Source organism: Galeopterus variegatus, unplaced genomic scaffold, assembly GCF_000696425.1.
Source record: "Galeopterus variegatus unplaced genomic scaffold, G_variegatus-3.0.2 Scaffold3498, whole genome shotgun sequence".
In the NCBI taxonomy this organism is placed as follows: Eukaryota; Metazoa; Chordata; class Mammalia; order Dermoptera; family Cynocephalidae; genus Galeopterus; species Galeopterus variegatus.
In genome coordinates, this window is record NW_007729609.1 from 59,401 (window position 1) to 126,402 (window position 67,002).

The 67,002-nt window shown below is 37.0% G+C and overlaps 1 pseudogene; it reads left to right on the plus strand.

The window, feature by feature from the left end:
- The first annotated feature begins 18,102 nt into the window (after positions 1 to 18,102).
- Positions 18,103 to 35,827, plus strand: LOC103600884 (annotated as a pseudogene).
- The last annotated feature ends 31,175 nt before the right edge of the window (positions 35,828 to 67,002 follow it).

Genomic DNA, 67,002 nt, shown 5'->3' on the forward strand with positions numbered 1-67,002 from the left:
TATATATATATATATATATATATATATATATATATGGCAAGTTTGAATATTTGCTGATAGAAAAAAGAGGTATTTGTGTGTGTGTGTGTGGTATATGTAATGCTTGTGTTTTCTCTGTAAAGTAAATGGTGAAATCATCTGCTTAATTTTAAGAAGGAAACAGAAAGTTAGAATAGTAGGTCAAAATAATAGAAGAAAAATGACTTGACCAGACAATTGTAGAAAAATAGACTAGCAGTGTTGAGAGTATGTCAGGGTTGGTTACCATGAATTTATGGGGTAACCAATCTGCTTTCCTTAACTGACTCACCTTTATTTTATACATATACAGTTTAGCTGGATCAAATGCAATAAGAAGGCAACCATGTAAATAACATTTTACATTTATTTCAGACAGTGTGCGTGGTGTCCTGCCCATTCACTATATATAATGACATTTTTAAACTCCCTGGATCCACCTGTTATGTAATTGAATACATAAAAATGTAAACAGTGATCAAATCATTGAGCACATAAAACTATTTAGAACTAGAAGAAAGTGACGCAAGAGACTACATGAGCACAGAATCTAACAGGACAATAATATTTTGATATGCTAACTCTTCCTGAGGTTAGAGAGGGATGAAAGAGGCATAGAATGATTTCTTTGTGCTTTCAGAATAATTATGGAGGAAATGTACAATGGGATGAAGCACGCACGTATACTCAGACAAAAATGTTGTATAAAAGGAAGAAATTAATGTGACACATTCTACTTCTTTTTTTTTTTTTTTCCCTTTTTATCTTTTTTCGTGTCCGGCAACAGATCACAACCCTCAGTGTTGCGCCCGTACTGGACCGGGACTGGCAACGGGATCGCAACCCTTGGTGTCGCGCCCGCACCTCGCTCAGCCAGTGAGCGGGAAACGGTCTGTATGTGGGATCCGAACCCTCGGTAGGAGCGCCGCCACGCTCCCAAGTGGCGCACTGTAGCAGTGCGCCACCGGGCCGGTCCATTCTACTTCTAAGTCAACTTTTCATGCCATTGTATAAAACCTTGGGTCCCAAGGCTAAAAACACAGGTAAAAATGGTGAGGTAGCAAATCCTATAACATTTTGCTGCTGCTTCTCCTTTTTTATATGAAATTTATTATCTTACCATTGAGACTGACCTTATGTAAGCAGCTACTTTTGTTTCCAGTAAAATCTGCCTTTAGTGTAATAACTACTATAGCTTCTTTTATTTCGGCTCTTCAATTTATTTGGTGCATGTATAGTAGGAAATTTGGCCTGCCCAAAGAGAGGCCTAGCCTTTGTCCCAAGTTGCTGGGAGATAACCTCCAAACCTTTGGAATTTCCCTAGTGATTGGAGGAGTGTCTTTGTTCTGGCCATATGATATCAGCTCAACCTCCGGGGAGTGGGCAAGTGTTGAAGTTTGAGTTCAAGAACATGAGCACGACTCAATCAATCATGCCTAAGTTATGAACCCCAATAAAAATTCTGGATATCTAATCTCAGATGAGCTTCCCTGGTTGAAATACTTACAGGTACTGTCATACATTGTGACCAAGAGCATTAACCCTGTCTGTCCCTGACTCCATGGGCAGAGGATGACCAGGAGCTATGTGTTTGAGCTCCTCCTAGACTCAGCCTTTTGTGTCTTCCTTTGTCTGGTTCTAATTTGTATCCTTTCCATGTAATAAATGTGACCTTGAGTGTAATAGCTTTCGGTGAGTTCTGTGAGTCTTTCAAACAAATTATTGAGACCAAATGTGGTTCTGGGACCTTCCCAGACTTGCAGTTCATGTCAGAAGTCTTGGGCAAACTTGGCAGTCTAGAGGACTGTGCCCTTAACTTCACAGTTTAGCTAAATGCAAATGGTGCAGAACCAGATCAAAAGTTTTGAGTGTCGCTCTTGATTATGTAGATGATATTGAACTCTAAAAGGCATGTCTCTTTTGCATCCTAAATAACAGTCTATCTGTCCTTCACATGTGGTTCTCCCATCCCAGAGGCTTGTTATCGTCTGTTGACATCTCACTGCAGAAGCAGTGCCTCTAAAGGAGGCTTAGCAGTGAGGTTAGAAGACCCCTTAATAGCATTACCCCTCATATCACAGTATTTCTGAATCTCAGAATCTTAGAGCTATGTATCAATGTCCAATCAGAGTAGAAATGCTATATGGTAATTTGAATAGAGAAAATTTAATTTAAAAAATCATTAAATATAAGGGGATTGGAGCAATGAGGATTTAGTGAGTAAGAAGTAAAGAGAATTCTAAAGAACGGAGGATAACAGATATAAGGAGCAGCCAGCACCTCTAGGGCTGAGATAGAATTCCTAAGGAAGATCCTACTTCCAGCCCCAGGGCTGAGATCCAGACTTTACTGGAGAAGCCTCTGCTGTGGCTCTCTGGATGGCAGAGAAATTACTGTGGTGCCTCACTGGTGGAAAGTGAATCTGCCCTCTGAAACTTGCAGGAAATCTGTGCTCTGGAGGCTGGGGAAAGTTGTTCACAGAAAGCTGTTTTGCCTGAGGCACTCCAATACAAAATTGCCTGGGTGAGGGATGCTGGGGGAAACTGCTGCCCCCTGGGTGCTGCTGTCTACTGCAGGAGCCAGGCTCTGGGGAAGCCACGCTAGCTGCAGGAGCTGGTGCTGGAGAAGCAGTTCACTGAAAGAGCTGTGCACTGGAGAAGCACTGGGTGCTGCAGAAGCCTCTGAGCCAGCACCTCAAAAATCAGGAAAGAAAAGCCCTCCCTCTGAAATGTCTCTCCTGTGCCCTCTACTGACAATGCTTAACATTGTGCCAGCTAGCAAAGGAAAAATGTTTAAAGGGCCCAGCTCCATTTTCACAGAACAGGCAATAAATTATGAATTGAGAAGAAATAACTTGATAACTAGCAAAAGTTGAAAGTATATGATAGGTTAGTTAACTAACAGACAAGTTAAGGGACTTGCCTAAAGTTACACAATGAGGAGGTGGAGCCATGGCTGGATTTCAATCTTCCAATGCTTAATTTGATGTAATATCTTTTTTACCATGAGGACATGCAACAGCAAACTGCTTTTTCTTTTTTTAGCCCAAGTTATATTCTTGAACAATTTTTTTTTCCTTAAAATGATAATAACAAAAACAATGACTACCCTTTTGGGGCAGAAACTATGTGTTCATGATAAAAAGAACTATGTGTTCTTTTCTTTACCAGCAAAGAAGGTAATATTATCCCCATTTTACAGTTGAAAAAAGTAAGACCTAGAGAGATTAAGTGATTGACTAACATCAAACAGTCTGTAAGCAGCAGATTAGTTTCTCTGATTCCAAAACTTGGTTCTTAACCCTATGTCAATTGAATCAAATACTTATTACTTGCTGCCAAGAAATTCTTACCTAAATAAGAATGGGAATGTTCCTAGGATTAGGAAAATCAAGGAGGAACAATTATAAAGTAAAAGATAAACTAGCATGGGTTGGCTGATTACTTTTGTAGATGGAGGTTACGGTGTGGGGTGGAGGGGCTGTACATAAGTGTTACGTTGAAGGAACTTTGTTTCTTGGCAGCTGAGCAGAAGCTGGAGGGCAGCGGGAGCTGGAGCAAGACTACAAGAGAAAGGAGGCCTTTGCGTATCAGCAATGCCTCCTTCACAGTTTGCTTAACATATGCAATACAAATTCAGCTAAGTTGTAGAGTTTATTCACTCCTTTTTGCCTTACTTCTTTAGCTGTGTACTTAGTATATATTTTATTTTAAAATTTGGGATTCGGTAGCTCCATCATTTAAATAAGGGCAAGCTATGTATTTTGAGCAATTATTCCAGTTTTATAATGCCACTATGCATCCCATTCTCAGTGTGGAAATGTCCAGAAAGTTCACCAAGTTCTTTAGGGTACATGCAGTATGGGTAAAACCTTCATTACAGCAACTTAAATGTGGTTTCCTTTGAGTTCTTGGATAGAAAATAAATTTTCAGTGAGATGAATGAAATGTTACTTGCGGTAGGGAAAGGAACACTTGAATGTTCGTGAATCAGCTGTATTTAAATCAGCCTGTCCAGTAAAGGCAGATCTCTGGTTCATTGCCAGTTGGTAGGCTCAGATTAGCTGCTTCTGAGCCTCTAAAGTTATCTACGCATGTGTGTTTAGGGAATGCAAGCAAATTTTCCTATCAATTGACCAAAACAATGCACAAATATTGGTAAGCATATTTGCAGTACAAAGATATGAGAAAAACATAAAGTCCTACAAAAGACACTGTAAAATAACAGAACTGGAAAATAGCTTAGATATATTTTCATCCAACCTCTTAATTTAACACAAGCAGAACGTAAAAGTTGAGTTTTTCCTGTGACAAACAAGTATGACTTCAGAAGGCCTTTTAATAATGCAAATATATTATCATGAGATGTACCATATGGACGTGGTGTTGAAGTTGTAATTACATAAACCACCGAAGCAAAACCACAAACTTAGAACTGAAAGGAACGTAAACCTTACCTACTCTAACTCCTCATTTCTGAATTGGCAAAGGGAGCTCTGTTAAGGTAGAGGCCTCCCGAAGCCAACACCATAAACGATTTCTCCTGTTCTCCTGTTAGTAGCTCTGACATTTGCTAGGTATAAGGCTTTTGGCACTATCAGCAGTGAGCTTCACTTACCTGCTTTGTAAAATTGGGACGGTAATTCTTTAAGGATTGTTATGAGGATTAAATGATTTAATAGCTAGAAAAGTAGTGTTTCAAACTGTGAAGTATTTTATACTCATATAAGTAAAATATACCAATATATGAAAACAATTAACTATTATTTATTTTACTATTTAAAAGGGAAACTCCTAGATAAACCTAAGCACTCAGGATAGTTTTATTTTCACTCAGTTTTGTTAGAACTGGCACACACACACATACACACAAAAACAAAACAGAAGTCAGCATTGTAGGACTCAACAGTCACTGTTCCTTGCTTGGAAATGTACCTTAGGCTTCATCTACTTAAGATATTGAAATATTTTAGGAATTAAACGGCAGATTATTGAATACTGTAAATTATCTTATCAATTGATATTCTTAGCATACCTTCTATTATCATGGCAAAAATTCATTTCTCAGAGGCAGCAAATGGAATATAGAACAAGTTCATTTTGACAAAGGCAGGAGGGGTAAGGAGGGGGCAGCATGAAAAGCCCAGCATGGGAGAGCTTCTGTGCAGAGGGACCTAGTGGGGTCTGTCCCCCGTCCCTTCTACCTCTGCCTTTCTCTTCTTTCTTACACTACTTTAGTTTCCTTTTTAACACTTATAATCATTTGGAATTATATGTTTATATACTTATAAATATACACATTTATTATTACAAATGTATATTTAAATAAAATTATACTGTGTATTATAATATACATTTAATTATATATTAAAATTAATTATTATGTATCTGATTATATGTAATAATTATACACACACACACACACACACACACACACACACTTGTATTCTGTATCCATCCAGAAAAATGTAAGCGCCATGAAAAAATAAAAGTTAGATAACTAAGAAAAATGTCTGGACGTATTAACCACTTAATTACCATTTTTTGAATAAGTGCTGAAAGCCAGACTATGTCCTTTCATTAGGGATAAATCAAGGAGTCAGATTTAAGCACCTATTATTTAAAACATTTTTATGGAATCCCAAAACTTTCTTTTACTTTCATCTTCCTGTGGTTTTGCTCATTCCTTTTGATGGGACTTCACAAATCCTGCTTCTCCTGAGATTTGATTCCGCTTCAGGTCTGGGCACATAATTCAATTGCGGTTCAGAGTAGGTTTTCAGTTTATACTTCCATTTACCTAGTGAGGATTTAGATAGCTATTTTAGGGAGCCAGATAAAACTCTTGGCTTATAGAAAACTTGAGGCAATTAAAACTCTAGGTTTTATTCAACCTGAAATGATGTTAGGTCAAATTTCTGCCTTCTTGAAAATGTGTGTTCATTTTTGAAATCTAGGTGTAGGACTTTACCCTGCTCCTGTGGCAACCAGTCAAATATTTTTCTAATATATTAGCTGTCTTTTTGTGGTGGACCTATGTTCTTTCTGTCTAGGATGTAGCCCTCCTGGCACTGTTCTCACAGTGTCCGCACAAGTGCAAAAGAATGGCCCCCAACCAAGAGGATGTTAACATTCCCCCCAGCTTACCTAAACTTTAGACAGTTTTACTCCTTGATTCTAGGTCCCCACCTCCCTTTTCATGGTCTATTGACTTTAGACGATTTGTGATCCCAAATCTTTTCTTTGCCTCTTTGAGATGTCAATCTTTTAAAAAGCTTCTTGCTGGTTTTACAACCCCCAAAATGTCTTTCTTACTTTATAGACTTGAAAATCATCTCTTTGAAATGTAATAAGGAAGATAGCACCCTTATCTGCTAGTTCCTTTGGGAGAGTAGAAGCCTAATTTTAGCTGGTGCCCTGCTCTGAGTTGTAAAACTATCACTTGTCATGAAGATATGAGAAAGTTTACTTTTTCTTTGGTAAGGCCAATTAGCAAACACAGATGGCCTAAGATTCCCCCCCACCACAGCTCTTAAAAAGTGTTTAGCCCCTTTACTCAGTGGAGCTGAGTATTCAGACATAGTCTGTGTTCTCTTCCCTATTGCTGATAATAGTATTGGACTAAAATCAACTTCTGTCTGCTATCTCGTCTAATGCCATTTTTTTCTTAACACCCTTCTTCTCTATATTTGTTATCAAAATCAAAGTCAGAACTCACCTGAATGCTCTGTGTAGACCCTGATTGATTGGGTTCTTTGTATGCCTTCCTTGTTTCTTTACATGTATATATAATACACACACACACACATATGCACACATATATATGGTCAGGATTTTATTTCTAAAAACCTCTGCTTGAATTGCTTTTTTTCTTTTGGGGTTTCCTGTCATGGTATTATGGTTACAGCTAAGTGCTTGGAGATAAGTTTCATTATCACTATTGTTATTTATATTGGCAATAACCATTTAATAATATAGTTAAATTTTATGTAGTGCTTTACATAGTACTTTAGGTGTTATTTGTACATATATATCTCCTGAAGGAAATGCATGTGCTTGATGAAACTCAAGGAAGTTTGCTTGAGTGGCTTTAATTTATTGATTTTTTTGATACAGTTTTCTGATTTAGTTTTTAGTAGAAACACATTTATTGGAAATTTCTAATGGGACAGGAACCTTATAGTTCAGGGTATTTCCATTCAGATAGTATTGTTTGAGAAATGGGAACAATGTAAATCAGTATTTGATGATTAGTTCCTGAATTAAATAACCTGAAGCCACACTTTTGGAAAAAGACAATAGGGAAGCAAGGATTACAAATAACACTTTTTCTGGAATTTTGCTGAATATAAATATAAATGACAAGTACAGAAGGGGGAAAGTAAGCTTCAATTTACCCCTCAAATCCCAGTGTTATTCATTTTCTAGTGACGCTGTAAATTCTGGATCTCAATGTGCTTGCCTTTTCCTTTGGCTCTGTGCCCTGGTCCTAAAGCAATGCTTGATTAACATTAAGCCCTTACTAAGTAGTGAAGAGAAGAGAGTCTCTGTTTTAATTAATTTTAAAGAGATTCCTAATATATTTTTCTCCTAATGATTCCAAGGGCATAGTGTCATTGAGAGGGGAGTGTACTATGGAGATTAGATTTTTCACTGCAAGGGAAAAGTCATACGGTTACTGTCTAGAGGTAATTTTGTCATAAAAATATAATAGTAGTAAACATTTGTTATACACTTTTATGTTCCAAGGGCTGTGCTAAATTCTTCATATGAAGTATCTCTTTTTAATCTTCATGATGACACTATATATTAGATCCTACAGAAAAGGACAGCTCTGGTTATTGGTTTGTCCTGAACTACTATATTGCTGGACTATTCCCCATGTCCCTATTTTTTTTTTCTCTTACCTTACGCCCTGAAGAGCTGAAATGGGTAAGTCTGTGAAAGAATACAGGAAGGGAGAGAATTTCGATTAAATGGGGTAAGGGGGTTTGCCAGGTAGAAGCTCTATGAACAAATCAGAACCTGAGAGCAGAGCTACTTAGTTGTAGTAAGGTGAAGAATTTGGTTTGGATCTTGTGCCCTCTTAAATTCTTCTTACATTTACAATTGTGACAGAATATAAATATTCAGATGGTCTTAAGATAGAAACTTAGTTGATTTGCTTCTCCTGCCTTTCTTTGCTATCCTACAATAATTGAATGTCAACATTTCTCCTCAACACATGGAAGGGTATGAAGATGAATTCCTCCTTTCCTTAAGGAAAAGGGGAATAATTTAAAATCTGGATTTATTGAGCCTCCAAAGTCAATTGAGAAAAATAAAAAGGAAGGCTAGGGTTTGATGAGGGAGGCTGAATAGATGGGAGAAATTGAAGGAAGAGATTTCCCTCATAACAGGGCTAAGGGAAAGAGAGAAGGAGGTTGTGGTTCCTAGGCCCATAGGGATCTAAGCCCTGGCTCCTGGAAGTGCCCTGAACAGGCAACAAGCCTCTGAGGAGAAGGGCTGTATAGTGCATCTAGGGAGAGGAGATTCACGGTTCTTTCTTTCCCCTTAACTATGCGGGTGAGGACTGTAAAAATTCCTCCCCGTGTCTCCATTGTATTAAGGTGAGCAGGGGATAGCTTTTGCCCCTTCTAAGCCAAAGTGGTCAACAGGAAGTGACATAGGAGGCAGGGCTTAAGGGCAGGATCCCTGTGGGAATCTGATAGCACACACTCTTCCCCTTCTGCCCCAAGGGGAAGGTGAGCTTCAGGACCTCTTGGGCAGATTCCCTTTCTTGATATTCCTTCTGAGGACAGGCATTGATGGGCCTATCTTTTGTTTTGTTGAGCAGTACTATTTAGTCCAGTACTCTTAGTAAGAATTCCTGACATGAGATATCTGCAGTCTGAATTTAAGCTACATATATTGCTAGTTTATTAAAATCCTTACAGCAAAATCTTTCTGTTATAGGCTTATAGCTATAAGAGACACTGAGATAAAATCAAAATAATATTCTCTGTGCTCTGAAAGAACCAAGAGAACCAGACTCCAGTTCCAGTTCTGCAGCTTAGCTTACTCAGCATGAACCCTGGGCAAGAGCCCCTCTAGGCCTCAGGTTTCCCATTTGTAAAAAAAAAAAAAAAAAAAAAAAAAAGGGAGGGGAGCTAGTTGCTGTATAAAGCTCCATTATTAATTCTGATGATGTGGATTCCTGCACTCGCCCATATGGAGTCACGTTATTCAAATATTACCCATGAGCTGCCAAATGAGCCAGTGAATAAAAACTAATAAATAAAATGCTATTTAAAATCACCCAGGGGATCAGTTCAGATTGAAAAGGGAGTAGTAAATTCCACAGAGCCAAATATTGAAGTCGTTAGTTTGGAGGCCTTTACTACCACACCTTCTTGACTGAAATTTTAAATGATGGAAAAGACAGAGGAAAGAAGCAGCTGGGAAGGTGAGTGAGAAGCCGGCCTGCTGTCTGCTTGCACCAGCACACTGTGTCAGCTGCATGGAAAAGCCACCTCCTCAGCTTCATCTGGAAGCAGCAGGGTCTTCTTGAGCACTTCAGATAGCCGAATGACTGTGAACTAAGAGTCAGAAGACCTCTTCTACTATTACTATTACTATCATTATTATTACTATTAATAATAATTACAAAAAACTTCTTTCCCCATCTATTGAGCACTTAATTATAAGCAAGGACTGAGGGCTTTTACTACATGATCTGATTTCATTTGTATAACAGCCCTGTTAGGTAGGTATTTTTAGTAACTCTATTTTAGATACAGGGAGACCGAGACTCCAGAAGTATTTGTGATTTGCCTAAGATGACCCAGCTAAGTGGTAAAGAACTTAATAGCTATTATTTGTGGAAGGGGAAGAATATGGCTGTCGCATGTCCTGTTTGTCCTCCCTTCTACTCTTCTGAAGATCCTTTCAATATTTAGTGATGAAATAAGATGATAAACTGTATCCAAATAGCAGTTAAAGTTGGGAAAAAGTTTCAAAAGAGTAACCATTTGAGAAGGTTTGTGTGAAAGTGGAGAGGAACAGACTTCTTCATGTGGAGGTGGGAGAAGTGCTACAGCTGATCGCACAGGCACATGTAAGACTCAGATTTTTTTTTTTTTTTCAATACATTTCTAATTCTATATCTTCTCTTCTTAGTCAAGGTCTTGACACCAGTCCCAGTGAGTCTGTGGTGGCTCTCTTCCACTTCAGCAATTTGTCCTATGATGTGGAAGGCCTTCGATTATGGAGTCACACTAATCCTTGAGGAAAGAAGAGTGAGCCATACGTGTTGTAAAAGAGATAAAATTGGTCTTTTGACTCTGGACTTGAGGTAGGATTTCTGCCCACAATTACGCATCTCCCTCCCATTGCCTTCTATTTCGCCTTGATTAAAGGGATTGAAATACTTTTGGTCTTCACCAAGTCCCAATTAAAAGGAGAAATTCATAGATGGTGGTGGTGGGAGGCTGTTAGTGATATAACCTAAATTTTTTAAGTATGTAACTTAAGCTAACTTTCCCAAAATAGATCCCAGGGAGTACTAGTCTCACAAGTTGCACTCCATATTAAAGGCTCTGTTGTCAAATTCCTTTGGGAGAATGTTAGAGTCTCTGTTGATGTCAATAAGAGGCTACTAGCATTTAGAGCAGACAATTCTTTTTTGTGTGGGATTGTACCAAGTATTGTAAGGCATGTAGCATTCATGCTGCCTGACCTTGAAATACAAATGGAGGTCCTCAGCGCCATGATAATTTGAATTGCTGTAATACATTTTGAAATGACCCTTGGGGGATGGTGCCAAGCGTTGTGGAGAACTAATGTAGCTATCACCTTATGCAGCTTCACAAAACACATTGCATATTATTATATTAAGCACTCTGGTAATTATTCTTTTTTACTACATTTTTGTTCAATCCAGCATACCCTTTATTTATAAATAACTGTAGAACCTCCTCCCCTCTCCCCTTTGTTTTTCTTTAGCACGCCTAGTGACATCCTATGCATTGCCCTTTGGAAAATACTGCTTTAGCAAGAAGGACCAGGAAGCGCCTATTCAAAGGTAAAGGGACAGTAATGTCCATCTGATACCTGGATCCCACTACTCACCCCATAAGACAGGTATGACCCATTTGACCCTGGGAACTTTTAGAATTTTTATTTTAAACATGATTGGCATTCATGATTTTGCAAACCATTGGGATTCTGATTCTGTCTGAGACCAATTGCCCAGGTGTACGGATAGCTGGCTTAGGTCAGCCAGTGATTTTACTTGATGCCATTAGGTATTAATTATCCAGTTTGAACTGTTCAGTTCTCATTTTACTAACATCTCATCAGAAAACAACAGGGAATCCTTATGAAGGATTCCTCCCCAAAGAAAAATTGATGTGAATAAGGCCTTCACGTGCACTTTGCTCATGCTTAGGTCATGTGCAGTTCTCACACACCAACTGTGGACCCTTTGACTTGCTTTTGTTTTCAATTAAAAATATTATGGTAGGCAAGCACATGTACATAGGTGTCTAATTATGGAGCAGTCATCAAAGAAAAATGATGCATTTGCCTGTTTTCCAGATGCATATTTTGCCAGTGGGAGAAACCGGCCCAGAAACTGATCAGTAGCAGAGATTTGATTTGAACCCAGAGATCCTGAATCCCAGGCAAGAATCTTTATGTTCCTCCATTTAGTTTTCTCTTAATATAAGAAAAAAACTACTGAAATGTGGGAAATGAGGTATTCAGACTGAGAGGAGGATGAAAGGAAGAAACTGAACTTGGATGGGAGGAGGGCCTTAACAGAAAGTTCTCATAAAACCATTACTTAACTATTCCAGTGCTAAAAAAAAAAAAAAAAACAAAAAAGTAATAATGAGCAGGAAGCTGGAAATGGGAACAGATTCCTTGGTAATATTCCCAAACCTGGAATGTGGAATACTGCAGAGAGAGGAAAAGCATTATTCAGCCTTCCTTAAGAAGAGTCCAAGACTTTCCAGTGCAAGCCTTAGAAACAGAATAAACTTACCAACTACTCTGGTGAGCCACCAGCGCCTGGAATCTCTATTATCATGGAGCAAAGAACCCAGATGGCTGTTTAGGTTTCTTGGGGGCACATAATAACAGACCAAATAAGGCTTTGCTTTTTATCCAAATGCAGTGTAAAAGGAGGCTTGGGTTTCCTAAATTCCAGCCTGTCATGGGCAGGTCTTGATAAGATTATATGGTCTTTTCTTGAAAGACCTCAAATATTTTTTTCATTCCATTCTCAGTCACAGTGCATTTTTTTCTTCTGCTATTTGACTGATAAAGTTTTTTCGCATCTAATTTCTTTCTTCTCCCTCACTGTAGCTGTAGAAATGGATTCAGAAATGAAACTGTAAATGTTGTTCTTTTGATAGTTCTTCTTTATTAAGAAGAATCTCTACATGTACTTTCATCAATTTTAAACTCCAAGCAATAAGCATTGTCTCATTATAAACAGTTATATCCTGAAATACAGTTTTCATAGCATACTTTTTCCAAGACATGTTTGCATTTTTTAGGTCAAAATAACAAAAACCACTTAGCTTGAAAGGGGTTGAGATATAAGAATATGGAGAAATCAATAATGGTTTTTGAAGAAAGTGACACTTGTACTATGCTTCAAAGCAGAAGTCCAAAACTCAAATACCTAGGGGAATTTGGGCACTAAACAATAATGAGTGAAATGAGCGAAGTATACAAAAAATAACTGCTCATGCCAAATGATAATGGGCAACTAACACTAGGCCAACTAACATCTGAATCAGATCTTAGGGAATACCAGTGACCGTGGCAAACTCTAGCGGGCATGTTCCATCTAAGAAGGGCAAACACTACTTTACCACAGCCACAGAGCAATTTTGGCCCACCATTGGCAGTTGTTCAAAGGAATCTAGAAATCTGTATTTTAAATATTGGTAGCCAGTTCATAAAAACATTAACTAGGAGAAAATGTCAAATAGAACGAGCTGAGTCTCACTTGTTCTTAGATGAAATAGACTTAGTCCTATCTCCACAGCTCTCTGCCCTTCCAAACCAGAGTCTTCCAGTATCAGGCCCCATTCTGATGCCTTTTTCTCTCTGGATTTAGTTTTCAGTGTTTTTAGCTTCTGAGTTCTAGCAGTTAAAGAGCCAGCAGGGGGAACCCACAGACTGTGACTCAAAATTGAAATAATGTACTTAAAAAATTTATACATGGAAAAGAAATGTTAAAGCTATTTTGAGGACCAGAATACCATCTTCCAGTGGTCTGACCAGCAATTTGAATTGTAACTTATATACCAACCCTTTATTTTACTTGTATGATTGAATATTATTATACCAATCACTATTTATACAATTAGAAACATTGAGTGAAAAGTCTTCTCTGGAACTTCAGTCACAAAGTGGAATGTGGCTTAAATGCTGAAAGGAGAAATGATTCCATCGTCTGGATCTGTCTGAGTGCTGGCTTAGTTGGGTGAATGGGTAATGTGTTCTGCCATATTCATTTTGACTTAAAATGAACTTATATTAACCAGCATTTTATTATTAAGGTCTCACTATATGTAGAACAATACACTAAGTGCAATATGTTATAATATTGATTCATTGCCTTCAAGGAATGCTTAGGCTAATGTTAGAAGCTAACATACATACATAGTCAAACCACCTGCCACCCCACCCCCCACACAGAAATTGCTAGATTATTGTAGCCTGTCCTGTGGAGAATGCTTGAGTAGGATTTCCATAGGTCAATGATTTCTAATCTTTATCTTGTAATGCACATACAAAAGATGATAATATTTGTAGGCACATTGGGGAAAGTTAATGGTTATGGTTGTGTAAAAGATGAATAGCTCTGGCTGCCCAGGGCAACATCTAGCCACGGAAAAGCCTGTGGGGATCATTATCTGAGCAGAACTTCAGCCCATTTGTGGCATGGCAGGGTACTATGGAGCACTGGTTGGGAGGCTCTACTCTAGGTAGTGAGAGAAGGGAGATGAAAATAGTGGCTCTTTGGGGAAAGATTTTTTTTCTCTTATTCCTAATGTTGATTTAGTTATTTCTCATTGGTATATGCCAAAAAATAAATAATGCTTTTTGTCATTTTTTCTTCATTTTGAAATTATAGGATGAAGTTAAAGATTTGGTTTCCCAGAAAATTTCTCTCTGTAATAAACTGAATGTCTGTGTCCCCCTCAAAATTCATATGTTGAAATCTTACCCCCCATGTGATGATATTAGGAGTGGAAATTTGTGAAGAAAACTACGTCATGAGGGTGGATGGGGATTAGTGCCCTTGTAAAAGAGAATCGAGAGAGCTCTCTTGCTTTCTTTCCACCACATGGGAACACCGTGTACAATGAGGGGCCCTCACCAAACCCAACCATGCTGACATCCTGATCTCGAGTTTCCAGCCTCCAGAACCATGAGAAATAAATTTCTGTTTTTCATAAGCTTCCCAGTTTATGGTAATTTGTTATAGCTGTCTGAACTAAAACACCCCTTTTCCAAAGTTCTCAGAATGATGCATCTTAACTCTAGACAAGATTAAATCTTTTTCCAGGTAAAAAGCTCATTCCATGGCAAGAGTTAGTTTACTTTTGTTTAGTTCACTCACTTTTTGTTGCTTGAGTGTTTTGGGGGGAAGAAAAAGGTCAGCAATCAGAAAAAAGAGAGAAAGAATAAGGCCATTGCTGGTATTATTATTATGCCTAAGTGAAAGGCTAATTAATACTCTCTATGCCATCAACCTTTACATTCATAATTGGCTCTTTTAAAAAAATATTGGGCTACTACTGTTTTGGAATAGAATATCGTTGAGTTACAATCAAGCATATTGAAGTCTAATGATGGAGTTATTAGTGAACTGAGAGGGGACTGAAAATGTTCATGTTTATGAGAACAGCATAAAATGACCGCATTGTCATGCCGTGGCTTTCCTTTGTTTCTTTCATAGCTCATCAAGTTAGATCACACCGTTAAACAAATATGTTTGTATAGTTGGGACCTAGACACACCCTCTACAAACTAAATTAGAGGCAGGAAGGTGAAGAACCTCTCTTCTCCTCAATTTAGGAAAAACAAATGTAGAATTGAGGATTTTTGATGTTCAGCACAGCTGCCAAGAATTCTGGCTATAGCTTAGTTTGAATTTTAAAAGATGAGTTAAAGCCCCTTAGGAAAAGGGCAAAGTTACAGTAATTAGCTTTTCTTCATTATCCTCTAGCTCTTTCCTCCCCTCCTCAACTACTTCTGTGACTATACTGTTATATTGAAAAAGGGATTATATTAGCTGGAAGGAACTTGAATTTTGTTGTAATTTTAAAGATTATAAAATCTTTAATAATGCTTTTAGTCTGAGGTAGGCTGGGCCCATGAAAATACTGTTTAATTTCTAAAGTGTGGGGAATGCTGTAAGACCAATATAATTTTCCAATATTCTCTCTCAAGCAAATGGTGGCTGCCAGTCTCTACAATACCTCCAGGACTCTAGAGGTCATAGCTACCGGAGTAATAGGCCTTTACTATTGTAACAAAGAAACTCCTGAGCAGTTTCATACACTCTGTTTCTAATTTTATTTAAGCTAAATCTCTCCCAGGGGCCCCTAAACCACCTTCTCCATGAGGTCAGGATGTTTGCACTCCAGGACAGAGATCCACCTTATTTAATTCTCTCTGTTGGACTATTCATGCCAGCTGCACTCAAACTCCTCATTTGAAGCATAATCACTCATCTCTCTTGGGTCATCAGAATAGATCCACAGCGAGATTTTCTAACTCCTGTGTCAAAGGATCGAGAGTAGTCATTTTGTAGAAGCGACTGAAAAACCAAATATTACTGATTGTAGATGAACTAGAAAGCAATCAATAAAATCGTTCCTGGATGAGTTGAAGTCCATTTGGAATCTTTAAGTCTGTGGAGAGGGAGGGTGGGAGGTAAGGGAGCTTCAGTTCAGCCTCTCTACCAACCCATATAATAATTCCCAGCCTGGGATCCATAAGACAGTACTGTGGGTGATGTCTGCATTCCTGCAAATATTTTTTTAGAATATTATCTTACTGTTTTTATACTGATATCCCACAGGTTAAAAAAATAAAAAGAGAAACAGAAATAAATAACTTAAGTTTCCTTGCTTTAGCTTAGGATTCTATCTGCTGAGTTGTTTATAACATTTATTATCTGTGGCAAATCAAAACCCCTGGTCAGCTAGTGTTACCTTTGATTAGAATGGTTCAGGAAGAAATAAAATGTTTCAAGGATTTACTAGGGATGGAAAAGTTGAGAAGTCCTTCATACCGTAATAATGTTAACAAAACAGCAATAATTCATATAGTGCATTTAAAGTTTTACCCGTTATTGCATTTGTGTATCACAGTAGCTCCGATGAATTGAGTAGGGTAGAATTAAACCTAAATACCAGAGAAAATAAGTTATTTTCCAAAGGTGAAAAGATATTACTTCTCCCACCACTAGCATTACCACTTGGCAATAACGCTCTCTGGTAGGTACTGTACTACTCCCATAGCATTGTGTTTATGAGTGGGCTCTGGACAAGATTGCCTGGGTTCAACTCCTGACTCTCACCCATATTAGTTGTGATATTGGAAAAGTTACTTAGCCTTATTCTCTTTGCCTCAGTTTTCCTAGTTATTAAATAGGGATAGAACATTATCTAGCTTGATGGTTATTGTGATGATTATTGAATTAATAGATAAAAGTATTTAGAACGGAGCCTGGAATATGAGGGTACTTCAAAATGTTAGTAGAAAAATAAAATTAAAATATAATATGAATCTTTCCATAAACTTTTTGAAGACCCCTCATATTAAATATTCAGTTATTATTATTATTATCATCATCATTTCAGATAAGAAAATTGATGATCAGAACCTAAGACTCACAAGTCTTACACAATAGATCCTGGATTTAGATCCAGGTCTGTGTAACAGCAAAGCTCCTGTCCAAACTCGTTTCCCATCCAGGCTTCTATGGTCTTGCGACCATATTACTCTTTTTTAACATTCTTGGGATCTCTTCAGCACCATGCTAGATACAATACTAGACACAAGGAAATACCAAAAGAAGAAAAAGATATCATCTTTGATCTTAAGGAGATTATAACCCAATTGAATATATAAGACTAATACATGACACAATTATAATTTAATGTTGCTGAACTATTGGTTCCTCAATGTATGTAAAATAGAAATTCAGAAAAAAATAGTGTCTGTTTAGTATGGGCTGGTGTATCAAAAGAGGTTTCATGAAAAAAATAGATGTCTGATAGATGTGAAGTGTATTACAAATTGGGAGAACAGTATGAGAAAAGGCATAGGTAAAACAAACATGGCAGTTATAAGGACAGGAGGGGACATGCTTGACTGGGACTCCATGTACGTCTTTAGGAAAAGTGGAAGAAAGATTAGATAAATAAGATGGAATCCAATTAGAAGGAGTCTCCAAAGTCAGGCAGAAGGGTATGGAATTAATTTGGTGGATCCTAGGGAGCTGTTATAGATTATTGACCATAGGATTAAACTGATTAAAGTGGTGTTTCAGAAAGATTAATCTGGCAAAGAAGCAATGAAACGAATTAGAAGATGATTGCAGTAATGCAATCATAAGAAGAGGAGGGCTTAGCTTTCAGTGATGGTGGGGATATCTAGAGAAAAAGATAAGCTTAAAATATAGGACAGGATTACCTACATGGTAAAGGGGCTGAAAAAAAGATTCAAAAAGACCTTAGGCCTGATGTAAGAAAATGGACATCAGAACGGATATGATTTAAAATCTGTTATGTTTGGTTTGCATGGCATTTTAAAAAATGGGAAAGTGGGAAATTTCATATTAATAATAAATTTCCAGCTACTTTTTAAGAGTTGAAACGTCTGGTAACACTGGTCCTGAATTTCTGCAAGGCCAGAATTACAGCTGAGCAATGATAGCCCAACTGAAATGAGCTATCTGCTCTGAACTTTAGCATATCACCCACCTAGCCCACTTCACATATCTGCTTAGACCATGTAAACTGATTTTGTGACCCCCACTTTAGGACTTTGGGCCTTGGTGGTTGGAATGATGATGATGATGCTGCTGTTGTTGATGATGTTAGGATATGAACGGTTTGTAAGAGCAGCCTACTTTCCTCAGCTTCCACCTCTGGATTCTTCTTTCTCTCCTGTTACGGTATCTGGAATTTATAAAGCTCACCCATAGTTTCAGATGTCTTAAGTATGAGGATAGACCACAACTATTTAAGTCCATATTAATTTTATGTTAATCAAAACAAAATTTGTGTTTCAAAATCTCACTTGATTTTATGAGGTATTTCCCACCTTTCCTAGAAAAGGAAATGAAAGCCAGTAAAATGTAAACTGATTCAAGGCAAAATTTAGCAAGCCACAAAGACAACAGGTCACTCAGTTGTCATATGATGCAATGATTATTGAGAAATCATTTTTAACTTACTTATAAATTCACTTATTTGACATACATTTACTGAACATTTAAAATATGCCAAATACTGCTTATAAAACACTTACAACTTTTTTTGGCACATAGGAAGAACTCAACAGTTATTTAGTCCCTGACCCCTAATTTAACACAATAATGATGGGGTAGGAAAGATATGACAAAGGAATACAAAGTGACTGATTACAAGACTGAACAAGCAAACCTATATCAAGAATGCAGCATATTGCCTGGTACTTAGAAGACATTGTTATTTCAGTTCTCTCTGCGCCATCCTCACCCTTTGACTTATAAATTTAATATGCAAACATTAACTGAAGGAAATACAGGATTCCTTAGATTTACAGAGTGGGAAGCGGGGTGGGGGGGGCGGGTTGTAGGGGAGAGTTATGGACACATTTTTGGTTCGATTCTCAGTCTTCTTAAATGTTACTTCAATAACGTCCATTCAAAATCATAGAAAGTTAGAAATAAAAGTAGTAGTAGGGAATACTAGGTCTATTTTATCAAGTCAGTTGATAATATCACACTTCGAAAAACTGACTTTCCCAAGGTGACACAGCAAATTAGTGGCAGAACTGGAAATAGAATCAAAGCCTCCTGATTCACAAATCAAAGTTTATCTAGTTAATTCACATTTAACAATATGTGCACAAAATCCTGAATTCCCTTGAAAAGTTTTACAAAAGTTAAATAAAAGAGAACTAAAGCCTCTATTGTATACCACCAAGAAAATTCAACTTTGATAACCTTGGTCCTCTAAAGACCTTGGCATTTTTTACCATCTGAAATGCAGTGCAGCCTGGAATGCTAGTCTGAGCACTGACATTTGTGTCAATGGTGAGGATGACTCATGAATACCACTGTTTGTGGAACATATTCTGGGAAAGTGAAACTGAAGGACAACAACCTTGCATGCTTTGTCTTTAGGACTGAAATTAACAAGGATGGAAAATTCCAAACAAATTTTACTCCATATTTTTCTACAACAGGACAATTTTAAAGACTTATTTCTCATTTAGAGAATAATCATAAACTATCTGACATTGCCCTTTAGTGCCTGCAAAGGAAAGAATGAAAAACTATTCTTTGACAAAACTATTGAACATGGCAAAGGATTAGAATCTGCATGTTTTTAGAGGGCAGACCTAAACACAGTGTATGAAAGCTATGAAGAGGCAAACTTTGCATTATTTTAAGTACAAATTGTCTTATGTGCTCTCTTGCTCCAGGCACAGTGTGTAAGATCCAATAGGTGTCCAGTAAATATGTGCTGATCTCTATTTTCAACGTACCCAAGCTTATCTTGTTTTGGCACTTTTATATTGTGTTGCTGTTTACTTTACTGTGTCACAATAAAGACCATAAATCAGGGACTGTACCTTGCTTATCTTAGTCCATTTAGGCTGTAATAAAAAGTACCATAAGCTGGGTAGCTTATAAACAACAGAAATTTATTTTTCACGGTTCTGGAGGTTGAGGAGTCTGAAATCAAGAAACCAACAAATTCACAGATCCCCTTTTCACTGTCTCCTTACAAATAGAAAGGAGGAATGAACATCCTTGGGCCTATTTTATAAGGGCACTAATTCTGTTCATGAGGGTAGAGCCCTCGTGACCTAATCACCTCCCAAAAGGCCCATCTCCTATACCATCATGGGCTTCCAACATATTGGAATCTTGAGAGCACACAAATATTGAGACCATAGCATTGGACATTATTGTATCCATAGACCTAACACAGAATTTGTCACATATTAGCATTTGACAAGTATTATGGAATAAAGGAAGGAAAAAAAAAAAAAAAGGAAAGAAAGGAGGGAAAGAAGAAGGGAAGGAAAGAGAAATAAATTCTATCAGAGTTGTACAAAAATGGAACAAAGCACTTTGTAACAAAGTACTTCAGGTCCAGCTGGATGACCATTTACTAAAGCTGTTGTGGAGTTGATCTGAAATTTCTTTGGGCAATAAAATCTTCTATCTGGTAAATCATACACAGTATTCGAAAAGCTATCTATGTCTTTTAAGATCTCAATTATTTAGAAATTCCATTCAACATATTGTATTTACTTGCCTCCTAAATTGTAAAGCTGTTATTTAATTGTCATAACATAGCTAATGAAAGCTTGGCATTAAAGTTAGACACGTCTTTGACAAACACGGCATTTTAATTCTGAAGTAGAAATGCTCCATTAGGTTTGTAGTTTTCCAAATACAAAAAGAAGACATTAAGTTATTCTTGTTACAAAGAAAAAGGACACTGGATTTGGTAGAAGTACTTTTAATTATGTAAAATTGGAGCAAAACTTGATCCTGACAATCTGTAATTTTACCAACATTATATCTGCCATAGAAGAATTCTAGGGAAAGATAATATTCTCTAATATGTAATAAAGCCATTTTAATATATGTCTTAAACTCTCTTCAAGCAAATATATCAAGATAATGCTAAATTTCATCATAATTTGGTATAAGAATTTCTTTTTCAGAAATATGTAGAAAAGTAAAGGTTGTAGCGGTCACTATGAAAGGGTTAGAACATTATGATGTCAAGGGAAGTAGAGAAGAGTAAGGGCCTTTCACAGGTGATCCCTGAGCAACGTTATTTGTGTGTAGTTTCTTTCTCAGACACTCTGCATTCACCATGGCTCTGCCTATGTTGACTAAAGCCAGTGGTGAGCAGAATATTTTGTTATACCTCATCTGGAGATTCAAAATCAGCATATATGATTCATGCTTGACAGTACCTCTGAGAAAGAGGAGCAGATGCAGTAATTCATGTGTTGCCATTCTATTCAACAATCATTTGATAAGTGGCCTTGTCACTCCAACTTCTTTGATTTAATGCATGAGTCATAATAATTTCAACTTTACCAAAGCTAACTCTAATAGCTATTTCATCCAGACTCATGATTTTTTTTTGACTCAAATGAAAGAAAGAAAGAAAACAGGAAGGAAGTAGGAAGAAAGGAAATGAGGAAACAGAAGAAGAGGGGAAGAGAAGAAGAAAAGAGAAGGAAGGGAAAAGAGGATAGTAAAGTAAAAAGAGATACAAAAGCAACAAAGATAAAAAAGCACAAAGCCAGCAAGAACATGCAGGGGCCTCTGGAGCTGTGGGAATTCCCTGCTGACAGCTGGCAGGAGCTCAGGGTACCATCATGCAGGTGGCCTACTGCTGTGACAGACACTGCTGCCACATGGATAGTTTACCACAGCAACATCTACAGCCACCTCCATAGCCACTGTAGCCATAAGGGCAGCCAGCTGCCACAGCAGCTCCACCACCATGCACTTAGCCCACCAATGACTTGACAGCATTGACATGAGAAGGGTCACCAGCAGAGCCTGGGAAAAGAGTGAGTGAGTACAGACCCATGACCCAGTGACCCAACCCAAAGGGGGAATTATGCTACCCCCCCGAGTGGCACACCTTGGGGTGAGACACGAGCATCCCTGTCTTGGGGAAAGACACACACAGAACTCCTGGAGAGTGAAGCAACACAGGATACCCAAATAGAGTAAGGAATAAAATTTCCAACCACCACCAACCCATTCCCCAACTGGGGAAAGCAAGGACCCAAGAGGAGTTTCTGCCTGTAGGAAAGAGAAAAGAGATACCCCTCTCAGAGTCATCCATTTAAACTGAGGAGCTCCAGAATACCCAAGTGCACTCCTCAGTGTCTGGGATACTAGATAGGGTGCCAGTAAGTCTGCCCAGGGTCATCCGTCCTAGCACCAGTGACACACCCAGGTGCTTCTCCCAAGAACTCAAGAGCTTGCCCTTGTCTTTGATGACACAACACCGAGTCACTAACCTCAGCAAGGAATCACTAAGTGCCCCAGTGTCTAAACCACAAAGGCACTCACATGCAACTCCAACATTGAATATGGCCAAAATACCAACAGGACTACAGTACTGCATCTACACAGAATCAATACTAAAGCACCCTACTCAATGGTCAGTATAAAACATATCTACAGGAGGAAGTATTTCTCCTCAATGCCCATTCCAGAGTAACAGAAGAAGCAATTATCTACCAGATGATCAGACATCAATGTAGAGATATTAGAAATACAAAAACAAACAAACTAAAAGCAAACAAGAAAATATGACAACCACCAAAGGAATACAATAATTTTCAGGTACCAGAACCCATAGAACAATAAACCCTGGAAATGACTGGAAAGCAATTCCAAGCAATAATTTTAATGAAACTCAGTAAGATACAAGGAGACTCAGATGACACAACAAAATGAGAAAAAAACATCCAGGATATGAAGAAGGACATTTACAAATAAATTAATATTTTAAAAAGGAATGTAGCAGAACTCCTGGAACTGAAGTAGTCATTCAACAAAATAAAGAACACAGTGAAGAACTTAAGCAGCAAGCTAAAGCAAGCATAAAAAAGAATTTCTGATCTTGAAGACAGTTTTTTCTGAAATAACTCAGGCAGACTGAAAAAAAAATAGAAAAGAAAAGAAAAGAGAATTGAGAATTTAAAAAACATGAAGAAAATCTCAGAGCTAGCAGACAAACTTAAGTAGACAAACATTCTATTAATGGATGTTCCAGAAGGGCAGGAGAAAGTAAAATATGTAAAAAACATATTCAACAAAATAATAGTGAAAAACTTCCCATGTATGGGGAGAGACATGGACCTTTATATTCCAGAGGCTCAATGATCCCCAAACAGATTTAATTCAAAAGGGTCCTCTCTGAGATATATTGTAGTCAAACTGGCAAAAGTCAAAAACAGAGAATCCTAAAAATAGCAAAAGAAAAGTGTCTAGTCACTTATAAGGGAATCTCTATCAGACTAAGAACAGACTTCTCAACAGAAACTCTACAGACCAGAAGAGGATGGGATGATATATTCAAATAACTAAAAGAAAAAAAGAAAACAAAAAAAAAACTTCCAGCCAAGAATACTATGCCCAGCAAGGCTGTCATTCAGAAATGAAGGAGAAATAATGTATTTACCAAACAAACAAAAACTGTGGGAATTCAACACCATATGATTATCCTTACAAGAAATTCTCAAGGGATTCCTGCATATGGAATCCATAATAATAATCACTACCATTAATATGCAAGAAAGAACAAAACCCACTGATAAAATACAAATGGAAATGAGAAAGAGAAAGAAATGATGTTTTACTAACTGAAAAAAACCATCAGACACCAAAGACAAACAATAAAAGAGGAAGAAAGGAACAAAAGATATTTAAAACATCCAAACAAAAATTGATAAAATGCCAGGAGTAAGACAGTACCTTTCAATAATAACCTTAAATGTAAATGGATTTAATTCCCCACTCAAAAGATACAGACTGGCTGATTGGATTACAAAGGTAGACCCAACTATATGTTGCCTACAAGAGACTCACCTCACCTATAAAGACACACACAGACTAATAGTGAAGGGAAGGAAAAAGATATACCATGCAAATGGAAACTAAAAATGAGTAGTATTGTCTATTCTTAAATGGGATAAATAGACTTTAAATCAGAAACCATAAAAAGACACACAAAAAACTAGTATATAATGATAAAGGTATCAATCCAGCAAGAAGATATAACAATCATAAATAAATATGCACACAACACTGGAGCACAGAAGATATATAAAACAAACACTACTAGACCTAAAGAGAGAGGCAGAGCACAATACAATAATAGTGAGGAAATTCAACACCCCTCTCTCAACATTGGACAGATGATCTAAGCAACAAATCAACAAAGAAACACAGGATTTAAACTTCACTTTAGACCAACTGGATTTGGCAAACATGTACAAAACATTTCATCCAACAAAGACAGAATATACTATCTTCTCTTCAGCACATGGAGCATTCTCTACATGTCAGGTCACAAATCAAGTCTCAACAAATTTTTAAAATTGGAAATCTTTTCAAGTATGTTTTTAGACTGCAATGGATTAAAACTAAAAATCAATAACAAGTGAAACTCTAGAAACTATACAAACACATAGACATTAAACAACATGCTCCTGAACAACCTAAGGGTCGACAAAGAAATTAAACAGGAAATCAAAAAAATCTTGAAACTAATAAAAATAAAGACACATCACACCAAAACCTGTGAGACACAGCAAGAGCAGTATTAACAGGGAAGTTTATTACAATAAATACTTACATTCAAAAGAATAGAAAGACATCTGATAAATGATCTACGGTACACCTCAAAAGACTAGATAGACAAGCACAATACTATCCCCAAATTAGTAGACATAAAGAAATAATTAAGATTAGAGCTGAATTAGTGGATTCCAGTCAAGGTGGTGGTGTAGATGGTTCCTAGAGTTGCTGTCTCCCACAAATCAACCAATTTGCAGTTATTATAAAACAACAACAGGAGGCCCAACAACAACATTGGAACAGGCTGGAATCGTGTGCTGTGGGACCCCCAGCCCAGGCCTGTGCCCACTTCCCAGAGATGCCTGAGAGCCACGAGGCCCACATGCCCTGAGTCAGCCACATTGGAACAGGCAGGAGCCACAGGACCTCCAGCCCAGGTCAAACCCCACTGCCTAGAGAGGCCCAAGAGCTGTTGGGTTGACACGCCCTGAGTCAGCCATGCCAGAACAGGCAGGCACCATGGGAACTCCAGCCCAGGCCAGTGCCTTTCACCCAGAGAGGCCTGAGAGACACTGGGCCCACATGTCCAGAGTCAGCAAAATAGGAACAGGCAGGAGCTGTGGGCTCACCAGCCCAGGTCAGTCCTCACTGCTTAGACAGGCTTGAGAGCCCCCAGGCCCACATACCCCGAGACAGCCATGCTGGAAGAGAAGGCACTGTGGGAACCCCAGCCCAGGCCAGTGCCTGCCACCCAGAGAGGCCTGAGAGCCACCAGGCCCTTATGTCCTGAGTCAGCTGTGCTAGAAACAGCAGGCACCATAGGACCCTCAGCCCAGGCCAGTGCCCACCACCCAGAGAGGTCTGAGAGCCACTGGGCCCATGTGCCTGGAGCCAGGAACTGTGGGACCCCAAGCCCAGGCCAGTCCACACCATGCAGAGAGTGCTGACAGCCACCAGGCCAATACGTCCCAGCCAGCCATGCCAGAATAGGCAGATGCCATGGGACCCCCAGTCCGGCTGGTTCCCACTGCCCAGGATTGGCATTCCCTTTACGATCCAGGCCAGACATCAGAGTGGAATGAGGGGACATTGATAACCCCTGCCACAATGACTAAACACCAAAGGAAAGATACCAGAAATATGAAAAATCAAGAAAGTAAAACACCACCAAAGGAAAATAATAACTCCCAAGCTCTAGATCCCATAGAATAGGAAGTCCTAGAAATGATGGACAAGGAATTTTGAGCAACAATTATAAGGAAACAAAACAAAATACAAAAAAACTCAGACAACACAATGAAAAATGAAAAACTATGCAGGATCTGAAAGAAGAAATGTACAAAGAAATCAATGCCCTGAAAAAGAATGTAACAGAGCTCATGGAGCTGAAGTATTCATTCAATGAAATAAAAAACACAATAGAGAGTCTAACCAGCAGGCTAGAACAAGCAGAAGAGAGAATTTCTGATCCTGAAGACAGGCTGAGTTAACACAGGCAGACCAGAAAAAAGAAAAATGAATTTAAAAATTGAAGAAAATCTAAGAGAGATAACAGACAACCTTAAATGCTCAAATATCTGAATCATGGGAGTTCTAAAAGGGGAAGGAAAAGGAAATGGCATTGAAAACATATTCAACAAAATAATAGCAGAAAAGTTCCCAGGTATAGGGAAAGTCACATATCTTCAGATTCAGGAGGCCCATAGATCCCCAAACATATTCGCATCATAAACTCCTCTCCAAGACATGTTATTGTCAAACTGGCAAAACTCAAAGACAAAAAGAGAATCTTAAAAGCTGCAAGAGAGAAGCAGCAAGTCACCTATAAGGGAACCCCAATCAGACTAAAATCAAACTTTCCATCAGAAACTCTAAAAGCCAGAGAAGAATGAGATGATATATTCAAAATACTAAAGGACTAAAATTGCCAGCCAAGAATACTTTACCCAGCAGGGTTATCCTTCCAAAATGAAGGACAAATAGTATATTTCTCAGACAATCAAAAATTGTGTGGGAGTTCACTACGACATGACCAGCCTTACAAGAAATTCTCAAGGGAGTACTACATTTGATATGTGAAAACCAACCATCACAGCCATGAATACTCAAGAAAGGACAAAACATGCCAGTAAAACAAAAATGCTCACAATAAAGAGAAAAAATAGTTTATCTACCACCTCAAGAAACCAACAAACACAGAAGACAAACAGAAAATCAAAAACAAAGGAAGAAAAGGTATTTAAGACATCCAAACAAAAATCAATAAAATGCTAGGAGTAAATCAACACCTTTCAATAATAACTGTAAATGTAAAGGGTTTAAATTCCTCACTCAAAAGACACAGACTGAATGACTGGATTAAAAAGATGGACCCAACAATATGCTGCCTTCAAGAGACTCAGCTCACCTGTAAAGACACACATAGACTAAGAGTGAAAGGATGGGAAAATATACCATGCAAACAGAAATGAAAAAAGAGCTGGAGTAGCTATTCTTATATCAGATAAAATAGACTTTAAACCAAAAACCATAAAAAGAGATAAAGAAGGCCGCTATATAATGATGAAAGGATCTATCCATCAAGAGGACATAACAATCATAAATATATATGCACCCAACATCAGAGCAGCCAAATCTACAAAACAAACACTATTAGATCTAAAGAATGAGACAGACACTAACACCATAATAGTGGGGAACCTGAACACCCTACTCTCAACATAGGACAGATCATCTAGGCAAAAAAATAATAGGGAAACACAAGATCTAAGCAACAATTTAGACCAATTTGGCACGGGGGATATCTACAGAAAATTCCATCCAACAACCTCAGAATATTCATTCTTCTCATCAGTTCATGAAACATTCTCCAGGTTAGACCATATGTTGGGTCACAAAGCAAGTCTCAACAAATTCAAAAAAATTGGAATTATTCCATGCATTTTTTTCAGATCACAATGGATTATAATGAGAAATCAATAACAAATTTAACTCTGGAAACTGTACAAACACATGGAAATTAAACAACATTCTACTTAATGATATATGGGTCCAAGAAGAAATTAAACAGGAAATCAAGAAATTTTCTGAAAGTAATAAAAAAAAAATGACACATCACACCCAAACCTGTGGGATACCACAAAAGGAGTACGAAGGGGGAAGTTTATTGCTTTATATGCCTACTTCAGAAGAATGGAACGATGGCAAATGAACAACCTAACACTCCACCTTAAAGAATTAGAAAAACAAGAACAATCCAAACCCAAAGTTAGTAGACAGAAAGAAATAATTAAGACCAGAGCAGAATTAAATGAATTAGAAACCCCAAAATGATACAAAAGATCAATGAAACAAAAAGTTAGTTTTATGAAAAGATAAATAAAATTGACAAACCTTTTAGCAAGGCTAAGTAAGAAAAGAAGAGAGAAGACCCAAATAACAAAAATTAGAAATAAAGAAGATGATATTACAACTGATACCTCAGAAATACAAGGAATCATTAGAAACTACTATGAACAACTATATGCCAACAAATTTGAAAATCTGGAGGAAATGGATAAATTTCTGGACACACACAAACTACAAAAACTGAGCCAAGAAGATACAGAATATGTGAACAGACCAATAACAATAAAAGAGATTGAAGCTGTTATCGGAAGGATTCCAACCAAGAAAAGCCCAGGACCGAATGGGTTCACAGCAGAGTTCTACCAAACCTTCAAAGAGGAACTGATACCAAATCTCTACAAACTATTCCAAAAGATTGAAACAGAGGCCATTCTCCCAAACTCATTCTATGAAGCAAACATCACCCTGATACCAAAACCATACAAAGATACATAAAAAATAGACAACTACAGGCCAATATCCTTGATGAATATAGATGCAAAAATCCTCAATAAAATGCTAGCTAACAGAATACAGCAACACTGTCCACAAAATTATACACCACGATCTACTGGGAATCATGCCAGAGATGCAAAAGTGGTTCAACACACACAAATCAATAAATGTGAAACACCACATCGATAAAAGCAAAGACAAAAACCATATGATCATCTCTATAGATGCTAAAAAAAACTTTTGACAAAATTCAGCATTTGTTCCTGATAAAGACTCTCTGCAAGTTAGGTGTAGATGGAAAGCATCTCAACACAATTAAAGCCATATATGTTAAGCCCACTGCCAATATCATCCTGAATGGGGTAAATGTGAAAGCTTTTCCCTTAGGAACAGGAACTTGACAAGGATGCCCACTCTACCATTCCTATTCCACATAAAGTTGGAAGTAGTAGCAAGAGGAATCAGAGAAGAGAAGGAAATAAAGGGCATCCCGACTGGAAAAGATGAAGTCAAACTGTCTCTGTTTGTGAAAGATATGATCCTATATATTGAACATCCTAAAGCCTCTACAACAAAAACCACTTAGAGTTGATAAATGATTTCAGCCAAGTTGCAGGATACAAAATCAACACATAAAAATCAGTAGCATTTTTATAATCCAACAATGAACATGCAGAAAAAGAAATCAAGAAAGCTAGCCCATTTACAAAAGCTTCCAAATAAATAAAATACTTAGGAATAAAGTTAACCAAGGATGTGAAAAATCTCTACAAAGAGAACTACAGACCACTGTTGAGAGAAATTAAAGATGACTCAAGAAGATGGAAAGATATCCCATGCTCTAGGATTGGAAGAATTAACATTGTGAAAATGTCCATATTACCCAAAGTGATCTATGGATTCAATGCAATCCCCATTAAAATTCCAATGACATTTTTCTCAGAAATGGAAAAAACTATCCAGACATTTGTATGGAAAAACAAAAGACCACACATAGCCAAAGAAATCCTGAGCAAGAAAATAAAGCTGGAGGCATAACACGACCTGTCTTTAAAGTATGCTACAAAGCTAAAATAACCAACACAGCATGGTACTGGCATAAAAATGGACACGCAGATCAATGGAATAGAATAGAGAACCCAGAAAGCAACCCATACATCTATAGCCATCAGATCTTTGACAAAGGCACCAATTCTACACACTGGGGAAGAGACTGCCTCTTCAGCAAATACTGCTGGGAAAACTGGATATTCACATATAGGAGAATGAAACTAGACCCGTTCCTCTCACCATATACCAAAATCAACTCAAATTGGATAAAGGATTAAATATACATCCTGAAACAATAAAACTCCTTAAAGAAAACATAGGGGAAACACTCCAGGAAGCAGGTGTGGGTAAAGCTTCATGAATATGACCCCAAAAGCACAGGCAACTAAAGGAAAAATAAACAAATGGGATTATATCAAACTAAAAAGCTTCCACACAGCAAAAGAAACAATCAACAGATTGAAATGAAACCCAAGAGGATGGGAGTAAATTTTTGCAAAATATACATCTGACAACAGAGTAATATCCAGAATATATAAGAAACGCATAGAACTTTACTGCAAAAAAACAACCCAACTAAAAACTGGGCAAAGGATCTGAATAGGCATTTCTCAAAGGAAGATATACAAATGGCCAGTAGACACATGAAAATATGTTCAACATCACTCAGCATTTGGGAAATGCAAATCAAAACCACACTGAGATACCATCTCACTCTAGCTAGGATGGCTAATATCCAAAGACTGAGAATGATAAATGCTGGTGATGTTGCAGAGAAAATCTCATACACCATTGTTAGGAGTGCATAATGGTGCAGGCTTTATGAAAAATGGTATGGAGTTTACTCAAACAATTACAGATTGATCCACCATATGACCCAGCTATTCCACTGCTGGGAATATACCAAGAGGAATGGAAATCATCATGCTGAAGGGATATCTGTACCCCAATGTTTATTGCAGAACTATTTACAATAGCCAAGGGTTGGAAGCAGCCCAAATGTCCACCATTGGAGGGGTAGATAAGGAAATTGTGGTATATATACACAATGGAATTCTACTCTGCTATAAAAAAGAATGAAATACTACCATTTGCAACAGCATGGATGCATTTAGAGAAAATAATATTAAGTGAAACAAGTCAGGCACAGAAAGAGAAATACCACATGTTTTCACTCATTTGTGGGATCTAAAAAAATAAATAAACACACAAACAAAGTGTGGGTGAGGGAGGAAGATACAATAATCACAGCAATTCCTTGAACTTGTTAAGACAAGTGAACAGATATGATGTGGTGGGGGGAGGGGAGAGAGTGACAGAGGAAAGAGGAATGGGTAAAGGGACACGAAAATCAACTAAAATGTATATTGAGAAGTTAAAATAAAAATAAATTAATTAATTAAGAAAAAGATCAGAGCAGAATTAAATGAAATAGAGACAAAAAAAAAAAAACACAAAAAGGTAAAAGATCAATGAAATAAAAAGTTGTTTTTTTTGAGAAGATAAACAAATAGACAAACCATTAGCTAGACTAACTAAAAAAAGGAGAGAAGACCCAAATAACAAAAATCAGGAATGGAAAAGGAGATATTAAAATGAATACCACAGAAATACAAGAATCATTAGAGACTGTTAAAAATAATTATATGCCAACCAATTTGAAAGGCTGGAGAAAATGAATAAATTTCTGGACACATGCAAACTACCAAGAAGATATAGAAAACGTGAAAAGACCAGTAATGAGCAGATATTGAAGCAGTAATTAGTAGTCTCCCAACAAAGAAAAGCCTAGGACTGAAACAGATGCCATTTTCCCAAACTCGTTTTATGAAGCCAGCATCACCATGATACCCAACCAGAGAGAGAGAGAGAGAGAGAGAGAAATATAGGCCAATATCTCTGATGAACATAGATGTAAAATTCTCAACAAAATATTAGCAAACAGAATACAGCAATTCATCAAAACAATTATAAACCATGATCAAATGGGATTCAACCCAGCAACACAGGATGGTTCAACATACTCAAGTTAATAAATGTGATATACCTCAACAAAATCAAGGACAAAATCCATATGATTATCTCAACAGATGCAGGAAAAGAATTTAACAAAATTCATCATCGCTTCATGATAAAAACTCTCAGAAAATTAGGTATAGAAAGAAAATATCTCAACATTATATAAGCCATATATAACAAACCCAATGCCAATATCATCTTGAACATAAACAAGACAAGGATGCCCACTCTTACCACTCCTATTTAACACAGTATTGGAAGCACTAGCCAGAGCAATCAAGCAAGAAAAAGTAATAAAGGACATACAGATTTGAAAAGATGAAGTCAAACTATGCTTGTCTGCAGGTGACATGATTTTATATATAAAAAACCTAAAGACTCTAAAAAAACCTCTTAGAGTGGATCAACAATTTCAGCAAAGATGCAAGATACAAAATCAACATGCAAAAATCAGTAGTGTTTGTATACTCTAGTAATGAAGTAGCAGAAAAAGAAATCACAAAAGCAAGCTCATTTACAATAGTCACCAAAAAAACAATATACCTAGAAATCAATTTAACCAAGGAGGTGAAAGCACTCTACAATGAGAATTACAAATCACTGCTGAAAGAAATTAAAAAAGATACCAAAAGATGGAAAGACATTCCATGCTCTTGGATTGGAAGAATTAACATTGCGAAAATGGTGAAAGTATCTGTACTACCCTAAGCAATCTACAGATTCAATGCCATCCCCTTCAAAATACCAACAACAATCTTCACAGAAATAGAAAAACAATCCTAACATTCATATGGAACAATAGAAGACCTCAAATAGCCAAAGCAATCCTGAGGAAAAATAAATAAATAAATAAATAAATAAATAAAGCAAGAGGCATAACACTACCTTACTTCAAATTGTACTGCAAAGCTATAGTAACCAAAAAAGCATGGTGTTAGCATAAAAATGGACAATGCAACATACAGAGAACCCAGAAATCAACCACATACTTAAAGTCAACTAGTCTTTGACAAAGGCACCAAGAATATGCATTGGGCAAAAGACTGCCTCTTCAATAAATGGCGTAGGGAAAACTGGACATCCATATGTAGAAGAACATAAACAAACTAGACTAGCATCTCTCTCCATATACCAAAACCAATTCAAAATGGATTAAAGACTTACATATAAGACCTGAAACTACAAAACACCTAAAAGAAAATATAGGGGAAACATTTCAGGAAATATGACTTGGCAAAGACTTCATGAATAATATCCTAAAAGCAAAGGCAACAAAAGAAAATATAAACAAATGGGATTACATCAAACTGAAAAGCTTCTGCATAGCAAAGGAAACAATTAACAGAGTGAAAAGGCTACCTATAGATGGGAGAAAATATTTGCAAACAATGCATCCAACAAGGGATTAATATCAAAAATATACAAGGAACTCAAACAACAGTAAAAAAAAGAAAAAATCTGATTAAAAAAGGCACAGAAGAACCAAATAAGCATTTCTCAAATGAAGATATACAAATGGCCAGTGGATATGTGAAAAAATGCTCAACATCACTAGTCACCAGGGAATTGCCAATCAAAACCACAGTGAGATATCATCTTATCTCAGTGAGAGTGGCTATTATCAAAAACACAAAAAATGTCAAATGTTGGTGAAGATTTGGAGAAAGGGGAATCCTTCTTCACTGTTGGTTGGAGTGTAAATTAATGCAACCATTACGGAAAACAGTATAGAGGTTTCTCAGAAAAGTGCAGATAGAACTGCCATATGATCCAGCCATCCCACTGCTGAGTATGTTCCCAACAGAAATGAAATCATATCAAAGGGATTCCTGCAGGCCTGTGTTTATCACAGCTCTATTTACAATAGCTAAGTGTTGGAACCAACCTAAATGTCCATGAACTGATGACTGGATAAATAAGTTGTTGTATATATACATAATGGAATACTACTCAGCCATAAAAAGAAGGAAATTTTGCCTTTTGCAGCAACATGGGTGAGCTTGGAGAAAATTACATTAGACAGGCACAGAAAGAGAAATACCACATGTCCTCATTCATAAGTAGGAGCTAAAAATAAACAAATAAATAAAAAAGAAAGAAAACAGATACAACAATCACAATAATATGTTGAACTTTAAAAAGGAGATAACAGAACCATGGTTATTTAAGGGGGCAGAAAGGGAGGGGGAGGGCAGTCAGCAAGAATTTGGTTAATGGACACAAAGAATGATAATGTTTTGTAATAATGAATATACTAATTATCCTGATTTGAACATAACATATTGCACATGGGTATTGATATTCAACTCTGCACTCCAAAAATATGTATAAACAATTATATTCCAATAAAAGAAAATTAAAATTATAAAAAAAGAATGATGTTAGCTTAGGTTTTTCATGGATGCTCTCTATCAGCTTGAGGAAGATCTATTCTTATTTTGCTGAGAGACTTTATTAGGAATTCGTTTTGAATTTCAACAATTTTTTTGTGTTTATTATTATATTTATTTGTTTTTTGGTTTATTTGCTAGTATGGTAAATTACACTGATTCATTTTTGAATATTAATTGAAGCTCGCAGTACTGGGATAATTGCCATTTGACTATGATGTATTGCTTATTTTATACATTGTTGAATTCAATTTTCTAAAAACTTGTTAAGAATTTTTACATCTATGTTCATGAGAGATATCAGTCTATTATTGCTTTTGTGTGTGTGTGTGTGTGTGTGTATAATATTTCTGTCTGTTTTTGATATCAGGGTAATTCTGGCCTTATAAAATGATTTGGAAATACTCTCTTCTTTTCAATATTGTGGAAGAATTGGAAAAGTTTGTGTACACTGGTTTTTGTCCTTTCCTAAATGTTTGAGAAAGTAGTGAAGACATGAGTTCCAGGCTTAGAGTTTTCTTTATGGGAATGTATTTAACTATAAGTTTAATTTCTCTATTAGATATAGGGCTATTCTGTGTGGAATATTCATAAAGCAAATGTACTTCACAGGGCCTGGTTTTCCAAAGCCTTGCAGTTTCAAATACTGACCTTGCGGAGGACTGGAAATTTCCCTCAGGCTATACGGTCTCTGCTGTAAGATAAAGATTTGTGGCTCAGCAAGGTTGCTGGCTCAAGGACAGACTAGTTACTGATTGTTATGTAAAGATACTGAGATATTGCTGTAAGACAGAATGTTTGCTAAGATCAAACTTTTGTTGATAGGACCACTTAATTGCCTTACTGGAATGTCATCTGGCTTGTTTTGCTAAAAGTTACCAGCCTATAAACTATATACCATCCTTAAACTATAACCCCACCTGTGTTCTCTTCCTGTAACTTCCTGGTCTGGAAAATAAATGCAGGAAGAGAACCCCAAGTAAGGGATACCTTTCACTTGAGTGTTCTGGGGAAGTTAACTACTTCGGGGCTTCTCAGTGCTCAGAAGAGATGGCTTTGAGTAATCCCTTGCATCTCCATCACCCAGGGGAAGTGGGGTGACAAATCTGTGGGGGGCAAAGCAACAATTCTGGTTATCTATTTCTTCTTAACTGATCTTTGATAGTTTATGTCTTTCACGTAATTTGTCCATTTCATTCAAGTTGTCAAATTTAGTGTTGTAAAATTGTTCATTAAATTTAATGAAACACAATTAAGGTTAAATGCAACTTAAAATTTAGTTTCTCTATTTCACTAGCAGACATTGAGCTCAGATCCTCAATAAGTACATATGGTTATTTGCTACTGTACTGGACGTCACAGATATGGAATATTTCTTTCACTGCTGAACAGTTCTATCAGCATCTCTGGAGATGGCTATTAATAATTAATATATCTTTCCTCAGCTGCTGCAAAGGTGCTCAGTCTTTCCGAGGAAGGTAAAGCCATGTTGGGGTTAGGCCCTCATTTTACCTGGAGGCTAGCTCCAAGCCAGGTAGCACCAACCCCACACTAGCCCACACCATAGCCTCCATCTCTGAGCTCGCCTGCATCTACTTGGTACTCATTCTGTACGACGATGAGGTAACTGTCTTCGAACATACGATCAGTGCCCTCATTAAAGCAAATGGTGTAATTGTTGAACCTTTTTGAACTGGCTTATTTGCAATGGCCCTGGCCAGTGTCAACATAGGGACTCTCATCCGCAATGCAGGGGCTGGTGGACCTGCTTCAGCAGCTGGTGCTGCACCAGCAGGAGGTCCTGCCTCCCCCACAGCTGCTGCCCCAGCAAGGAGAAGAAAATAGAAGCTAAGAAAGAAGATTCTGAGGAGTCTGATGATGACATGGCCTTTGGTCTTTTTGACTTAACCTCTTTTGTAGCATGTTAATTAAAAGGCTGAACCTGAAAAAAATAAAAAAACAAAAGAAAAAACAATGAATATAAGTTGCACTTATGATAAAACCCATTCTTGTATGTTATTTATTAATTAGAGCTCAAGATTGGGAATAGGTCAGCTGTAGGTTAGAAGTGAGATTTGTTCCAAAACCAGTTCAGTGCTAAGAAGGCTTTTATTTTTTAATTATATTTTAAATCTGAAGGATAGATATTAGATTCATACACTCCTTTTTATAGATTCAACTCACCTTTAGTGTAGGGTTTATCAAAGAAGACAGTTTTCCAGAATTTAGAAAAAAACAAGTTCTGTAGTGAAGCCTGCCTCTTTTATTTGACTTGATGAAGCCTAGGAGAAAGATAAGTATATTAAAGACAAAAACAAAAAAACATGGAACTTCTAATCCTAAATTCTATTTTTTGACTGTATTTCTGACTCTTTGTGACTATTTTATATCTCTGTAAATTCTTTTTCACAGAGTATTGTTGAAATAGTTTTGCATGTATTTATGATGAAATATAGATATGCTTTAGTTGTCCTGAAACCTGCAGATCAGAATTTCCATGGTGAAACCATCACTTGTTATAGGAACTGATATTTCAGGGAGTTAGGGAAACTCAGAGGGCTGCTCTGAGCAGAATTCCCTCTTTGTTTCATTGGCATTTCTAAACGATTTGTTTCAAGTGGCTTGCCCTGTTGATGAGTTTGTGTTCTAATTATTCACACTCAAGCAGAGACAATCAATTAAATTTAACATCCTGACCTAAAGAGTAGGTGCTTTTTCAGGACTGGTCTTTTTGAAATGGAAAAAAAAGAAATCTTTGCAGTTTAGGATTGGTGAGGATCTATGTTTTTCTTACCTGGAAGAGAAATCAAAGACTCTTTTTAAAATTCATTCAATAACATTTTTTGATAGCTCTTCTTAGCCATCCATATTTTCATATGCAGGAAATTTGTTCTTAACAACTGAATGTGCATTTAATTCCCTTGATGGATAATTTAGAGCTTTGTAGGAAAATAGATCTGGGTTTGAATGTTCTTGGATATATTACTTAATCTCACTCTCAATTTCTGAACTCTAAAATTGGTGATTAAACACACCTCACAAATAGATACTAAAGCATAGCAATTAAGCGCACATAACTTGACATCAGACATTTGTATTTATAATCTTAAGTCTACCAATTTCTTAGCAATTTGATCATGAAAACTCATAAAGCTAATGAAAAAACTTAGATTTACAAGGGAAATAAATAAGCCATTTTATATATTGTGTATAATGTATATAATGCCCATTTACAAATGAACAAACAGATTTATAAGCTTTCAAAATATTATATAATATATAAATATTATATATAATACATATTTTTATATATAAACAAATTGCTATGTGGGTTAAGTGTAATAGCATTTGTTAAGTACTTAGCACAGTGCCTAACTTAAAAACCAGAAGCTGTTCTCATTTTCATCACTAGCTTGTTGTCAAGTAGATAACATATAGTAACTCACACTTAGTAGGTACTTGACAGGTTTTACTTCCCTTCCATTCTCCTCATCAAACCTACTAATTATTCAGGTTTTACTTTATAAAAAACTAAATCAATTTGGCTCTTCATATATCTTTCTTACTTTTTGATCTTTTGCTTTTTTCTTTTTCTCTTTCTCCAGTCATACTAGAATAGTTGATTATGGGAAAATAGATGGGTATTACTTAAGGGTATCCAAATTCTCAACCTTAGACCTTGTGTAAATAAAACCTTTCAGCAACTTTTTTCTGTACACTTTCAGAAATTATTTAACTAACAAGGACTGGGTAGGCAGCCACATACAGAGCATAGCGGGATGAAGGAGAAATACCCCAGAACTATCACTTATAGAGTATGATTACAACAGGGTTGTGGTGGTGTGCGATGCTAAACACAAAAGATATTTTCATCTGGGATTCCAGTCCAGTCAACAGTGACATGTAGGGGCTTAAAACTGCCCTCCATCCTCAGATACTATAGAATATTTATAGGATTAGGGAATACAGATCAGAAAGCATAGTCAGGTTAGAGAGAAAGTAGCAGTTCCATGAAACTGTTCCTGAGTGGTCAGAAGAAAGAGTAATACTGTATGGAAACCAATTTTCAATATCATAACTAGTAGAAAAATTAAGCAAGTGCATAATCAATTACTGAGAGTGTCAGACAAATAGTGACTACAGCTGTGGAACAGGTAAGGGATGGACAGAATTTGTGGGGACCAGAAAGTTCCAAATGAAAGAGGCCTTTCACATATTGTTACAGAGATATGCTTGAATTGATGGACCCTACATAACTAATAGCAGTCAAAAATTCTGGTGCTTATCTAATAAATATATTTTAAAACAGTCAAATTTATTAGTAATTAAAAAAACCTTTTTTAAAATAAAATGATATGCTTACTAATTTATCAAATTTGCAAAAATAAAATTTAAATATGTCACTCACTATAACTTTTGGGGTAATGTTATAGCTCCTTTTATATATTGCTATTAGAAAAATATATTAGTAAAACATGTCTAGAATGCCATTTAATCATATATCTCTGTGATTAAAATATCTTGTATTTTCTAATATAACAATTTTGATTATAGAACTCTAAATTGAGGAAATAATCAGAGATGTTGTATTAGTCCATTTTGTGTTGCTTATAATAGAATACCTGAAACTGGGTAATCTATAAAGAAAAGAGGTTTATTTGGCTCATGATCCTGGGACAGCTGTGTCTGGTGTGGGCCTCAGGCTACTTCTACTCTGATGGAAAGTGGCAGGCAGCTCATGGGTACAATTAGATCACATGGTGAGAGGAAGAGAAAGGGAGAGGGGTGGAGGGAGGAGAAGGGGGGGAAGGGAGGTGCCAGGGTCCTATAAACAACCAGCTCTCATGGGAACTAGTAGAACAAAAACTCACTCACTCATGAGCCTCCCCTCACCAGGTCAAGCATTAATACATTCATGAAGGATCCACCCTCATGACCCAAACTGTGCCCAACACTGCCAAGTTGGGGATCAGATTTTGACATGAACTTTAGGGGGCAACACATTCAAACTCTATCAGATATGAACAATGATCTAATCTACAAAGATATTTATTACAACAATTATTTCCAATGTCAAAGATTGGAAACAATATAAACCTAGAACACTTAGAAACATTTAGTTTAGACTAAATATGATACGAGTATATGCATATGATGTAATATCATATAACATTTAAAATCATGTTTTGTATTGGAAGTGGAGAAATTAGAGGAAAAAATTCACAGTGCTATCCTAATTTTACTATATACATATTTAATATAAGCAATAATAGTAATAAATAATCTATGATATATTTAATATTAATAAATAAATAATAATAGTAATAAATACATTTGCTATATATTTAATATAAATTAGAAGGTATGATACATATACAATAGTATACATTCTTATAACAAATATTAAATACTGGAAAAAATATACCAGCATACTAATAGTGGTTTTCTTGGAGTTGTAGTCATTACAGAAATCATTTATTTTTTTCTTTATAAATTCTTATGTTTTCTACATGGAGAATGTAGTAATTTAAAATATAAAGAAACAAGTGTTCTTTGAAGAAGAGAAAGAGCAGGAGCAATGCCAGTGGTTTAAGTGGGCATAACAGGTAGACAGTATACTTTTCAGAATACAGTTTTATCTAGGTTGATTTCCTATATGAGTCTTCTATATCTCACACATGTTTGCCTTTGATTGAGGATAACCAGAAATTTAGAGTCTCTTTGAAAGAATGGCTTTGTCTGATCTATAATTTGAGAACAAAGAAAGCTAGGATTAAACAAGTAAGGCCTGGCCAGGCACCAGGAACTTTGGCTGGTGTAGCAGCCTGACAATATCCTGGGTAACTACATGGCTCTTGCTGCTCTCGGTCTACTTTTGAACCCCAAATGCTATGGCTTTTAGCATTCCTGTTAGCATACAGGGTGAGAAATTCTCGCTTGAACAGCCATTCATTACTATGCTAGACATATTGTGGCTGCTACCGGTAATGATTCCTGAGCTTCACTATTAAAGGCAAGATATCACTCTGCAAAGTTTATGATAGTAGTCTTGCTGAAACAAGCAAATACTTTCTATTACATTAATGTTCTATTTAAATAACAAATAGCTGGACTCTGGCTCTGCTTCCTCCTCCTATGTGTGTCTGGGCAGTTGGGCTTGCATGCTGGTGAATATTTTTAGGCACTTATAAGCAGCCAGGACACAGTTAATGCAAGATCATCCTAACAACCCGTTTTAGATCTTGACACCTGATGCTTTCTTTCTCTGAGTGCTTTGTAAAAGCAACCTTTATAATTTCCACCTCTAATATAGTCATGAAAGTCTGAGGTGTCTTTTCAGAAAAGAACTCTGCTATCAAAGGAAGAAATTGAAGTAATTTAAGTCAGAGAGCTTTTTGAGCCATCAAGTAAAATGTTGTATACCATCATGACATTTCAACCTACAACTTAGAGCTCAAACTTATCAATTGAGCTGATGAGCTGTGTCTGCATAAAAGTAAGGCTACTAAGCTAGTCAAATACCTCTGTAAGCAGCTTGGCTTATCACAGTCTATTTTTCCAAGCACCTAATCAAGGGCATTTATTTCTCATGATTGCAATAAAATGGAAATATCAATGGAGGGCAATTGGTTATTAGAATTTATCCAGTATTGAGCAGCGAAACTTGCAGAAATCTTAAGCTTCACCCATCCACACCGTCATAAAAGCTCTATCCTTTATCAAACTCCTTCAAAATTGGAAGAATTTTGCAATTAAACACCAATAGGCTCTTTCTTTGTGTGGTTGTGGAAAGAAGGATTATCTAAAGTGGATAAGTGAACAAGATAATAATGCATGAACTAATTGTTAATGTAATTGCTGTGCTAGCAACTTTATTTTTCTCTCTAAAAGCCCTTTCCAACTGTATTACTAGAAGAAATATTCCTATGCCCTTGGGTAGAGACTTGTCCATTTCCCATGTCTTTAACTCCTCACACTGAGATAATACATAGATTTATGATGCCTTACAAGCTGAAAATCCACCTTTAATTTAGAGATTAGAGGTCCAGTCCAAAATATTAATTAAATATTTCAATCTTCATTCAAATGTATGACTCCACCCTCCAGCCCACACCCCCAAAGTAAAGAGTGAAATTGCCTTTGGGGCTGGAGGTGTAGTCAGATTTTGCTCCTTTGTTCCACTCATTTTGTTTTTCACACAACTGTTAGGAAGGAGTAGGAAGAGGAGGTAAGAGGATTAGGCAGTTTTAAATCATATGATATCTTTATCTGAAATACCAAATTTGTGGTATTGTGGATGATGAACCCTAAATTTGCATATCTGGCTTGAATTTCTGCCTTAATCTCTAAATTCATATTTGCAGCTGCTTACTCAGTGTGCTCATTTCTATTTCTAATACTCATCTTAAGTTTAAGATATCTGAAGCTGAACCAATTTTTTTCCCTTATACCTTCTTCCACTTGCAGTCTACGCAATCTCAGGAAATCATCCTTCCAATGGTTGAGGCCAGAATTTTTGGAGTCATTCTTGATTCTCTCTTCTTTTCATACATGTAACTTTTCTTTTAGAAAATCCTGCTGGTTCTACCTTCAATATACATCCAAAATTCACCACTTCTACTGTTACTAGTGGATTCCAAGCTACTATCACCTCTCATTATTTCCTCCTACCTGGTCTCTTTGCCTTTACTCTTGCCCCATTATTCTTAATGAGCAGTTAGTGTGATTTTAGTTTAAAACCTGAAATGGATCCCTATTTTACTAGTAGCAAAAGTCAAAGTTGTTACAATGACCTACAAGGCCCAGCATAATCTGGTTCCCACTATCAATCTGGTTTCACCTATGATTAATTTTCCCTGCTATAGAAGCTATAGCTACATTGGCCTTTTTCTTGTTCCTTAAACATGCCAGAAAAATTTCCATCTTTGCAGTCTTTGAATGGTTATTTCTTCTACCTGAAATTCTCCATCCTCACCTCCATGGCTTACTTTGTTACCTTCTTCACGTCTTCCTCTGTTCCAAATGTTGTCTTCTCCTATGAACTATACCTCCCCTTTCAACCCTGGCATTACTGATTCCTCTTCTTCTGACCTTTATTTTTATATTTATTGTCTGTGCCGCCTTCTGTTAGGATAAAACTCCAGAAGGGCAATGATTTGTGTCTGTACTGCACACCGATATATTTCCACTACCTAAAATAGTATTTAACATAGTCTAGGAACTCAATAAAAGTTTATGGATTGAATCAGGTGATGCACTTTCTTAGGTTTATTGGAAGCTTCCTAATACTAGGAACTTCTCTTCTACAATTCTTTTGACTCAGGCGGATGCATTAGTTTCTTGGTAGCTACTGTTGACTCTTCACATTCTTAGTAATCCATTGTCCACTCCAGTTTCTTGCTTCTGGGAACCCTCAGTCCTCTATATAGTCCTATTCATTAGAAGCGAGATGACCTCAAGTGACCCACATCTGGTTCATGGGAAACATTCATCCTGTAATTCAGCCTACTTTGCATTCTCAGGTGTGAATTAGACTGTATTACCCTGGGTTCTCCAGACAAATGGAACCATTAGGATGGTGGCAGTTCCTCCAGTAATGTGGCATTGCTTTGGGTTTACTATTTTCCTTGATAGAGGCAGTTCTAGTGGCTTTCCCTTGGCCTTTCCTACCATAAGTCTATTGTGAGTACGTCTATTCCAATTATTCATTCCAAAATTGGGGGAATAACCAAAAAATGGGTTTGGGGATTGTATTAGTCAGGCTTCTCCAAAAAAAAAAAAAAAGAACAAATAAACAGAACAGGATATTTGTTTGTTTATTTGTTTTAAAGGAATTGAATGACATGATTTTGGAAGTTTGGAAAGTCCAAAATATGATGTGGGAGGCCAGCAGACTTGAGACGCAGAAAAGAGTTGTAGTTTGAGTCCAGAGGAAGTCTGCTGGCGAACCATAAACAGATGATGCTGTAGACGAGATCCAAGGAAGTCTCTCTGCAGATTGCCCTCTTGCTCAGAGGAGGTCAGCCTTTTGGTCTATTAAGTTATTTAATTGATTGGATAAGTCTCACCCAAATTGTGGATGGCAACCTGTTTTACTAAACATCCATTGATTTAAATGTAAATCTCAAACATAAACATTCTCACAGAAGCATCCAGAATAATGTTTGACCAAAAATCTGAGCACCGTGGCCCCATCAAATTGACATATAAAAAAAACTATCACATGGATCCACTAGACCAACTGTGAGATGAATCCAAGCTCCATTAATCACCTGAACTCCATAAGTCTTTACTCTGATGGATCACAGTGACAATTTGGGTCTCCTGGAATTAGTGCCAATTCAGAGCCAGGTCCAATAATCTTGGGAAAGTCTGATCATCTTTCCCCCTAATACACAGCTACTCTGGTGAAAGACTCTAGGTATCTGTGGGGAAGGCTGCGAGAAAGAATAATGGTATACATTTTTAGCAGCTTAGCAGGGTTCTTCCTGAAGAGGACCTGAACTCTCTTTCTTCTTTCAAGGGGTTCTGGATTTGTAAAGTGGCTGAAAGTCTTGGAATTGTTCAAACTTGTTTTTATAGTTCAAGTTAGACTTCTATTCACTTGATCTAGAACTCTTCACTCATGCAGATCAAGTAAGAATTTAGTAAACTTCCTGCATATTTCACTTCTAGGGACACAATGACCAACTAACCAATGCCATATGTCTCTGTTAGTCAAACTATGCTGATTACTGCTTTGAATCTGCAGGCCATTGTGGTAACCATATCCATCTTGCCACTGGCAATTAAGTGCCTCTACTTTATCCCTGGAGCCTTGGGATTCAGTGATCCCCATTGCATTTATGCTTACCAATTTAGAAAACTCATTCTTAAGATTCTGTTCCTGTAGAACCACCCTGGATACCAAAACTTATATTAATCAGAGTTTGCCAAAGAAATAGAACCAATAGGAAAGAGAGAGAGAAAGAAGAAGGGTTGGGTGGTGGGAGAGATATTTTAAGGAATTGGCTCACATGATTATGGAGGCTAACAAGACTTAGCAAGTCTGAAATCTGCAGGGCAGGACAAGCTGGCAGGCTGGAGATTTGGGCAAAAGATGATGTCATAGTCTCAAGTCTGAAGACTCTGAAGACTGGAAACTAAGGCAGAATTTCTATGTTGTAATCTGGAAGTAGAATTTCTTCAGGAAACTTTGGTCTTTCCACTTAGGCCTCCAACTGATTAAGCGAGGCCCATCCATATTATTGGGGATAATTTGCTTTACTCAAACTCTACTGATTTATATTTTAACCACATCTTAAAAAATACCTTCAAAGCATTGTCTACATTTATGTTTGATCCAACAAGTTGGCACCTGTCTTGGTCCATTTTGTGTTGGACAAAAAACAGTACCTGAGACTGAGCAATTTATAAAGAAAGGAGGTTTATTTGACTCACAATTCTGGTAGATGAAAAATCCAAGATTGGGCAGCTACCTCTGGTGAGGGCCTCAGGCTGCTTCCACTCATGGCAGAAAACATGAGTCAGCAGGTGTATGCAAGGAGATCACAGGGCAAAAGAGTAAGGAAGAAAAAGAAACCAAAGAAGTCAGACTCTTTAACAACCCACTCTGGCAGGAATTAATCCATTCCCTAGAGTGGGACTCACCTCTGAGGGAGAGCATTAACCTATTCATGAAGAATTCACCCTCATGACCCAATCATTTCCTATTAGGCCCCACCTTCCAGCATTGTTACATTGGGGATCAAATTTCAACATGAATGTTGTCAGGGACAAAACACATTTAAACCATAGCAGCACTGTGACTTAGCTAAGTTGAAAAATAAAATTAATCATCACGCAGACCAGATTATTGGAGGACCTGCAGGGAATACATTTCTGGTTCTTTAAGTGGGACCATGGAAACTTCTTTCAGTAAGCTTGAGGCAAAGTAGTACTTCCTTTCCTTGTTTGGAAGTTGAGAACTCACAACATGTAACAACTTTTTTCAAAAATTTATCTTCACAAATCCTCTTTGTCCTCTGACATGGTTTTCTTTAATCAGCTTTATTGAGGTATAACTTAAAATAGTATATGAGTTTTGATGAATATACATAGTCATGAAACCACGAACCTCTGTGATCTTGGATAAGTTGTTGTCAGTTGCTTAAATTTCATTTTTTTTGTTATTTTTTTTCCTCATCATTGAAGTGGCAAACAAAATCTAAATTTTTCACAGAGTTTGTTGTGAAAGTCAATAATGTACGGATGTAAATCACCTAGTATAAGGCCTGGCACCTATCAGGGCCTTCATTAATATTTGTTTCACACTCGTCCTCATACTAATGGCAGAGGCTAGGTTTCAGACATTTTTCATGCCTCGGCAACTGATATGGGGCAGGGCACATAGAAGACGCTGAGTAAATGTTTGTGGAGTGAACAAATAAGTCAAGTATTATAAGCACACAGAAGAATAAGCAATTAATTATAAATTCATTAAGATCATCATATGTCCTTTCCTTCAGATCTGTACCGACCAAGCAGCTTTCTCATATTAATTTGGTTTTCAAGAAAACTTGCCTGTTAGAAAGGAAATACTCTATTCACTTTACTTGAGAATATTGGTCAGTGAGGCAGTAACTTTTCTCATTACAAATGAAGAAATTAGCTTTCAAGTTTCTAATCAACCTCTAGTGAATTTCGTTAGCATCTGATGAACCTTTGATTAGCATCAGAGCATGCAGTCTTTGGTTAGCATCTATTCACTCCTAAGTGAGTAGGAGAGAACTTTTGACACTGAGAAGATGAGGATCAGACTCTTAGGCTCAAGGAGACTTTACAAGAAACAACATAAATTACTAGCAACCTTCTTACTGGGAAATTACTAAGTCTGAGCTTAGCATTGTGTGTACAGAGGTATCAGGGCTGGGCCTACCCTTACTCTTTTTATTTAAATACTGATTATATTTTTGAGGAAAAATTGCTACAGAATTAAATCTAAGCTCCTTAAAAGGATGGGGGGGGGGTGCAAAGAAGTGGTGGGCTAATAGGTACAAAATTATGCCATCTACCCTAAGGAAACATTATGCAGTATATGCATGCATGGAAACAACACACTGTACCCCGCAAATTTGTGCAAGTAAATGTTTAACAACAAGAAAAAAAGACATTAAAAAGACACATGGGACCGCACCAGAAACTTGTTCTATCAATTGCTGACAACATTATTTTCCACTAGAACTCCTCTATCTATATTGGTCATAACAGACTTTTAATTGCTCCTTCCTGTCTCTACCTTTTCTCAGCTATGAAATGCCTTCTTTACATCTTTATCTAAACAACTAGATAAGTGAAATAATTTTCCTCCTTGGAGTCAGCCTTGATGGGGCTGGTTGCTCATACCATTTTCTTTACTCTTGTAGGTCTTTGGACTCTTCATCAAAGTATATACAACACTTTATATTTAGGCAACTTTTGAATTCAGACTGGATACTTTATAATGGAATGACAGAAGTCCAGTTGTAGTAGTCAGCCTTCTAGATGGCTCCTAGTGATCTTTGCCTTCTGGTATTTATCTCCTAGCATGGTTTCTTCCCACAATGAATTAGGGTTGAACCTGTGTGACCGATAGAATAGGGCAGAAGTGATGGTGTATGACTTCTAATGTAGTTGGTTAGGTTCTCAAAGATGTTGTAGCCTTCGCCTTGGGCTCTTGGATAGCTCACTCTGGGAGAAGTCAGCTACCATGCCATGAAGACACTCAAGCAGGCAAAGAAAGGCCAATGTGGAAAGAAACTAAGACCCCTTGCCAGCAGCCAGCACCAATTTGCCAGCCATGTGAATGAACTGCCTTGGAAAGGGATTCTCCATTGTTGTCAAGCCATGGGATGACTGTAGCCCCAGCCAACATCTAAGGGCAACATTGTGACTCTGAGTCAGAATATCCCATCTGAGCCACCCTCATATTCCTGATCATTAGAAACTGAAGGGATAATAAATGTTATTTGTTGTTTTAAGCCTTTAAATATTGGTGTCATTTGTTATGAGAAACATATAACTAATATACTCATTCAAATTGGTTTAAGGAAAAAAATGTATCTATTGCTCATGTAGCAGAAAAGTCTAGGGCCATGGCTTTATGGATGGATGAATTCAGGTGCAAAAAGTATTATCAGGAATCTGTTTAATTATTCTTCTTCTTATTATTTACCATATCTTCACTTCCTTTTCTCCTTTGTTGGCTTCTTTCTTCAGACAGCTCCTTATGAAGAAGCATAGATGAATTAACATAGCTCCAGTTGTACATCCTAACATTTATCAATCTAGAGAAACAAAGTATGTCTTTTCCAATAGTTTAATCAAACACCCAGGACTGAAACTTGTCATTCTGCCTTGGGTATGTGCACTTTTCTGAGGCCAGTGATTAGATCTGTGGATGTTAGAACAAAGCCACTTAATCATCTTTGGAGCCAGATGTTGGGGTGGACTCCTACCAAAGGCATTCTCATGAGAGAGAGATGGTATTCAAAAGAACAGTCAGAGTGCTGTATTAGTTGAGCAGGTCCTGGACCGGCACAACTGTAGGCTTCAACTACAGACTCTTATAAACTGTAATAATCTTCCCTAAGCCTTACCTTGATTGTGTTACTCAGAATATTAAAACCATTTGGTGCCTTTACATTTTCTTCATTAAATGTTTCTTTGAAATCTGGAAAAAGTAACATGTGCTTACTGCAACCAAGAATATATTGTAAGTAAATTGTGATGATTAAATATGATATATATATTAATTCAGAAGACTTGAATTGGGCACCTCCTATGTGCTTTGACACTATGTTAGGTGCTTCAAATTCAGTGGTAAACAACAGAAGCTTGATTAGTTCCTGTCCTTCTATCATGTGAATCTAGTGTGAAAAAAAATTGAAGAAATAATTATATGAATTATACCTTAAATACAACAGGAAGTGCCAACAAGGAAAAATACAAGACCCTGGGAGAGTGTAGAATTGTCTTGCACTCAATAAGTAAACAGGTTCAGATAATAGCCTTGGTCTCAGTCATAAGTTCAAATCCTGGTGTTGCTGCTAGTAACAATTCTAGTTAAGTGACTTTGTGTAAGATACTTAAGTCCTACTTACTATGTAAACTCATTTTTACAAAGATTAACAGATATTACAAGTAATATTCCTAGCGCAGTTCCCAGCACATGATGAGTACTCAATAACTGTTACTTCTGTTATTCTGTGAACAGGACTTGGCACAGTGACATGGACTAGCAAATTCTCAAGGATGAGCTTAATGGTTTTACTACCAGGAGCCTCCTTAAAACAGATATCCATATTCTCTATTGCCTTATCTGTTTGTTTCTTATTCTTCTCTGTAATATTTATCTGATATATTATGTTTTTTGCTTATTTATGGTCTATTTCCCCATTAAAATATAAGCTTGATGAGGTAATAGATTTTCAGTTATTTTGCTCACTGCTATTTGTACAGAACCTCAAACTATGCCTAACACAAATAGGCATGGAATATATACTGAATATAGCAATTGAATTTATTAATCACTTTTTGTTTGCCAGACACCGTTTTAAGTGTTTTGAATGTATTCTTCCATTAAAAGTGGATATGAGACATTAAAAAATGTCTTAGCACAGACACAGGGTGAGCATGGGCTGTGTTGTTAGACATGGGCAATGTACATGCTCAGAGGCCATGCCAAACTCCCCATATCCTGCAGGATCTCCCTTGTTGGAATTCCACGGGGTTTTGGGTCTTACCCCTAGAATGTGGTCTCCACACCAGAAATGTAATATGCGGTTACATAACATGGTGTTTCATGTTTGTTGAGCTATTTGTTAATGTGTTTGGCAGAGGAAGGGTGCCAGGAAGACTTAGATTCTGAAGTAACATACAACCTTATATATAGTTGTCAGCCTAACCCTGATCCCAGCCCTGTGGTGAAAATATGCACAGTTTTCTGTTATCTTTTTAACTTCCTTCAGCCTCCTCATGGGCACAAATACCTTTTGCTTTAAAACTAATACCTCATCCATATAAACCCCTTCAATCTGCACATATTATTACTTCTACTTCCCACACAATCCATTCAATCCGAAATAGATGTTTATTGAATTGAGTTGTAAGTGAAGCGAGGTTCTCTGTCAATATCTTCCCAATTATCTTGGGCTTCCAAACCCTCTGGTTTGCTAACTAGTTTTTTTTTTAACTTATTATACCTAAGTTACATTCTTTATGATAAAAAGTTATAAAATTTTGTGTGTAAAATAGATCTTTTACCTCTTAGTTCTATTTAGCGACATAGTAAGTTTTAACAGTTTATTTGTGCATATTGCCAGAAATTTGTGAAAATATGCAAGCATAGGTATGTGTACTTATTTGCAGAAATGGGATCAAACTACTTGGCAACTACTTTTTATAACTTAGGCATCTTTTCATATCGGTTTATATACATCTATCTTTTAAAAATATTTTGGGTCTTTTTCTGGTTCTCAGATACACTGAGATGAATTAACTTTGTAGTATTCCTCAGTTTGTGACAGATAACTATCATGCATCTGGTGACTTATCTTTTGCTTTGCCCTTTATACTTTATCCACTCTTCCACACTTTATCACTTTCACCATCTTTGCCACATCAACTCTAATGTTTATATATATGCCCTTGGATGTGTACGTCTCATTGACAATCCATAAAATATCAAATACATATACAATATATTTATGTACATAAGTGTCTTTAATTTACATAAATGATATTATGCTTTTTACCTCTTTAAGTCAATTCTATGCTTTAAAAATCTCTCCATGTTGCTGTATATACCTCTAATTGATTGCTTCTGACATCTACTTAGTATTCTATAGACTACATTTTATTAAAGAAAAGGAAAGCCTGACCATTACTTTAATTTCCATTTAATGATATTTGTTTTATCCTTTTGGGTTGAATAGTATTTAAAAAAATGAGAACAATGTAGGAGGTGGAGTTAGCTCAGAGGAGACAGATACAACTTGAGGAGAAGAATCTTTGGAGTTGCCATACTGTGGTAAGTTCTGCACAATGTCCAATTTAAAGAAAATAAAGTTTAACAATTCAGAAATTCCTCATCCCTCTGCAACGTGACTTTTCTGTTCCTTCCATCAAAAAGTGACCATGTATCTGGTCTGGCCTGGTGACTTGCTTGGAACAGTAGAATGTGGTGGAAGTAATGTACAACTTCCAAACCAAGGCTTCAAGAGAAATTGCAGATTCTGCTCATTTCTTCTTGCAACCCTGTGATCACCATATGAAGCAGCCCAGGCTAGTTTCTTTGAGGATGAGAGAACATGGAGAGTGAGACCCAGCTGACAGCTATCACTAGTGGCCAGATAAATGAACAAAATCGCCTTAGACCATTCAGCTTTAACTGATTTGCCAGTGACTGCAAACACATTAGTAACTCTAGGCAAGACCAAAAGAAGCAGCACCCAGCTGAGCCCAGCCCAAATTGTTGACTCACAGAATTGTGAAAAATGAAATGGTTTAAACTTCTAGTTACATGATAGTTGATGATGCAGCAATACTTGTAGATAACTAATACAATCCTGTATCTTCTCTGTTGTTTTCTTCTGTCCCTGTGATAACTCACATACCATTAATGAAGATTGCCAACAGGGCATTTCAGGATTTTGTCCTGTGTATATAGGGTTTGGTAACTATACCTTTGAGCTTTATTTTGGACTTATGATTTTCCTTGAATTACCTAAATTTACACATGTAGAAGGTGTGAGTAATGGTGGAAGTGCTAGGCAGAAGGGGATTATATGTGTAGGACACTACAGATATAACTTAACTGTTACATTAACTAGAAACTAACTAGGAAAAAAACAGAACAAAAGAAGAAACACTACACAAGAATAGTCATTTTTCTTTGGGATAGGAATATCAAAATTCAAAGGATTTCTGCCTGTGTGTGCACACTAATTCAGTTTAAATATTAGATTATCATACAGTTAAATCTAAATCATCTTAATATCAACTATCTGTAATTCTAACTCACTAATTTTTATCAGTCACATCTTCTATGTGAGAAAGTACAGATTTGGCACAAGATTGATAGGGGTTCAAATTTCACCTCCACAACTTACTGGCTATTCCTTTGAGTAAATAGTATTTTCCAAATCTCAACTTATTTATGCATAAAACTGGAATAATGATACATACTTGTGGGATTTTCTAAAGGATTAAAGGAGCTCAATAAATGTAAATTATCCTTACTCTATTCTGAAATGGAGATGAAAAAATGTATTAGGACCTGTATGGCTAAATTTCTTTCCTCTGTTATCTGTTACTATTGTGCCATCTCAAAGGAATAGGCACTGGTTTGGCTTTCTCTAAATATAATTCAAGCAACTTATTTGTTTTGGGTATTTTCCCCTATTCATAAAGCAAATGTACCTCACAGGGCCTGGTTTTCCAATGCCTTGCAGTTTCAAATATTGACCTTGCAAAGGACAGGAAATTTTCCTCAGACTATAAAGTCTCTGTTGTAAGATACAGATTTGTGGCACAGCAAGGTTGCTGGCTCAAAGACAGATAAGTTACTGATTGAGACGTAAAGATACTGAGAAATTGCTGTAAGAGGGGAATGTTTGCTAAGATCAAGCTTTTGTTGATAGGACCACTTAATTGCCTTACTGGAATGTCATCTGTCTTGCTTCACTGAAAGATACCAGCCTATATTGTTAAACTATAACCCCACCTGTGTTCTCTTCCTGTAACTTCCTGGTTTGGAAAATAAATGCAGGAAGAAAACCCCAATTTGTGGTTAATTTTCCAAGGAAGGGATGCCTCTTGCTTGAGGGTTCTGGGGAAGTTTACCACTTCAGGGCTTCTCACTGCTCAAAAGAGATGGACTTTTTTTTTTTTCCTTTTTGTCTTTTTTTACTGACCAGCAACGGGATCGCAACACTTGGTGTTGCACCCGCACCATGCTCAACCAGTGAGCGGGAACCGGTCTCCACATGGGATCCGAACACTCGGCAGGAGTGCCTCCGCGCTCCCAGACAGCGCACTCTCCAGTGCGCCACCAGGCTGGCCCAAGAGATGGACTTTGAGTAATCCTTTGCAGCTCCATCACCCAGGGGAAGTGAGGTGACAATTACGTGGGGGACAAAGCAACATTCCCCAAGTTTTTCTGTTCTGGATTTGAGTTTTCTCTACTCCATATTCAGATTGGATAATCTTTATTGCCCTTATACTTTTCAACTCCAGATTATCCATTTAAATAAATTCTATTGCTTTATCCATACTCTCTTTTTGTGGAGACATCATGTCATACTTTCCTTCAGTTTTTCCTTTTTTTTTTTTTTTCCTTTTCTTGGCTGGCTGGTACAGAGATCCAAACCCCTGACCTTGGTGTTAGCAGCCCAAATAATCATTTAATTCTTTGTACATGGTTTCCTGGAGCTTTTTGAACACAATTTATATAATTTAAAAGGCTGACAAGGATTTTGTTTAATAAGTCCAATGTCTAGGCTTCTTTGGGGACAGTTTTTATTGATTGATTTTTCCCCCTACATATAGGCTTTACTTTCTTGTTTCTTTGCATGTCTTGTAATTTTTATTGAAACCTGGACATTTAAAATAATTTAATATGGCAATTCTAGAAATCAAATACTCCACCCTCTCCAAGGATTTTGTTGTTGTTTCTTGATGTAGTTCAAGTCATACATTTGTATAGTTAGTTTCTAAATTGATTTTGTAAAGTCTGTATTCTTTGTTTTATGTGGCCATTGAAAACTCTACACAGCTAGCTTAGTGCTCATCTAATGATTGAACAGAGATTTTCAAGGTGCTAAGCTAATCTTCTAGTCTTTGCTTAGGGACTTTGGATGTGTGTTGCAGCCTTGACTGTTACTTACAAATATTCATTTGAAAGCCAACATAAATATTAAATCTAAAAATGGCCTATTCTTGTCACTCAGCACACAGTTTACAATGCTGCCTTAGCTTTCAATTCCTGCTTTTACAGAGCTTCAGGTCAGCCAGAAGTGAGAGCTAAGGGCTTTTCCAGGTCTTTCTTGAGCATGTGCACAATCCTAAGAATGTGCAATGGCTTTCTAGATTCCCAGGAGTGTTAGAACTATATAAGCCCTATGAGCTTCTCATTCCTCAGCTTTCCTGTTAAGCCTTTTATTAATCTATGAGTATTATCTGCCCCAACTCTTATCTGTCATCCAAGACAGCTGCAATGCTAAATGTTTGCATGTATATGTTTTTGATAAATACCCCCAAGGATGATGTTTTAGCACTGAGTGAGTTCTGAGTCAGGTCAAAAAAAAGACCAGACTTTCACTGGAGATCTTCCAGGGAACCATCTGACAAGTAAAATAATGATAATTCTTTGGGAATGAGACTTTGAAAGAGCTCTAGCTTTATTCTTCTCCTTATACTACGAGAAATGAGCACTGATATTTTTCAAGGCTACTAAGGGGAATGAGAGATGGAACTAGAGCAAGTTAAATACCACAAAGCTCACAGAAGTAGAAACAAGTTTGGCACTTACTTTTTTTTTTCTTCAAAATTTTAAACCTATACAAATTTAAACCTATATAGAGTTAAATCAAAATTCACAGTATTTTGAAAATTTTAATTACATACTTGAACTTTAGGTTAACTCAATCAAATGAGGAGTGTAAGCCATTTTTTAGTGGGGGAGGGTATGCGATAAGATTCATCTTGCTTTGGAATAGACTGAAATGTAATTTAGATCACTTCTTTTCAAGTTGTAGTAAATTTGTTATCCTTGATTTGTTTATGTTGGTATTGATATGATAATGAGATATTATATACCAGTTTGTATTAGTTTAGTTGAGAAGCCCAACTCAAGCTTGAGCTAGGGCAAATTTATTGTCTCAAAGAAGCAACATCCCCTGGGGTGTAGGAAGGAGTACAGCTGGGTCTCAATTACTACCAGGATTCTCTCTCCTTACTTATTTTTACTTACCACTGGCTTAAATCTATTTTCTCCTGTTGTAGATGGGTTTTACCTGTCTATCAATTGACATGACCTCTGAGAACTTCAGAGTTTCCTGTTTTTCAGCTTCTGACTATAGCAGCTACCACTTTCTCTGAATCTCAAAAATCCTAGGCAAGGGCTCTGATTAGTTCAGCATGTGTTCCAGTATTTCCCCTGGAGTAATAAGTTGAAGCAGAAATTGAGCAACATAGAAACATGGTAGTTGTTCTGGTGCAATTCAAAAAAAGGAGTTGCTTTTCCCTGAAATGGGTGAAGAATGGGTTGGTTGGGAGATGCTGTGTAGTTAAGACACTTCATATTAAATACACTGTTATTTACAAATATCCATTTGAAAGCCAACATATATACTAAATCTACTCCCAATATAGCCCTGTTCTTGTAAAAAGAAAAGAAAAGAAATGAAAAGAAACGCAAACAACAAAATAAAACAAGACCCAAAAAACATAACAAAAAGAACTAGTAAGTTCCTCTTATTGCTCATTTTTAATTATAAGATCCAATCCATTTAGAAAAAAAGTTAAAATGAATATAGGAAAAAGTCTTAACATCCTAAAACTACCCAAGTTGAATTTTTGAGATGTAAATCAGAATGTTCCAGACTAAAAGACAGTAGAAAGGGAACCCTATCTATACACCGATGGAAGCATGACTGTTTTGAGTGTCTATGCGGGTCACTCTACCTGAATAAACACAAAAACTTCACTCTATTCTGTTTGCCTGTGAAATAATTAGTTAATTTATCCAAAATATCCAGGCCTTTATGCTGCTGATTATTTTAGGCTAAAGTGTGTATGTGTTTCCCTTTCAAATTTAAATTATATGGAAAATGATTTAAATTCTATGCTTCACTCTGCTTCATTCAAGTTGAGATTTACCGATTATGCGGTCAATTTGAGCATTAGAGATCAATGTGATAATTCAATTTCCAGAATGGAAATCTTCTGTTTGCCATTCTAAACTGACTATTACAACAGGCCAATCAATAACTGAGCTCTTCGTGTATGCAATGTGCTTTTATTTGGGTTGTTGGTACTGTGTCTACACACTCAGTTTAAATTAAATTCCATCATAGAGATGATGTTTAATATAACTAACTTTCAAACCTTAATTTCTTTTTAACCGATTATCAGAACATTTAAAGATGTTTATTGCCATTAGAACAACTTAGCAGTTTAAGATTTTGTTGTTTATTTTTGGAGTTTTCAAATCTTTTCATATTATAATGAAGTAGCAGCAATGAACAATAAGAAAATTATGCAACACACAATTTCCTAAAAAGTAATAATCACACACCAATTACTTTTTAAGGGAGCAATCTCATTCTTTTGCCTGTCCTTAGCTTCCTAATTATGTCATTGTGGAAGCAGATAGACTTTATGAAGATTTAAGGTATTTCAAAGATAATTTCCTTTTATTTTTCCTATTAAGCTCTACTAGTAGAACCTAGGAAACTTGGGGAATAAATAGATGTTGTTCTATAGTAACTTTCAAGCAAAAATGTACTTCTCTGAGATTACATATTTAAATAACTGTGCATTGGCTCATGCTCATTGTAACTGACTGTTGACAGTGTCTATTCTTGCACACTCATTTCTTAAAATACCAATCATAAGGATTTTTCACTAGGTTTTCTTGCATAACCATTGAGATATGTCAAATCTAGGTATAGGTAGGTTGGTTACTGTACCCCAGACTCTGTTTGAGCAGGATGGGTCCCTCAGAGTTGTCTCAGGTGGTTGATGCTTTGTGCATCAATTATTCTCATGTGTGGATTTAAAAATGATTTGCAAAACTTTGAAATACTTTGCAAATGGGGGAATTGTTTGTTGTAGCTCCACTGTCCCAGCGTTATTATTCAAAGAAGATTAAAGAAAGACATGGATTGTAGGGGGAGGCCTGTTGAGAGATGATCTAAGCCCAAAAGGCAATAGAGGTAGCCCCAGAAGATTCAAGGCAGTAGGACTTGTAGGTTTCCTTGCTCACAACATCAGTGTTAGTGGGATGTTACAAGAAAATAATTCTTATACCAAATTCTTATACCACTTGTAAATTACTGAGCAGGCACAAAAACTGTCATTTCTGTCATGTGACACCCCACTTTATGACCTCAGGCACTCCAAATTTACCATGTTTGAGTGGTTCTTTTTGAGAGGGACCTTAGGTCAGCTACTTTCTGGTTAGGTGAGGTGATAGAAGCATTTGTTAAGATAGGAGGACCCAAGTACCAAACAAGTTCTAACGAAAATGCTGCTTTGAACATGTTGGGCAATTGAACTAGACAGATTGCTATATCTGCTTCATGAAAAGACGCTGGAGCTTATAAAATATTTCTAGCCAACAACAGGTCTTGAACATCACTTACTTCTATTAATGGGGGTAAATCAACATTCCCTCTGCAAATTGATACCGTGTAGAATTAGAATAGATTTAGAATAAATATTTGCAATGCTGGCATGATCACTTTGGAATTTGAATTCTTTTATATTTTACTATTTTTTAAATATTTAATTGACAAATAAAAATTGTGTATATTCAAGGTGTATAGCATGATGGAATGTAGATCCTTGATTGCAGTACTTCGAGTACTAACTAAGGTATAAATCATAATTTATTCACATACATAAGCATGCGCAATGTGTACACCCATAAACACACATCCATACACAGTATCCTTTTATATATATGGAAGTATTTTAAAGTAAATGGCCACACAGAAACTATATCAAGACAATAAAGTCATATTTTACAGAAATATGATTTTAAGATTATTACCTCCTCTACCCCAGAAGAACCAAATGTTGCACACTCTAGGTATCCGTAACCTCATCCACCCAGGAACAAACTGGGCTCCTGAATGCACTTTACTTGCAGTCCTTCTCCATTGACATTAAATGCACCTGTTTGGTCACAAATAAATTATAATTGAAAGAAAATTATGTGCCAGTGTTTTCTGTAATTTATCCTTCATTCCTTCTCCTACTAGCTCTTACTTCTTCATATTCAGGAGGAATTGTTTGGGTGGCTGAAGGAGGTCAGGAGCAGGAATTAGCAGAAAGAATTACCTACCATTTTTCTAAGTAACATCACAAACAATAAATACCAGTTTTGGCTCTTGCTACTCTTCTACCCCTTTCCCTCCATTTCATCAAAGGTGCCAAGTATGCGGCAGGTTGGGCTAGCATTAAACACTGAAATAAGAAAAGTATGGTGCATACTGAAACCTCTTTCTATTACTAAGAAACAAACAAACAGATCAGCACGTGTGGTATGAACACTAGATTTCACCAGTGTATAGTGTGTCTCTTGTTACACTGGCTTTCTAAAAATGAGGTTCCTTTTACTTTTGTAGTTCTGAGAATAAGTTTCTGGAATCAATAGAGAGTCTCCCCACTGAAATGGCAGGTGGTTCATGTCACTGTGATCCTCCTAAGAGTTTGCAGGAATGTTTCTCACTAGACTTTGTAAGGTCTTTGAGGACAGAAAATGAGTCCTGTTCATTTTTGTATCTCCACAACTGAACACTTAGTAGGTGCTCAGAAATGTACATTGAATAAAAAAGTAAATGAATATATAATGAACCAATAAAGGGAATAAGTAAATGTCAGCTTATAGAAATAAAAGTAGAATGATAAAAAGCCATATGAGATCATTTAAATATTTGACCAGTAGAGGGTAGATTAAATCTACTTTTTTTCTAGAGATAGCAAGATAAGCAAATTTTTACTTCTTTCTTTAGCAGCATGTATCCTTGAAGGTCAGTAGAATCAAAAAGTTAGTCTTGTGAGGATGCCCATAAAGTGACTAAATAAAAAAGTGAAGGTTTGTTATGTTCTTTCTTTTTTATTTTAATAAACCAGGAAGAATGAGCCGAGACTTGGGGCAGGTGAGAGAGTGAGAATGAGGATGTGCAGGTGGGGATGTGTGGGTGGGGACCGTTCCAGGCGGATGAACTGCCTGGGCACACACCCTGATGCCTGTTCCAGAGATGGAGGCTGGGATGAGGTGAGGTGGGGACAATAGGACAAGGCTCTCAGAGAACAAACTGGGTGAGGACTCAGTATCTGACTCTGAGGGAGGTAAGAAGACTTTGAGGAGTTTGAGTAGAGATGTACTATAATCTGGCTACTGTGACATCAGGATAAAGACACAAGAAGGAAAGCCAGAGACCTACCTTTTAGGGCGCAAGGGAAATTTCCAGTTGGAGGAGACAGAAAACAGGTAAGAAAGACTATTTCAGGAAGCAATAAACACAGACAACAAGAATGTTATGACAGAGGCTGGATACTGAGAGGCTACTTTTTCTACTTAAAAAGGTCATAAGGGTCAGTGTTTATCAGGAGGTGATATTTGAGCTTAGATCTGAAGATGAGAAAACCCAGCTATATGAATATGTAGGGGCAGAGGATTCTTGGCATTACTCAGACAGATCCCACAGACAGCACTTAATACATTTTTTTTTTTCTTGTTTTCATGTCCAGTGAGGGGATCGCAACCCTTGGCTTGGTGTCATCCGCACCGCGCTCAGCCAGTGAGCACACCGGCCATCCCTATATAGGATCAGAACCTGTGGCCTCGGCGCTCCCAGTGCCGCACTCTCCTGAGTGAGCCACGGGGCCGACCCCATTTTTATTTAACTTTAAACCATCAAGTCTCTTTTAATGCTCAAATTTGGGTGGTATGTTGTATAACTGAAATGCACAAAGCCAGGCTATTATTACTTTAATTCTCAATTTTTCCCCGATCAGAGGTATCACCTAAGATCAGTCACTACACCTCTCTGAGCTTCACTTCCTTCATTTGAAAATGGGGACAATAAACCAAATAGACAGTTGTTGTGAATATGAAATGAGATAACATATATGAAGCAGCTAGCATGTGTGGTGAATGCTTACAATACTATGTTGCTTCAGCATCCATTTCAAATGCAGATTTAGCTTTCTCATGACAGAGGAAGGGCTCGGCCACCCTTGACTCAGTTTGCAGTTCTACATCACCCCCAATGGCTCAGGCCAGTGTCCAGAGAAAAGATCTCAGAGGCATTTCTCATTGCTAGCAGACTGGGCTCCCTGCTTTCCCACTGCTTCCTTTAAGGGACAGTTCGGTCATTTGCCTTCAATCTTAAAGCAACCCTACCCCATCCCCAGTATATATTGCTAGTTGCCTGCTCTGCTCTCTCTCTCCACCTGTGCTCCCTGACCTCTGTGTGTGTAACCTCCAGGCAAGTTGTGTGCCCTCCAGTGTCCATAAGTACTAAAAATAAAAACTCTTTAAACTTCCACACTGTGGTTGTGTCACTGAAGCCTTGCCACACCCTGAGGGTGGGTCATCCCAAGGGACTATGCAGGTGGATCCCCTGATGGTGCTCTTTTGTCAGGGCATCTGGTGCCTGCTGAGGGCAGTAGCTACCAGCTAACTTGATGGACAGATTCAAGAGTTTTATTCAAAACAGCATGTCTCCTGATGTATATTTTGTATTCAATATATAATACTCTCTCCTTAAAATAAAAGGAAAAAATGTGTCATCATAGTTGAATAAGACAAAGATACCTTTCCTTTGTAGCAGACAGCACTAACCTGGAGCATGGGAAATTGCTTTCCCCTACTTCTCAGTGCCTTGCTTTGCATACAGCAAATGTGGGTTAGGGGTTGAGAAGTCCAGGGTTTTAAAGTAGAAATGCTGAGTTGGCCACCTTCTTTAGCCCTGCCTTCCTGGTGGTTAACAGTTCACCTTTATGTGATGGCTGGCCTGGGGTGGAGGAGCCGATGCTGAGTTGAAGAGGAAATAGCCCTAGGTACAAGTCATAGAAATGCTGGGGCGCAGAGGCCACAGCTGATATAAGTGCTGACTGTCTGCAACAAAACTTAAGAGTTTAACACAAAACCTTAAGCTTGGTGATTTATAATTTGAAGTACAAATATTAAATAAATGATTTAAAACGGTTTTTTTTTGTTATCTTAGCCAGAAGATTATTTTAAAACTAGGTAGTGAGTATGAATCTCTGTTCACTCACAAACTTTAGTGCTCAAGAAATGTAAGCTTTGTTTACTATAACTCAATATAATTGTGTTTTAAGGTCTCATGCTCTTGATGACAGGAATGAAAATTTCAATCAATTTGAGGTCCTGCACTTTTTTTCCCAGGATGATGGCTAAATTCCTTAATGCATGTTGTAAGGTACAGCGAAGTCTGGTTCCTGACATCTGTCTATGCAGGCATCTTCTGTGATGAGCCATCTGGTTTTGGTCCTGGGTCATTGATTTGTGCAGATTGCTCCTGTGCTATCCTTTGCTACAGGTCTGGCTCTCTTGGTTGCCTAAAAGCCCTTTCTGGAAGCACTGAAAACAACTGGTTGCTGTATTAGTCAGGATTCTCCAGAGAGAAAGAACCAATAGTATATGTATATAAATACACGAGGGGGGCTTTGTTAGGGGAATTGGCTCAGACAGTTTTGAAGGCTGAGGAGTCCCATGATGGCTGCCTGCAAACTGGATGCCTGTAGCCTGGCCCAATCCAAGTCTGAAGGCCTCAGAACCAGGGAAGCCAAGTACCTTTGGTGTAAGTACTAGAACCCGAAAACTGGAAAGTCTTGACTTTTGACGTCCATGGACAGTAGAGCAGACTTTATCCCAGCTCCATTGGATAGAGTGAGCAATTTGCCTTTTCCTCTCTTTTTGTTCCTTCCAGGCCCCCAGCAGATTGGATGGTTCCCACCAATATTGAGGATGAATATTTCTCACCTCGTCCACCCAGGCCCACAGGTTAATCTCTTCTGGAAACACCCTCATGGACACACCCCAAAAGATTGCTTTACCAGGTTTCTAGGTACTCCTTAATCTAATCAAGTGAACACCTGGAATTAACCTTCACAGCTGCTCTCTGCCTACTGTGAAGCTATAGGAAACTGGGGCGAGGGTGGGGCAAGGGGCTGTATCAGGCTTGTACCACATATCCACTTCTACTTCGGTGTTTCTGAGGGCCCCTTCTCAGGAATCTCATCCACTTCTCAGCTCTTTTCAGTTCCCTCTGGCTCTCTTCTACCTGGATATTTACAGCTCAAAAGTTACGAACTGAGGTAAGCATTCTGCTGGATCATCCATTTCTGGTGTGGTAAAGACAAGATCACAATTGCTCTAATTAGGAGAAGGGGTTGGGTAATGAAAAATATCTTGTACAAAACATTGATCAATGATTTAAAATATTACTCTTTCTCACTTCTATAAAAAAGTAATTTTGACAAGGCTATTACTTATATAGAAAAAATGCAATTGACAAAATACCTTTTATAAACCTTAATCAAAACTGGTCACAAGTGTAGAGAGAGGAGAATCAATGAGGAGGTCAATACTTTATTCTATGTCTCTGGTATGTCCCCTGAGTTTTTGTCCTCAATGTTCTTTTAAAGGCAATTAAACTTTTTTGAGTTACTCTAATCACCCCAGTTTAAAGATGGCCCTGTCTCATGTTCTCAGATGGTTTTGTTTAAATCATGTCCTCTAGTCAAAAAGAGTATCAGAAGAAAATTGGTTTATATTTGTCTTATGCTGGTAAAAACATGGTCTCAGAGATTATGGTCATGAAAGACTTCCATATATACTATATTAGCACTGTTTTATCCAAAAGCCACTGGAACCCAATTTAAACTATTAAGCTAAAAGGGGAATATATTGGCTTACATTTCTTTAAGTTGAGGTGCAGCTTGATTCTGCATAGCAAGATTCAGTGACACAAGTGGTATCATTGGAGTTTTATTTGTTGTTTGTCTGTCTCTTCTGTCACCATCTTTTTAGCTCTTCTTCCTTCTGCATGTAGTTTCCACACTCAGACAAACATTTTGTGGTGGGAAAGATGACCAAGATTATATATCCTTATAGCTTTTGATTAAAAAAAAAGAAGTCATTTTTTTTCCTTTTCACTCCAAATATCAAGTATAATGGAAAGTATGGACTTCTTTGGACCATGTGTCAATTCTTAATCACTGTAACCAGGGAGATGGAATACTCTGATTGGCTGACCTGAATCACATGCTCATAAGCTGTGGAGGAAAGTGGGTCACTGTAATTAACAGCTTCATCAGGACCACATAGAATGAGGAAACACTGATTCCTGATAGAAAAAGCCATGTGCTGTTACCAGAAGAAGGGAAAATGGCTACAAAAATAAGACAGATTTTCACTACAGATGGAGCAGAGGAAGGTACACTGAGGAGCTTTTTGTATATTTCTTTCCAAATCTGGACTTGGAGCTATATCTACTGATCCAAGTACTAAGATTGGAGACCTATAATATCCAAAGCATCTGTGGGAGAAGACAGTGGTTATTTCCATATCTTACAAGTAAATTCTCACCTTGTTTTTAAAGAAATCTATGGATTTTCTTATTAAGGCATATTTTGTTATTTTTCTCTTTCCATCTCCTGCTCTATCCAATGTCAACATAAGCTAAGGGGCTTTGTGATTAAGTTTGCACAGTTGGCTCAACAGGATACTTAGTAAGGCAGATAATGTGGTGACAAATATATGTTTAGGTGGAATTTGATCCAATGTGTTTAAAAATTTATTTTCAAGTTTCTTTGGAGGTAACCTCTTTCTAGGTGAAGCTCAACTGTGGAACCCTTCATCATACATCACATTTAGATCTCAGAACCTAGGTTCTGCTCCTTACTTTGTCCCTCTGGCATGACAGATGCTTCTGCCAAAGTCAGAATTATCAGTGATATGGAGAATGAGACTAAATCAGATTTACTGTAGCTTGTGGATAAAGCATCTCCAAATCAGGCAGAAAATGTCAATATCATTGACCTCAAGGGAGATATGTAGTTTTTGTACAGTGTAGTTTTGGGATCTTTAGCCAGAAACAAAGCAGAAAAACAGCAGCAGAAAGTAGTTTTGTCGTGATCAGAATGTTAAGTACCAACACTGATCCAGATTTAGAAAGAACTGTCACTGTTCCGAGCCTGTGCAAGAAGAGAAAACTGGACATGAAGCCCAAAACCTAAAATTCCAGCCCTGTTCTTTTCACCACATCCCTGGGGGTTCTTGCCTAACCACTGGAACTCTTTTTGCATAATTTTCCTATTTATTTGGTATAAATATGATTATAGTAGTTCTCTTGGTGTCTGGACTAGACATTGATGCTTTTTATTTATGGCTATAAGGTTTCTATTAATAATATTACCATCTAACATTTCTTACATTATGTACCTTTCCAAAGGCATCTACCATGTCATTTGATCTTTTCAACATCCCAGCCAAAAGAGTTTTTATTTCAATTTTTAGAAGAAGAAACTGAGATCTGCAGAAGTGAGGTGACTTCTTTACAAGCCCAAAAGTAACATGAAAAGATCGAGGACTCAAACTTCTGTCTCTATACACAGAGCTTGTTTCTTTCTTTCCTTTAAGTTCTGTGGTTACTCTCTATACACCTTTCTTTGATAATAAAATCTTTTGTTTGTTTAGTTTAAAGCCATGGAGTTCCCTTTCTTCTGTGTCTTCTTTCTTTATAAAAAAAAAAAAAATGAGCTAATGTTTAATGAACATTTACTGTATGATGAAATCAATGCAAAGTGCTCTACACCCATTACCTTTTTTATTTGTGGCCACAATTCTGTATCTTAGGAGTTGTTCTTATTCCTAATGAGCTAATGTTTAATGAACATTTACTGTATGATGAAATCAATGCAAAGTGCTCTGCACCCATTACCTTTTTTATTTGTGGCCACAATTCTGTATCTTAGGAGTTGTTCTTATTCCTATTTTACAGATGAGGTAACTGAAACTTGAAGAGTTTAAAAGACTTGCTTAAAGTCACACATTGAGAGTCTGAGCTCTCAAACACTTTGAGATATTGCCTTCTTGATCTATAGCAGCTTCTTTATGGTATCTCTTTTCAGATTCTCAAAAAAGATGGATGTGACAGGAATGGCCCTAGGAGAGAGTTATTTTCTTCTCTATACCAGATTTTTTTTTCTGTATTTCCAAATTGCCATCCCCACCTTTCTTTAGTTACAGCATGCCAACTGAACATGTCTGCCTCATGTTATTTATTTTCAATTTAATAGAAATAAAAATGTTGAAAAATATTTTGAATTCTATCTTACCTTCTCACTTCTCACAATCTCTCTAGAGAAACTGTGCATGTCTATGCTTCACCTTTTACCTAAATGCTGAAGATGCCAAAATATAGNTAGTTTAAAGCCATGGAGTTCCCTTTCTTCTGTGTCTTCTTTCTTTATAAAAAAAAAAAAAAATGAGCTAATGTTTAATGAACATTTACTGTATGATGAAATCAATGCAAAGTGCTCTGCACCCATTACCTTTTTTATTTGTGGCCACAATTCTGTATCTTAGGAGTTGTTCTTATTCCTATTTTACAGATGAGGTAACTGAAACTTGAAGAGTTTAAAAGACTTGCTTAAAGTCACACATTGAGAGTCTGAGCTCTCAAACACTTTGAGATATTGCCTTCTTGATCTATAGCAGCTTCTTTATGGTATCTCTTTTCAGATTCTCAAAAAAGATGGATGTGACAGGAATGGCCCTAGGAGAGAGTTATTTTCTTCTCTATACCAGATTTTTTTTTCTGTATTTCCAAATTGCCATCCCCACCTTTCTTTAGTTACGGCATGCCAACTGAACATGTCTGCCTCATGTTATTTATTTTCAATTTAATAGAAATAAAAATGTTGAAAAATATTTTGAATTCTATCTTACCTTCTCACTTCTCACAATCTCTCTAGAGAAACTGTGCATGTCTATGCTTCACCTTTTACCTAAATGCTGAAGATGCCAAAATATAGTATCCTAAGAAATGTTAGGAGGACTACCAATTTTTAATAAGTGCTCAAATTAGTTTGGAAGATACTGGATTTTTAACAGTGAAACTTTTCATAGCCTTTGATGTGATGATGGGTATTGTTAGTCACTAACAGGAAGACCCAGAATGAAGCCTTACTGAAACTTAATTTGATTGTGGAACCATTCTTGGGAGATCCTCATGTAGGATTTCACTATGAGTGAGATGAGAAACTATTGGAAAATTTTTGGTAGATAGTGATGTGATCTAATTTATATCTTAAAGAATCGTTTTTGTTTTTCAGCTTCCAGCCATGATAAAACAACAGGAACCAAATTTATAACCCTTCTTTACAAAAAGTAGATAGTTGTGAAAAAATACATAGAATAACAATTCTCAGACTTTGGACTATAGACAGCACAGGACTGTGGTCCCTGATAGACCTGAAAAAAAAAAAAAAAAAAAAAAAAAAAAAAAAAAGCAAACAAGGTGAGGTTTAAAATTGTACCTTATTCTGCCTAGAGGCTGTTTTCAGGCCATGGAACAGATATGGATGAACCCAAAGTGTCCCTGGGAGTCTCAATAAATTGAGAAGACTGAGAATGAAGGTTGAGGAGGTTGGTCAGGATTTGTATGTTAGAAGACAAGAGAAGAGATAGCCACCTGGAGAGAAGAACTCAAAGGACCTGAAGAGAGGCTCCCCTGAGTGTTTGGTAGGAATATTCACCTGCACATGTAGCACAATGCAAGGGTGGAGAACGAACCACTGGGAAAAAGCAGGCTGAACAATTTCAGGAGGTCAAACAGGGCTGGAAATACTTTGTATAACCACTAATAAGAATATAAAGATTCCGTGATATAAGGACATCAATCATAGTCCTCAGAAGTGTATTGCCTTTATAGCAGGGATAAATTCCCTTGGCTGCTCTAGACCTGGCCTAATGAAGCTTAAAAGCAAACCTCATAAGAATCAAACTAAATCCAAGTAACTTAACGGTGTGCCAAAACAAACTTCAACTTTATTTAAGGGCATCCAGGAAAATCCAGTACACATGACATTCAAAATGTCTGGTATACAATCAAAATGACTAGGCCCACAAAGAAGCATAACCCACACTGGGAGAAAAACAAATCAACAGAAACAGACGCAGAAATGACAGAGAATAAAATTAGCAAACCAGAGCATTAAAACAGTGATTACTGGATATCCATTTGCAGGAGATTGAAACTAGACCCATACCTCTCACCATGTACTAAAATCAACTCAAAATGGATCAAGGATTTAAATATACACCCCGAAACAATAAAACTTATTAAAGAAAACATAGGAGAAACCCTTCAGCAAATAGGGCTGGGCACAGACTTCATGAATATGACCCCAAAAGCACAGGCAACCAAAGGAAAAATAAACAAATGGGACTATATCAAACTAAAAAGCTTCTGCACAGCAAAAGAAACAATTAACAGAGCTAAAAGACAACCAACAGAGTGGGAGAAAATATTTGCAAAATACACATCCAACAAAGGACTAATATCCAGAATATATAAAGAACTCAAACAACTTTACAAGAAAAAAACAAGCAACCCAATCAAAAAATGGGCAAAAGAACTAAGTAAGCATTTCTCTAAAGAAGATATGCAAATGGCCAACAGTCATATGAAAAAATGCTCAACATCACTCAGCATCCGGGAAATGCAAATCAAAACCACACTGAGATACCATCTCACCCCAGTTAGGATGGCAAAAATCCAAAAGACACTGAAAGATAAATGCTGGCGTGGATGCGGAGAAAAAGGAACTCTCTTACACTGTTGGTGGGAATGCACAATGGTGCAACCCCTATGGAAAATGGTTTGGAGGTTCCTCAAACAGCTGAAGATAGACCTACCATACGACCCAGCTATCCCACTGCTGGGAATATATCCAAAGGAATGGAAATCATCAAGTCGAAGGTACACTTGTTTCCCAATGTTCATTGCAGCACTCTTCACAATAGCCAAGAGCTGGAATCAACCCAAATGTCCATCATCGGATGAGTGGATACAGAAAATGTGGTATATCTACACAATGGAATACTACTCAGCTATAAAAACGAATGAAATACTACCATTTGCAACAACATGGATGGACCTTGAAAGAATAATACTGAGTGAAACGAGTCAGGCAGAGAAAAAGAAATACCACATGTTCTCACTTATTGGTGGGAGCTAAAAAAAAAAAAAAAAAAAAAAAAAAAAAAAAAAAAAAAAAAAAAAAAAAAAAAAAAAAAAAAAAAAAAAAAAAAAAA